We start from the raw sequence: 72,089 nt of genomic DNA, 5'->3' as shown, positions 1-72,089 counted from the left end.
AAAATAGCTGCTAACCAGATCAAAAACTTTAATGTAAAAAATGATATAAGTAACACCAATTAGGATTTCAAGCAGGAAAAACACTCTGGATGCAGTGAATAACTTTACTGAAAAGAGATGCAAATCATTGGACCAGAGGCGTAAAACTGCAGGTATCGTCTGTGATCTCACAAAAAAATTTGACTCCATGCACCATGACTTGCTTATCTACAAATATGGGATTAAAGACAATGCTCTAAATTGGCTCACACCATACTTACACAACAGAAAACAAATGGAAACTATCACTTCAGATGCAGTGAATTATTATTCTAAATGGAGTACAGCATCACAAAGCGTGCCTAAAGGCTTCATTTTGGGGACAATCCTGTTCCTATTCTATGTAAATGAATTACCCAGAAAAAAAAGTTCCCCATCAGTTCTGTTTGCAGACAATAAGTCTGTTTTAATTGAAGTACGTCTGTTTTAATTGAAGATTTTGATGCAGAAAAAATTCTGAGCTCCATCGTAATCACACTGGATACCTTAGAAAACTGGTTCCAGTTAAATGGGTTGAAAATGAACATTCCAAAAACCCATATGGTACGTTTCAAAACCAAACATTTCAAATGTGTAGAACTTAAAATACAACATAACAATCAAATTATGAAAGAAGTAGACACAGTAAATTCCTGGGACTAAATGTGGACAAGAACTTAAGCTAGTATACAAGTACTGACTTCCTATCAAATACACTGCACAGTTTTGCATTTGCAATGCAAATACTAGCAAATTCCACTGATTTGAGTACAAAAAAAATTGCTTGTCATACTTACATTGAATCTGTTATCAGATATGGTATAATTTTCTGGGGAAGTTGAAGTAATGTATCTTGAATACTGAAACTGCAAAAAAAAATTGTCACATACATGTGTACTGTCCAGCAAACAGTGTCTTGTCACCCATTATTTCAGAAACTACAAACCCTAACATTTACGAAATTGTAATGTTCCTACACAGCAGACAAAAATCATTTGAGGAGAATCATTTTACCACATATATAACATGAGAAATAAAAATAATTTTATGCTACCCACACACTAATTGAAATTACATGCATGGACTCCACAGTATACATGGATGACAATGTATTATAAGTTAATGGGCAAAAACATATTTAAAACGAAGCCATAAATCTTAAAAACATGAAGCTACAGAAGTTTCTGTGGGAGAAATGCTATTACTCAATAGAAGAATTCATGGAGAATGAAATGATAATTTGAGCAAGAGGTAAATACGTGTTAGATTTTATTGTATGTATATATAACAAAATTGTGTTATTATTATTATTATTATTATTATTAATGTTATGCTGTTTGTTAACACCAGCTGTTCAGTGTTCATGGCGAAATTTTATCACAATTTTGATGTGTCACCTGTACCTGAATCAAATGATTTAGATTATGTACATTATGGGACAAACAAACCACAATTCACAATTCAATTCACAGTGCACTGATCAAGTTATTTTTTTAAACCTTTGAAAAATATCTTTTGAAACAATTGAGGTATCTCAGATGAGCCATGAGCTCGAAATATTCCAATTAAATAAGTGACCTACTTGTGCAGATTGAAGAGATGAATGAAAATTTGTACCAACCCTGGGATTCAAACCCAGGTCTTGAGACTTGAAAAGATCTCTGGAACCATGTAGCTTCATTTGATCAAATAAGTGATTCCGCCTAAAAGAGAATATTTTAAAGTGCCTTTATCAATTAGAACTTCACTGATAATAAACTGATAATTTTCAAAATACTTTGTCTTGAAGAAATGTAATTTCATATTTGTACTCCTCTAATTAAATACAATCATTATATATACATTATGACAATAAGGTGTTCACTTTTAATTTTGACATTTTTGTAGTGAGCTTTATTTTTTTATGTCTTTACTTCTACCACTCTCATGTCATCCCCATTCTCTCAACATGTTATTAACATGATTTGCACGTGAGTAGAATGAGTTGTTTGTGAGATACTCTGAGTTTTATTTTGATGCTTTAGATAAAGGATCACTTGAATTTCAGAATGTTGTAATTATGATTTATACCTTAGCTGGTGCCATAACAAAGACATCACAAGCCACCATTACATAAGATACAGGATCAACTGAAGAAGAGGTGCGACTGGTAGTGGTTAGTCTGACAACAGGGAGGTTAATACACACACTGTGTCATAAGCAATGACACTTTATTTCCATTTTCAGTAATGGTATGGTTGCAGAACTGATAGGAGGCTCATAGGAGTGATTCAGATACATTTTTTTCGAGAATGAGATTTTCACTCTGCAGCGGAGTGTGCGCTGATATGAAACTTCCTGGCAGATTAAAACTGTGTGCTGGACCGAGACTCAAACTTGGGGCCTTTGCCTTTCGCGGGCAAGTGCTCTACCAACTGAGCTACCCAAGCACGACTCACGACCCGTCCCAGTTGGTAGAGCACTTGCTCGCGAAAGGCAAAGGTCCCGAGTTTGAGTCTCGGGCTGGCACACAGTTTTAATCTGCCAGGAAGTTTCATATCAGCTCACACTCCGCTGCAGAGTGAAAATCTCATTCTGGAAACATCCCCCAGGCTGTGGCTAAGCCATGTCTCTGCAATATCCTTTCTTTCAGGAGTGCTAGTTCTGCCAAGGTTCACAGGAGAGCTTCTGTAAAGTTTGGAAGGTAGGAGACAAGGTACCGGCAGAAGTAAAGCTTTCAGGATGGGGCGTGAGTCATGCTTGAGTAGCTCAGTTGGTAGAGCACTTGCCCGCAAAAGGCAAAGGTCCGAGTTCAAGTCTCGGTCCGGCACACAGTTTTAATCTACATTTTTTTTGTTTGTGATGGGCATTATTTGTTATTCAGACCTCCTCAATATCAACCCAAAAAAACAAGAGTGTCATGGACCTGTAATTTTGGATGACATATTATCAGCTACGTATATCTGTGGGAGTTGTGTATCTCAGTGTCTACTAATTAGAGATGGGCAAAACTGTATATATCGCAGCAACAACAGTGGCCTGTGAACACATATTTCCTAAAGCAGGACAGATGTGCATTAAGAAGAGAAAGAGTTTCACAAGATAAGTCAAATTTTATTTATAAATGACAATATTCGTAAAATGTTGATACTGACTGTAAAGGACTTCAGATACACTTCAACTACAGTTGTAACAATTTACACACACACACACACACACACACACACACACACACACACACACACACACATACACACACACACACACACACATATATATATATATATATATATATATATATATATCGACCTGCCAGCGTTTTCGTTCGGTAAGTCACATCATCTTTGTTTATATATATATATATATATATAATGTAGTTTAATTCTGTATTGCAACAAGTCTTCGCTAGAGGCCACGGCAGATTCCAGGTTATTTAAGAAAAATGTACAACAGTAACTTTACGTATGTTCCATCTCATAAACCATTTGGAATAGAGCATATTTCCATATCTAGTTTTTTGCTTCAAGTGGACTGTTCCTGTCATATCCCTGAATATTGACCATTTCTCCTGAGACGACCTTTACACATGGACTATCATGTATGTCAAAACAATTATGTGTTACACATACAATTCTATTTAGTATTCTATCCTCCCAAAGTAATTAAAATCTGCATAAAGGCTACCAACACAACATCAACAGCAACTGTAAATGGAACAGACATAGAAGAAGACATAATAGTACACCTAACAAGAACACACACAATGATAAAATGGAAGAGCAACAACACAAGAAGATGAACAAATGAAATGAGGAAACAAAGAATAAAGAACTGAACTCAGTTGGAGAGGTGCTCAGTCAAAAAGTGAGTTGCAAACTGTATCAGTGAGCCAAAAGCACAGAGAACAGAGTGACACCTCAAGTTGCTGTGCAGTCTGTTCCATGTGAACTTGTCTGTGAGAGAGGGAAGAGAAGTGAGCTACCTTGCTTATCCAATCAGTAAGAGTGGTGGGGGAGCAATGGACTAGTGAGAAACCTTGCAATCTGATCCCTGAGAATGGTGGGGAGCAGTGAGCTAGTGATGCTAATTCAAAGGATAAGAAGCAACAACTCACTCAAAAGTATGTAAACATTCATTGAGCTTCTGAAATTTGAACCATTCTTTTGAAATCAATGGCCAAAACATTACACAGGAAGTGTTTTCTGCCTGAATGCATTGTGTGGCTTGTGTGCCTTAGTAGCTGCAGGGTCAATGCAACAGTCTGTAAAATAAAGAACCCAGGTTCAATTCCTAGTTGGATTGAAAATTTCTTCCAACTCAGAGACTGGGTGTTGTGTTATGCTTACTTTCATATCATCATAATTATTATTACTATTGAGATTGCTGATTAGGTACTGCCCGACAGCCAATAAATTAAAGGGAAAAAAACGGGCTTTTTTTATTTTCTGTTTTCATGGATATAAGGTACACAAGTTATTACTTCTTATTGTGAATGAGATGCAGTTCCATAACTTCACATCAGAAATCAAAAAAACAATCACAGAAATTCTGTGGAGAAGGGAAAATACAAATTCATGAAACATCCACTCATCCAATCTATCGCCATATTTGGCTCCCTTTGACCTCCAGATTGTTCTACATTAAGAGACATTTAATGCTGGAAAATGCTTTTAGTCCAATGAAAAGGTTATGGCGGCCACAGATGAAACTCTTACTGACTTTCCAGAACAGCCTTTCAACTACAGAATTTATTCATTGCTAAAAATTTAGACAATATTATTTACTCTAATGGGGATATGGGAGAGGAGCAGAATTTTTGCGCTAAAATCAGAGTCCTCCATCAAGCTGCATACGTTTTACTTGTGATCAAATTTATTTTTCACTATGCTCAAATGAGTCTACAGAGAGCAGTAGCAATGAGAGACATTTTCAATGAACTCAAAATCACAATTTTTCCAGGCACTCTGATGAAAACATCTAAGAAGCCTTGATCTTATAAAGCCAATAAACAGAGCAAAGTCATCAATGTAGTCTCTCAGTGATCATGCTGTTGCTGTCGTGATCTTCAATCCAACCACAGGTTTTATGCAGCTCTCCATGCTACTCCATCCTGTGAAAGCCTCTTCATCTCTGAATCACTAGTGCAACATACATCCATTTGAACCTGCTTACTGTATTCATCTCTCAATCTGCCTCTAACCCTCAGACTTCCCTCCAGTAATAATCTTATGATTTATTGATGACAGAATTTGTGCTACCAACCAATTGTTTCTTTCAGTCAACTTATGTCAAATTTCTTTTCTCCAAAATTCTATTCAGTGCTTTGTCTTTGGCTACACTATCTATCCATCCCATTTTCATTTTCAGCATTCTTCTGGAGTACCACATTTCAAAAGCTTCTATTCTCTTCTCATCTGAACTGATTGCTGACCACATTTCATTTCAATAGAAGGATGTCTTCAGAAAACTTCATAAAAGCTGAATTTACATTCAGAGCTAACATATTTCTCTTCTTCAGATTACTTTTCTTGTCATTGTCAGTCTACAGTTTTTATCCTCTCTGCTTCGGACATCATCATCTAATTCCTTCAGAATTGCCAGATTTAATCCAACTACATTCCATTATGTTTGTTTTGCTTTTGTTGATGCTCATATTATATTCTTCTTTGAAGGCACTGTCCATTCTGTTCAACTGCTCTTCCAAGTCCTTTGCTGTCTCTGACAGAATTTCAATGTCATTGGCAAACCTCAAAGTTTTTGCTTCTTCTCCCCAAACATTAATTCCTTCTCCAAGTTTTTCTTTGGTTTCCTTTACTGCTTGTTCATTGTACAGATTGAATAACGTCAGGCTTCAACAGTGACTCACTGCCTTCTCCATCACTGCTTCCCTTTCATGTTCTTCAACTTTTATAACAGCCATTGTTTCTGTTTAAGTTCTATTTAACCTTCTCGCTTCTGGTGTGTCATCCTTACTACCTTCAGAATGACAAAGAGTGTACTCCAGTCAAAAATTGTGGAAAGCTTTCTCTATGTCTACAAATGCTGTGCACATAGGTTTGCCTTCCTTTAACCTATCTTCTAATATAAACTGTAGGGTCAGTATTGCCTCACATGTTCCTACATGTCTTGGGAACCCAAAGTGGTATTCTCCAAGGTTGACTTCCACCAGTTTTCCCACTCTTCTATATATAATTCATGTCAGTATTTTCCTACCATTACTTATTAAACTGTCAACTACCAACACTGAAATGGGAGGTGAACAGCAGCTGGCTGAAGTAATGGAACTGGCCTTCCAAATCTCTTTCATTGCAGACAGTTCGAATCAGTTTCCCCTTTCAATCACTTTACAAATGCTACAATGGCAGATACTGAGGTATTGATTGCACAGTAGGAAACAGTGGTGCGATTATGATTCCACATCAAACTGCAGCTCTCTTTTTTCAGATTAGGTAATTGGGAAAGGTTAGGGACATGTAAGTAGATGTAGTGGTGCCCAGTTGAAAGACCTGCAAGAAGCCTACCAGGTACACTAGACAGAATCATCTTTTGGTCGCACTTGTTAGCTTGTTATCTCTGATGAAAACCTAGCTTAAACTATACATAACTTTTTTGAATAACTTTATATCAACAGTTTAATTCTTGCACATGTAATTCTGATAAAAGTGGCTAACAGAGAAAACAGAATTATGGCAGCGTTTGATGTCACAGACAACTTCCATCAATGAGTACTTGAGATTTTTTTGAAATGAAATGTGTCTTGTAGTACTACATTTTATAAAAATTTCTGTAAGCCATCCCTTATAATAATGTTTGAATTTTGTACAGTTGATTGTCAGTGAAACAGTTTTTTGTTTATTCCCTGTAGTCATCACAAAAATGCAAAGTTTTTCTTGGACCAGGCACACCGGACAAAGAAAAAGTTGATACAGTCAGGCACTTTGCAACAACAATTAGTTTTATTTAGACAGAACTAGGACGGAGTCAGAAATGGTCCCAGACATTGTTCTGCATATTGCACTGCATACCAGGCATGTTGTTGTTGTGGTCTTCAGTCCTGAGACTGGTTTGATGCAGCTCTCCATACCAGGCATACTTGATCAAATTTGTAAAGCATAGCAAAGAAAACTGGTAATGCACAAATGACTGTAGCTTAAGAATACTGTTCCACTGATGAACCTGAAACGAGAGAGAGGTATCAGAAATTGTGTTGTCTGATAATTTTCTGAAAGATGCTTTCCACTGTCAAAAAAATTCTTCATCAAGAGGTTAATCACACAAGTAGTTCCAGGTGGAATACACATTATATCTACAGATTTTTTGACAGTGAATTAGTTTCTGCAGCTGGTAGGAATACGTTTTGAAAGAAATGTTGAAAATTATTCTTTCACGTTTTTCCATATTTTGATACGTCGATTACAAGATTTTAGCAAATAAACAGTCCATTTTTTTTAATTTTTGGTCCTAATTTGCTTGTGCATCTTGAAGACAGATATACAGCTGCAGAAACAGTAAACAACTCATACTTATCACTGACATTATCGAATATGAATGTGTTACTGCATTCATTGATTGGGCAACCGACTCCATATTTTTCTCACCCTGAAATGATAAAGTGCATTATGAACGCAGTTCTTTCACAAAACCTGACTGATCAGGATTATGAACAGCAGTTGCAGGGATAACAGCAAGTTTCATCTTTACGTCAGCTATGAATTTCTCTACAGCATTGTCTACTACTGGCAGCTGCTCTACTCATTTATGTGGTGTAAGCTTGGTAATTTTGCTACTTCCTGTTCTGTACGATTTCTTGAACCTGCATAGCCAGGTTGACGAAGCCTGGAAATTAGCAATGTTCACATCAGTTGCAATTCGGAGGGCCCTATCTCATAGATCTCCATCGTTAACAGTGCACAACCTCTCACAAGCAGTTCTAAATCTTTCAAATAGTTTTTCATTCAGATGATTTTGGATTTCCGTTTGATGCATATTTCTCACTTCATTTAATTCATTCTTCCATTATACAGTTCAGGCTCAGATTTTCTGAAACAAAAATGCCTTTGCGCACTGCATAATCTCAAGCGTTTTTTTCCGTCCTTCATCTAACCAACATTTCACTGTCAAACAATGGAAAATACAGGATGGAATGTAACAATATTATGAGAAGGAAGGTTGCTGCTCACCATATAGTAGAAATGCTGAGTCGCAGATAGGTACAACAAAAAGACTCACTTGACAGTTGCAGTACCTGTTGTTGTTGTGATGCCCCCCCCCCCCCCCCAACTCTTTTTTTTTTTTTTTTTTTTTTTTTTTTTTTTTTTTTAAAAAAAATTATTCTTTTTCAGAACTGTTCCCGCAGTTATTTCCTATTTCTCCTAACACTTATGTACGTCCTCAGGAGAAGTAGGTGATTTCAGCTGGAAACCACATTCTTCATATTTCATCATTGCTAAACTGAGAGCATTAATTGGATTACATATTATTGTGAAACTGGAAGAAAAAAGAAAGGTACTATTTCAAGAAACTCTTCATATTTATTTCATAGACTTTGATATTGTATTGAAGCATGTTACTTCCACCATCAATCCAGACTGCAGTATCTAGAAAGGAGGTAGTTAAAGAATGCTACAAGGCCACCATCAAGAACAAATAAAAAAAATGAGTCAAATAAGATACAGAAGTTACAGCTCATGAGAAATTAATCATCAGTGTAATAGAACATTGTAAAGCCTACTGAAATGAGTCAAAAGAAGATAGACATTTGGACCCAATGAGAATCCAGTATGATTTTAGACAGATTATACAAAATTACTTGCTACCTTTCTAGCAGCAGTTAATCATATGTCACTGAAGCACTAAAGGGTTCCAAGTGATTAGAAAGATGTTGAGTTTACATGAATTTTCAGGAACAGCCATTGGACAGATGGCCATATTTACAGTTCCATCTTGTTAATGTCAAATTGTTCCAAAATTACAGAACTAGTTTGATGCTCATACACTAAGTATTTTTTTGAGAATGAAGATCTCTATAGAAATAAGCAAGTATTCCAAAACTACAAAAACTGTGAAGCTTACTTCATTCTATGCATCCAGGAGATCTAGAAGACTGTAGACAATTAAGACCAAACCAGTGCCATATTCACTGAAATATGAAAGAAGTTCTACACAGTTCCCTACTGTCACATACTGAACAAAATTGGAGCTTACAGAATATCAGAGCCGCTTTGTGACTGGATTCAGGAATTCCTGGCTAAAATTTTCAGATGTGAAAGCTCTATAAGTCCAATTGTGGGCGAGACTGTTGTGTACAGGTATCTTTTATGTATACAAAGCTGTGTAGAAATGCAAGACCTGCCAAAGACTGATACGTTGTTGTAGAAGTGCAAGCTGATTTTCAACATGAACAAAAGTAGCATATTGTGCACAAATAAGTGAAAAAATGTACTGCTATTCAATCACACATCAAACTAGATGAAGATAAAGCAGAAGCCAGGCTGCGATTCAGTGGCAGAATTCTAAGGAATGTAACTCATTCATGGGAGACAACTTACAAGACACTCATATTATTGAGTATTTCTCATTAGCTGCGACCCTTACCAAGTAGGATTAATATAGGATGTAACATGCAAAGCAGAGTAAAGTTTTTGTAAGAGGTTTGTTTAGTAAGCTTGAGAGCATTATGGAGATATTCATCAATCTCTAATGCCATATGCTAAGGAGAAGCATTCTGCAATATGCAGAAGTTTTCCTTGTTTTTCTTTGAATGTATATTCCAAGAAGAGTCAGATAACATTTTACTCCAGTCAACATACATCTACTGAAATAACAACAATAGGGAAAAATCAGAGAAATGTGATGGTGATTCAAATGACAATTTAAAAGTGAAATAAAATTCATAAAACCTACCTACAGATTCGGTAGTTGGTGGCAGTTCCTTGCTTTTGACAGATGACCGCTTGGTGGCAGCTTGTTGTTGCATCATAGAGAAGGAAGCTGTGTCAGTGTAAAGATGTTCTATCCTATTGTCAACTTACACTGTGTTGGGGTAGCAACCTGTGCTAGGTCGTTTAAGTAGTGAAGCTGTTAAACATCTGGAAATGCATCCCAAAGTGAAATAAAATTCATAAATGCTGCCTACTGATTCGGTAGTTGGTGGCAGTTCCTTGCTTTTGACAGATGACCACTGGGGGGCAGCTTGTTGTTGCATCATAGCGAAGGAAGCTGTGTCAGTGTAAAGATGTTCTATCCTATTGTCAACTTACACTGTGTTGGGGTAGCAACCTGTGTAGGTCGATTAAGTAGTGAAGCTGTTAAACGTGTGGAAATGCATCTCAAAGTGAAATAAAATTCAGAAAAGGAGCCTACTGATTCGGTAGTTGGAGGCAGTTCCTTGCTATTGACAGATGACCACTGGGTGGCAGCTTGTTGTTGCATCATAGAGAAGGAAACTGTGTCAGTGTAAAGATGTTCTATCCTATTGTCAACTTACACTGTGTTGGGGTAGCAACCTGTGATAGGTCGTTTAAGTAGTGAAGGTGTTAAACATGTGGAAATGCATCCCAAAGTGAAATAAAATTCAGAAAAGCTGCCTACTGATTCGGTAGTTGGTGGCAGTTCCTTTCTTTTGACAGATGACCACTGGGTGGCAGCTTGTTGTTGCATCATAGAGAAGGAAGCTGTGTCAGTGTAAAGATGTTCTATCCTATTGTCAACTTATACTGTGTTGCTGTAGCAACCTGTGATAGGTCGTTTAAGTAGTGAAGCTGTTAAACATCTGGAAATGCATTCCACAGTGAAATAAAATTCATAAAAGCTGCCTACTGATTCGGTAGTTGGTGGCAGTTCCTTGCTTTTGACAGATGACCACTGGGTGGCAGCTTCTTGTTGCATCATAGAGAAGGAAACTGTGTCAGTGTAAAGATGTTCTATCCTATTGTCAAATTACACTGTGTTGTGGTAGCAACCTGTGGTAGGTCTTTTAAGTAGTGAAGCTGTTAAAGATGTGGAAATGCATCCCCTATTGTCAACTTACACTGTGTTGTGGTAGCAACCTGTGGTAGGTCTTTTAAGTAGTGAAGCTGTTAAAGATGTGGAAATGCATCCCAGGATGAAATCACAATACTGTCATTCATACATTTTCCTGCAGCAAGTGTACAAGTGGTGCAAAAAGTTAAAAGATCTATAACTTCTGTGGATGACACTGTGCACATAGGCTAAATACACCATGTAATTCTGAACAAAACTATTGCCACAGTGGAAGACCCGGTGAAGGAAAACAGACATGTTATTGGAAACATAGTAGCCACTGTTTTTTGGATATTATTGGTTCAGCACACAATATTTCCCATGATGTCCAGTTGACTAGTGTGTTGAAAGATTGATGCATCAATAGTTGTAAGAAACTTTTTTTTTTTTTTTCATTTTGAAGTTGACATTAGTGGATTTCTGGAAAACAGGAGATGAAACCTGCATGCACTGTCACCAACATGCAATGAAATAATTGAGCAATGACTGGTGCCACAGCTCTTTGCCAAAACCAAAAATATCCACACTCCACCACTGTCAGGAGAAGTCATGCTCACTCTCTTTTTGTAAGCAAAAGGTTTAATTCTAGAACATTACATGGAAAAGGGTTAACAGTGACCACTAATTTATATTCAGAACTGCTATCAAAACCACCTTTCTGTTGCAGTCAGCGGTAAACATCAAGAACTCCTGATTACAGGTGTATTAATGCAATACAACAATTCCAGCCTCTGTACTGCTGATTCAATCATAGCAACGATGGAGAATATAAAAACTGAATATCTCAAACACCCACCTTACTATCTACCTGTCTGGACAGCTCAAAGACTCACTTGGATACAAGTATTTCAGAAGTGATGAAGAGACAAGAAGCATGGTGCACGAGTGGTAGCATTCACAACCAAAAGAATTCTTCTCACAAGGTATGCATGTACTTTCAAAGTGGCGGAATGTGTACACTATACATAATGGGTACTAAGCCAAAAAATGTTTAATTTTTTTGGACTATCTCATTTGCATAATAATAAATAATTAAGTTTTCATTTTAATCATCCTCATAAAATCTCATATGGAGACTTTCTGTCAGTTGCTTTTCCTGTGAATTATTTGAACAACAAAGGCAGGAAATGATGGACATAATAGAAGTACTTTCACCACACTCTGTAGGGCAGCTTGTGGGGTGTTGATTTAGATGTAGATGCAGACTTTCTTGATTATTTCAGTAGAGAATTGGATAAGTCAGTCACATAATATACAATATTCATGGAGTAGAAGCATGTGCAGCTTCAGGTGTGACATGTATTTCAGGGTAAATCATAGGTCACAGCTATGTCCTTCTGGATGATAAAAGGTGATTGTGAAGTTAAGTTACCATTGTATCTCATAATTAATGCACGAACAGTCCATCGTGTGGGAAATGGTATGCCATTATGTGCAGATGTCACAGGTTTCACGGCTGTAGCGTATTGGCTGGGCAGAAAGATGAACAAGACAGCACCACTTGCTGAAGGGACGTCTGCCTACTCTCAGAATGTGCAGTCCAAATATGTGCTATGACCATGGAATGCCAGCCACGAATAATCCACGAGAAGTTATAAGAACAGTGGAAATTATTTGCTCTGTTATTGTTAATGAATTTTATAGCAGAAGATGAGATTTTGTCTTATGAAATATGATATATGGTACCAACATAATGAATAAAATATACCTACGTAAGGAGCAGAGAAAATACTTCGATAGTTAATTGAAGAAAGGCTTTTGTCATTTAGTTGGTTACAAAAGATAAAAGCCTTTTTGTGTCAGCTTCAGAGTATTGCTTAAACTGCCAGAAGATGTTTGATGTAACATGGCACTTTGGAACAGAGTAGCTGGAGAAGTATTACAAGAAAGAGGTGACTGACTTATTTAGTTCCATTACAAAACACAGGTGAGAAGACTATAAATCTAGACTTATTCCACACCAGAAGTGAGACAGGAACAGCTCAAACATACATCAGAAATAGTTAAAACATGACTGTAAAAGTAGACATGTGGTATTATACAAGCACTGGCTAAACTGTACACAATTTACACAGATATTACTAGTTGTATGTATTATAATTTTGCATACATCAAACATAATACTATATGTGACGTAATTCATATGGTTTGTTCTTTTCTTATCAGGGACACATCTATGTATTTCATCTAGACACACGACATTATAGCATCCAGACATGAGGTGTAGATTCCTTGACCTATGCTATGGGTGTAAGGTTGTAGGATGCCCCTCAATAGATCAGGGGTGCACTACACACAGCATCGACAACAAACATTGCAGAACATTTCAGAGAAACTCTTGAATACATAGGAAATAAATATCCAAATTATCCATTAGTTATAGGTGGAGACTTTTAATCTGGCATCCATTGACTGGGAAACTTACATGTTTATCACAGGGGGCAGAAGCAAAGACTCATGTGAAGATATTCTAGGAGCAATTGGTTAGAAAACCAACTCGAGATGGGAACATATTGATATCTTGTCGACAAACGGACCTGATCTTTTTGAGGAAGTTAATCTAGAACAGGGGCGGGCAGGAATCCTGCACGTGTGCGGTGCACTTGCACGTCTGCAGTTAACAGGTGTTCTGCGTGCACACAGGGGCAAGCTGGCCACCTGCTACTCTCCCCTCCCCCACCATACCGTCTCTCCACTTCTTCCTCTGTAATGCATTTTGTTTCCTGGCCTGCTTTATTGAATGAAGGAATAAGGTAAGTAGGAGTGCTTGAAAGAAATCATGGTTTGAAAGAGTACCTGTTACCTACAATAAGTTTTATTTAATTATCAAAGGTGGCGTTTACAATATGTTTAATGTCTGGAACAAAATTCCTACATACAGGCAAACGCAAACAGTTACGTAAATTTTCATTACTGATGTTTGCTCTTAACCGAGACTTATTAATTTTCATAATAGAAAAAAATCTCTCACAAACGTACTTCGAGCCAAACATTGACATTACCTTCGCGGCTTCACGATGGAGACGAGGAAACTCTTGCTGTGGAAAGTCGTGATAAAAATCTACTATGCGTCTATCCAAAAGGATCTTGTCTCTCAGACGAGAATTACGCTGTAGAGTGTAGATCTATTAATTACATTTGCAAACTGGGATGAATATCATATACAGAAACAGCAAATTGTTTCGAGAACTATTCAAAACCTTGGGATAAGTATGATATATCCCCAAATTGCTTGAGAAATTCCTGTTTATTACACTAAGTATGGGGACGTATTGAAATTTATTATAATGGCGTTCAATATTAAACTTTCGCTGACCAGCGAGAATACTGTCACATATTATACATTTCGAATTTTCACGTTTTTGCACAATGAAAAAATGATTCTCCCATTCCTTTTTAAAAGATAGCAAATCTCCACTTCTCCATTTCCTTGATTCACTCTGCATTTTCCGGTTCTTTAAATACAACGTTCACTACGTAGCGGTCGCTTCGCTTCAACGTCCGCAGGTTAGTCTGGTACTACACTGCCGCAACCTCCCGGCTGTCGCCATTGCCCCATTCGATGATTGCACGCGAGCAGCACACGTGCAGTGCTGTGTGCTCATGAGCCACGTGCAACGTTTGCCCACCCCTGATCTAGAAGAAGGTATTAGTGACCATAATGTCGTTTTGGTTTCTGCTTCAGTGGAAGTCGCAAAAAAAACCAATGAAACAGCATAGAGTTTTCTTGTTTGGGAAAGCAAATAAAAGTGTCATTAATGAATATCTTCATAGTCAGCTCCTAGCATTCACTGCAGGACAAAAGATATTCAGCCTCTTTGGTCGGAATTTAAAGGTATTGTCCACCACGTGTTAGAGAAATATGTGCCTAGCAAAAATATAGGGGAGGGAAAGGATCCACCTTAGTTCAACAAACATATTATAAAGTTGCTGAGAAAGCACAGAATTTTGTACAGTTGTTTTAAACAAACTCACTGCCCTGCTGACAAACAGAAATTGTGTGAAATGAAAGCAGCTGTTAAAAGGTCAGTGACAGATTCCTTTAACGAACTTGAAAGCAATATTTTATCTGCAGATTCTAAAAATAACACCAAAAAATTTTGGTTGTACATAAAATCTATGAATGCCACAAATAATTCAATATCTTCTCTTGCTGAAAGTATGGGTAACGTAACGGATAATGATAAACAGAAGGCCAAAATTCTAAACATAGCTTTCAAAAACTCATTTAAGGTAGAGGATTGCAGTGCCATTCCCACTTTCTATTATTGAACAAATGCGAGGATGGCTGACATAGTGTTTAGTGTATTAGGGATCGTAAAACAGTTAAGACCTTTAGATGCCAGGAAGGCATCTGGCCCAGATGCTATCCCCGTAAGATTTTATGTTGACTATGCTACAAATATAGCACCATTTTTATCCATTATCTCTCAGAGAACATTGGAACAGCGGAAAGTTCCACAGGACTGGAAGAAGGCCCAGGTCATAGCAATATATAAACATGGTAGAAAATTGGATGCACATAATTACCAGCCAATTTCTCTGACATTGATATGTTGTAGAATCGTGGAACATATTTTGTGTTCAGACATAATGACCTTTCTAGACTCTGAGAAGCTCATCTGCAGAAACCAGCATGGTTTTTGGAAACAGCAGTCATGCAAGACACAGCTGGCCCTCTTTATGCATGATATACAATGGGCTCTAGATACCATATGATGCATTATTCCTCGACTTTCAAAAGGCACTCAACTCAGTTATGCACTATCGCTTGCTCAAAAAAGTGTGTGCTTACGGTCTAACTGATGGCATATGCAGTTGGATATACAGTTTTCTAACAGACAGAGAGTAGTTGGGGAGACTTCAACAGAAACAAACGTAACATCAGGTGTGTTCCAGGGGAGCATAATAGGTGCACTGTTTTTGATTTACATAAACGATCTGGTTGATGGTATTGACAGCAGCATTAGACTGTTAGCTAATGATGCTGTAGTCTACACGAAAGTAGTGTCACATGAAAGTTGTGAACAAATCAATGAGTATTTGCAGAAAATAAATGGTGTAATGACTGACAGTTATCTCTCAACATTATTAAGTGTAACCTACTGCATATAACAAAGCAAAAATCCCCATTAACGTACAAAATAAATGCCCAGTCTTTGGAAGCAGTAACATCTGTCAAGTAATTGGGTGTGACTATTTGAAATGATCAAATGGAACGGTCAGATTACGCAAGTAACAGGTAAGGCAAACTCTAGATTGTGGTTCATTGGTAGAATCCTGAAGTGATACAGTCCTTCAACCAAGGAAATTGCTTACAATACATTAATTCGTACAGTCATTGTTCATCTTAATGGGACCCTTACCATTTGGGTCTGAGTCAAGAGATTGAGAAGGTCCAAAGAAGAGCAACAGGATTCACAACTGGTACATTTAGCCCTCACAAGAGCATTACAAATCTCATAGAAAGTTTGAAGTGGGACACACTTGTAGTTAGCAATGCGCTAAACGGAAGGGGCTGCTCACTAAATTTCAAAATCCAATCTTTGCCACACACCGCTTGGTGGCTAGCGGACTATATATGTAGATGTAAAAAATCTTTATTTGATAATTATCAACTCTTTTGTATTCTTTATGCTGGATAGAAGTCTACTTCTACTTCTCCTTCTTCTTCTTCTCCTCCTCCTCCTCCTCATCCTTCTTCTTCCTTGCCTTTTCCCATTTCACTGTAGGGTTGGCAATGGTATATGGGTTTTGGCAATGTTAATTACAGTTGGCAGCTGGATGCCCCTGACATGAAATTTATGTACCTCATCCTTCTGCACCTAGAGTAAATCGCATGTTGGATGTGCAAAACAACCTAAAAACTACATCCAGGAAGGCTGGCTAACCAGCCCTCATTGTTAATCTGCGAGGTGGATTTGAATCTGGCAAGCTCTCCTGCCTGAGTTCTGGAAGTGGTTCATTAATGTACTTGGCTGTCTGGCCAGGTCTTATGCTGGATGAAAGTGTGCTATGTAATATTTTTACTCTGTTTACAGAGTCTTTAATAGTTATTTCAAATTTTTTACTGTTAGGCCTAAAATAACCACAACTAAAGGTGATAAGATTCTTATCTTAAGGTAGAATCTGTGGGAATATATTACAAGACAAATTAGGCATTAATTTTGGTGTGCAAAGTACGTGGGTGGTTTGAAAAGTTCTCGGAATCACCATGGGAGGTCAGTGCTGGCACAACAAGTTGTTCACTTGATATTCATTTGACTGTTGCCTGTAAAAACATGCCATGTCAGTTCTCTTGGAAGAGAGATGTGATGGTGACTTGGCTCTGTTGTTGTTCCTGTGTAGTGATTTGTGGAGATGAATAAAATCAAGATTCAAGCAGTGATTAAGTACTTCAAAAGAAAGGAATGAAAGCAAAGGACATTCATGCCAATTTCCAGAATACACTGCTGCTCTTTCATTTTCAGCCGTTACCAAGTGGAAAAATGAATTTAAATTTGGTAAGGACAGCTTAGATGAAGATCTGCGCAGTGGTCGGCCAAAATGTGTCACTGCTCCAGAAATTATTGCAAAAATGCTCAAAATTATCATGGAGGATCACCAACTCTAAAGTGTGTGAAATTGCTCTTGCTTTTCAGATGTCATCTGAAAGTGTGTATCACATTTTAACTGAAGAATTAGAAATGAAAAAATTATCTGCAAGATTGGAATAATGGTGTCAGTTTCTCTTCACCAACAAATACTGGACTTGTCTGATTCTTCAAGATCATCCCCTAACAAGATGCAGGCAGGCACCAATGCACATCTCAGGTATGTAGTCTACTAATTCAGCAGGGAGGTGGTTCAGGCATGTTTCTAGTCAGTATCAGCTAAGTATGTTGGATGCTTCCCATTGTTATTGAGGATAACCTAATGTGCATTTTTTGAATAAGAACCTCCGGTCTGTTTTCCAGCACTATAGGCACCATTCTCGTGATGAGTTTCTCTTTCAAGAAGATAATATAGGCACACACTTTATCACCTCACAGTATCTTCCTAAAGGAGGAATGAATCCTGCATTATCTACTGTTGTGAACCTGATTGAGCATGCTCTGATCCACTTTAAATTAGCTCTATGTTGTCACAGGACCCTCCTCTCAGATTGGAGGATTTCAGGAGATCCATCATCAAAGGTTTGCAACGTATAGATGTAGATATATTATTCCACCATGTGCATTGTTACATGCTTGGATTCTCCTTGTCGTGCTCTTAAGAAGCTGGTCAAAATGTGCTGCTCCAGCCTCCCACAATCCATAAAGATGCATCTCCTGAGATCATTCAGTGTTTGAGGAGGCTCCTGTGATGACACAGAGTTAATTTAAACTGGTTCAAAGCATTCTCAATCAGGTCCACAAAAGTGGATAATGTACAGGTGTTAGCCAATAGCAGATTTCGACTTCACAGATGTGCTAAAATGTGCACTTTCAAATAGACAGCTTTTATTTTGGTTAATGTTTTGTTTTTATTTGACAATAAAGTTAATTTTTAGTGTCATTGAGCATATTCTTTCATTCAAAGATTCATCTTCAATTTATGCCCCCACACGTGAACACATATAGCATTTTTGAGCATATATACACTGACAGAAATGGAAAAGAGTTTCATCATGAACATCTTCACTGAATGCTACAAACTGGTACTACAGTCTTGAAAGTTTCTTCAGGTTTACTGCTGGATAATAAAATCAACTCGATTCAATATTTTGCCATCTTCAGGAGAATGCCGCTGCTGCTGGTGCTGCTGCTGCTTCCACATTCTGCTAAGAGCAAACCAATTGTCTCTTAGATCAAATTATCTGTCAACCTAATTTCAATTACCTCTTTATAAACAATGTCCCAAAAATAGGAAGTGTTGGCATCTATCATAGTTTTGACAAATTTCATGCTGTGTCCCTTGCTTAAGCAATATTCCGCTACTGCCAATTTTTCTGGCTGTTATAGACTTGTTTGATGGCAATGTTCTACACACTTGTCCTGAACTATGCAGATCGAACAGCCAATGTAAGCTTTTCCAGATTGACATGGAATTTTATATATTCTAGGCTTCCTAAGCCGCAAATCATCCTTCACAGAGCGTAGTAGAGCCCTAACCTTATAAGGTGGAGAGAACACACTCTTAGTGTTAAAACTCCTTAATATTATGATCTTCAATGTTTTTCCTCAAGCATAAGGAATGAAGGCCACAGACCTATGCTCCTTGTTGTGTACCTCCGGGGACGGCCCAAACTCCATAGCTTGACGCATCTCCTTCCACACATTAAGTGTGTGTTCCATCTAACTTCCAAGATTAGAGCACACTCGGCACACTCAGTTCTGTGAAAGATAATATGGGACTTAGAAAGCCTGGAATATATAAAATTCCATGTCAATGTGGGGAAAGCTTACATCAGCTGTTTGATTCACATAGTTCAGGACAGGTGTGTAGAACATTGCTGTCATATGAGGTTACAACAACTGGAAAAATTGGTGGTAGCAGAACACTGCTTAAATGAGGAACACGGATGAAATTTGATGAAACTGTGATAGTTGCCAACACTTCTGGTTTTTGGGACAGTGTTTATGAAGAGGTATTTGAAAATAGGTAGGCAGATAATTTGATTAATAGAGATAATGGGTTTCCTCTTAGTAGGATGTGGAACCCTGTACTATCCCTCATCAAAACAGAACATTCTTCAATGCGGCCAGTCTGAATGTTTGAAAATAGTCTGAGTATGATGTATTGTTGCCTTTAGTGTTCTACTATGGGCGGCACCACCTGCCCCCCCAGTCTTGGAGGGCAGCAACTGTGGTGGGCAGCACATGTACTGTGTACACTATGGAGGCTTATATTGGACATTGATTTGCAGACTTGGCATCAGTTCTCAGTAGCAGGGCTCAGCAGCAGCAGTGGTGTTCTGCTGTAGATGGCAAACAGATCTATAGCTGAAATATTGAATCTAGTTGATTTTATTATCTGGCAGCAAACCCGAAAAGTCTTGCGAGACTTATTACACCGGGAAGGCCTTCAAAGTCACATGGTACTATAGTGACCTCATGCAAGCTTATTTTTAGTATTTGCAATACAGAGAAAAGCCATGTCTGCATATTTAGAATTGTGTGAGCCCCTAATGGCTGTTGCATATGTCTAACATTCCCAGAACTTCTCAGGTGGAAATAGCAACACAGCATACCCATGACGCTTGCAAGTGTAGCCTGTCAGAATCTTTCTGAATTTGAGAAAGGTCAAATCACATCCAGTAAGAACATTAGACCATCATTCAGACAGATTCCACATATAGTATGCTGCTGTGCAATGACTGCAGAATGAGTGGTAACACAGGAAAATGGTGTGTCAAGAAGAGTAAGCACAAGTCCCTCCAGGTAACAACAGCTGGATCCCAAACCGAGATTGCAGACAGAGTTTCCCCATTAACCATCAGGAACAGGTTACTGCAATCTGAGCTGAGATCTGTACTTGTCATACATCATTTACAACTAACACCGTACCATAGACAACAGAAACTTGCATGGTGTAGAGCCTGAATCAATTGGGACATTGAGTGACATTGTATGATGTTCTGTGTTGAGCTAACTTTTGTCTGTTGTGGAAAGATCAATTACAACATGTCCATAGATGACCTGGTGAAAGCTCATGAGAAGTAGTTACTCCTGAGATATATAACTCTTCAGCTGCTGAAGTCTAAGATAATAATATGACAAAAGGACTGATTTAGTAACAGTTGAAAGGAGGCTGAATGACTGTCAGTATGTAGCAAGACTGGTGAACAGCTGGTGCAATACTCCATCTAAATAACTTCTTTATCTCTTTTTTTCTAATTTCACATCTTAAATCACTTCAGCATAAACTACCATCAGAATCACAGTAACAGAAAATTGATGACACATTATCTCTCATCAAATTTACATGTATGACTGTGCAATAGACTAGTGTTGTTAAGTGAGACAGCTACCTTAAATGTCATTAGTGAAATAAATTTTGTACATTGAAGATCAAACATAACATCCTGATATTTACATCAAGAAATTTATATAAAAAAATTTGAATGAAGATAGACTAAATGTGGCACTAGAACCAGTTTAGCATATGGTATAATATTATACAGCTTGGTTCACTTAAACGTTTCAGTGCAAATATCTCTGGAACAACAATAGATATTGAAAAATGACTTTCAGGTATGAATGCAGGGCAAGGGCTCATTGAAGTAAATACTATGAGGTCTACTAATACGCAAGTAAATATTATTTTCAATTTAAACTTATGTTTTCTTTTAAATGGGTACCCTGATTATTTCTTACACAATCGATAACATGAAAAAAAACAACAAAAAAAAAAACAAAAAACAATGGCATTGTTACATCACAAAATGTCAATTGCACCCCAAGAAATTATAAGACAAAGCTGATGCTTGAAATAAATGAATTGCACTGCTATTGTGCATCCCTAGATGCAATTGCAAACCTCACATTGCTCATAATCACGATGTGACTGGCGTACTATGAGGTTACAAACGCTGTACTTATTATTATTTACACTGTTATTAAGTGGCCTGGAAACAATACATATGTCCAGTCACACACCTATATACAACTTCTATTTACTAATCTGTTAGATCCGTGGTCAGCCATTAAATGTGGTTACCCTGGCTGATTCACACTTGTGCCTCAGGATGTACAATAGCGGCACGTTTTGTTTATTTCAAGCATAAACTTTGCTCTGCAATTTCTTGGGATGTAATTGACATAATGCAATGTAACCAATGCCTAAAAAATAATATGGAGTATCCATAAAAAACATAATTTTTTGTTGAAAATAATATTTGTTTACATTTTAGAATGTCTCATAGTATTTACTTTCATTAGTCCCTGCCCCACATACATAGCTGTGAAAGTCATTTTCCTTTATCTATTGTTGTTCCAGAGATATTTGCGCTGAAATGGTTAAGCGGGCCACCCTGGCTAAGACAGAGCTTCACTTTTTTTCCCTCTTCATGGTAAAAGCATGTCAGAGATATGTGGCAACATTTCTTTCTTTCGTATAAAGAAGATATGCCTTTATTATTACACTAACAAAATTAAAATGGAATGGTGGACATGGGTATTGTTGCCATCTTATGGCTGTCATGAGTAGATGGGTTATTACACTGAAGTTGTGTCCATATTAACTGTGGGTTGCAAGCAGACATACACTTTCTGGAGCACAAGTAGGCACCAACTTCAGTATGATCCACCACATTCAACATATTGCTGCACTAATAGGTCATGAAGATGTCAAAATATTATATAATCTTAAATAATTTTGTTAGTTAAGCAATAACTTAGTTAAGCAATAACTTGAAATAAAACAACCCCTTGTTTTACATTCCTTTTTTATACCCTAACGAAATACTCTCCAAAGAGGCAATTGATTGAAAGTTTCATAATTCCAATTGTATCTAATAAGTGATCTCATGTAATACATTAAATTTTATAAAATTTATTATTTCATTTATTTACTTGTATGTCATGTTCGTCCAGCATATGCTAGCATTATTTTGCATTCACTAATGAAACTATAATTAAGAAAAATTAGGTTGGCACTGTTTTTTTCACTATTTTGTATAGTGTGATGTTTATCTTATGTAAAAATCTTTTATATTGTATACACCAGATTGGGCATAAAATACAAAAGGTTTTGTGTATAGTTATTCATAATAATTTTGAATTTTTAATTGTTAATTTTATAAATTTATACTGTAGTTTTGGTAACTTCATTGTTAAGAACATATAAATAGGGGGAGCAGAAGGCTAAGAAAAGCTCTGTTGGAGACAGTTCACAGACATGACCACAGTGTCAAACATCAGTGTAATCATCTAATTTTGTACTACGAATTTGTGGCTATGTAGCCTGTTTGTGGAATGGGCTTCCCACCAAGAAGAAGTTGTACAGCTTGTCACTAATAAACTACTATAAAATGACTTTGTACCTGGATTATTTCATGGAATTCACGTAACTGAATCCAGATTGTAGATGAAATCGACTGGGATGACCACTTCAGCGGCAGGAAGCAGCTTACTCCGAGTCACACAGAACTAAGATATGTATAAGCAATGAACTAAACTTTATATGTCACTGCATAACTAATTACTAAAGTGTAATGTCTGGAAACTTTTCTAGCAGTAAATGTATGTATTTGTCTCAAAGTTATCTTTGAGTGGTGGAGGCCAGAGCGATCAATAAGAGAGACCTCCATGATCAAACGGTCTTCATGTCATTGTAACACAAGTGTAACAACAAACTTTTCAAATTCTCTGTTTAATCAAATAATTTTTTCAGCGATTACTTTTGCAACAATTCCAATCTCCCCCCCCCCCCCCCCCCCCCCCCCCCCCCTGCCAAAATTTTTGTTACAAACTGCAGCTCTGTCTTACCACAAACAAAGACTTTCATTTCTTCCAGTATTTTCAAAATGTAGCCTTTCAGTGCCTTACAGAAAAATATGCCTACTTTGTATCTATCAATGTACAGAAATTTATCTATGACTGTTCTGCTCTGTTTGTATGTGTGCTCTCTGAATCAGAAGGCAAAGTTCCAGCCTGTTAATCTAACATAAAATTTAACACAGTGATGAGAATTAATTTGTAAACATATAATGCATAAAGCTGTTACATTTCTCGCCAATTTTATGGCATAGTTTTGCACCCAAGGTATCTGTGTGAGAAAAGCCTAGATTAACTTTATTTTCTTAAAACTGTGAGTAATTCAATCAGTGAGTACAGTATAGCTTGTAAGGGCACAATTAGCAATGCCCTTACTACAGATTGATACTGGCAGCTCATTTCTGGTGTCTGTTCTAAAAGATTATAGAAGTTACAGTTACCCACCAGTGTTCAGGAAATCTCATCTAGACTGCACCCACTCCAAGACATGAGAGAGTGTCTATTGGTGGCTAGTGGTCAATGTTGACAGTTAGGCTGCAGTCCATATGTGAGGATACTAAATTATTAATGAAGTATAATGATAAGGAAGAAGTGGTCAAGGGTGACAGGTTGAAGTCCAGATGAGAGAATAAAAATTTAATATTTAAGTGTAATGAAAAGCAGGGGTATTTGAGACATGTTGATGACTGAAAATTCATGGTAAGTAATTTTGTGCAGAAAAAGTGAGTAAAATCTTGAGTTCTGTGCAGCTTGAAGAAATCAGACTCTTATATGATAGTAGTCCTTAATAGCACATGTCAAACTAATTTCTTAAGTGACTATATATAAAAGCTGAACATAAGAAAACTCTTAAATAATTTCAGCTCAAGTAACTGAAAAAGCTGAAAGATTCATACTGTGAAATAATTGAAGGACACTGACTTATGTAGCTAAGTGGTAAGAGTGATGTTGAATGAGAGAACTGATGAGGCACTATAAACTGGCTACAAGTGAAAAAAAACTGTTTTATTTGATTAAATATGCATGTAGGATACAGTACCCAGATTCGTTTAGGCACATGGCTCGAATGAATATCATCTTTTCCATTTGTCCAGTTGCTGTAAAACACTTGAGTGAACACTTCAGTCATTCAAAGAAACAGCAAAGTTAGAAGGAAAGTTAAAAGTTGAAACGATGATTCCAAAGCACCAAAACAATTAAATTTGCAGTTGAGCTCAAAAAAGAAATTTGCAGCTGAGCTCAAAAAGACAACAGCATTAATTTTTTTTACCTCACAGTGACAAAAAAAGATGGAATGTTCAACAAATTGACAAACAGGTTCAGGCACCATACAGTCTGATTTAAACTAGTTGCCACTTGATAGGTAGTGGGCTGGATTGTTCCTGCCACCAAGACACCAGTTGGAGCCTGGTACCATCAACTTGGGCCCAGGAAATGACCTGGGAGAGTCTCTGCAGACATCATGAGACTCTGACATAAATGGGGGTGATACGCGATTACAAGAACTCAGTAAGAGAGTTCTCACAGCCTCTGCTACCTCAATTCTCCAACTCCCCACTTACATGTGGTGCCCCTGTTAAGCCAAGCAACTCAGCGGAAGGTTGAGTAACCAACACCAGCGGGACTGAGTCGGTGAGCAGATAGGAGTTGGAGGACAGTGGAAGGCAACGGGAAACCACCACTGAACTATCCCAAGAAAACCCCATGGCTTCGCTCAGCTCAAAATGTTCCAGAGTTTCAAGTTCCCCGATCGGATCTCCGGGGGGAGCCAGGTTGAGAAGAGCTTCACGAAGAGTAAGATGGTGCAATGAGAAGCACTGCATAGGAACGTGGAATGTAAGATCCATGTATCAAGGAAAACTAGACATAGTGAAAAGAGAAATGGAGAAAATTAACATTGACATATTGGGAATAAGTGAAATGAGGTAGACTGGCATGGGAGAATTTGCTTCGGATGGCCATATGGTGTATTATTCTGGGCACAATAACAACAGGAGTAATGGAGTAGCCTTCATAGTTAGTGATAAAGTGAGAAAAGCTGTAATGGGATGCAAATATAAAAATAATAGAATGATGTCCATCAGACTTCAAGGTCAGCCCCTCAACATCACAGTAATTCAAGTTTATGCACCAACAACCGATGCTGAAAAGGAAATTATTGACCAGTTCTATGGAGATTTACAAGAATTACTACTGTCAACACCAAAAAAGGATATCATCTTCATAGTTGGAGATTGGAATGCAAAAGTGGGAGATCAAGCTGTAGAAGGTATAACAGGGAAATACGGTCTTGGTACAACAAATGAAGCAGGACAGAGACTCCTAGAATTCTGCCAAGAAAATTCATTAATAATTACTAATACACTGTTTCAACTACCAAAACGATGCCTGTATACCTGGACTTCGCCAGATGCCCAATACCGGAACCAAATTGATTACATACTTTGTAATCAGAGGTGGAAGAGTGCGGTTCAGTCAGCTACAACAAGACCTGGGGCTGACTGCGAATCAGATCATGAGCTCCTGATTGCAAAATTTCAGCTGAAACTTCAGAATGCAGCAAAAAGTATCCCAACTTGCAGATACAACCTTAACTCTATACCCTCCGACTACACTGTAGAGGTGCAAAACAGATTTAATGTATTAGAGCTGGAGGACAAAAGCACACAAGAGATGTGGACAGAAGTAGCTAATACTGTCAAGGAGGCCGCAGAGAAACACATTCCCAAGAAAAGGAACAGCAAGAAGGCTAGATGGCTATCAGTTGAGGCACTGCAAGTTGCAGAAGAACGAAGGAAAGCAAACATCAAGGGAGATAGATCAGCTATGTTTGAATTAAATAAAGATTTTCAGAAACTAGCTAGAAGAGATAAAAATATATTCTTTAATGAACAGTGCAACGAAGTTGAAGATAGTAATGGAATGGGGAAGACAAGAGATCTTTATAAGAAAATTAGAGAAATTAAAGGAAAATTTCAGGCAAAAATTGGAATGACAGAAGATAGAAACGGGAAAGATCTGAGTGAAGCAGAGGATGTTAAGGAAAGATGGGCAGAATATGTAGAAGACCTATACAAGAAAGAACTGCATAATGACAGGGCTCCTACTGCTGATGTTAATGTTAATTTAGAACTAGAGCCAGATATTTTGGAAAGCGAAATCCAGTGGGCCCTTGAAAATATGGCTGATAACAAAACTAGTGGACATGATGAAATACCAGCAGAATTGTTTAAAGTCACTGGAAAGGATGCAGTGAAAGTGCTGCACTCAATATGTCAAAAAGTATGGATCACGCAGCAGTGGCCAGAAGACCGGAAAAGATCAGTATTCATCCCCATTCCAAAGAAGAGAAGTTCAAAGAATGCTCAGATTACCGAACAATCGCACTTATCTCACATGGTAGCAAAGTCATGTTAAAAATCTTACAAAATAGACTTCGCCAATATCTAGATCGACAGCTACCAGAAGAACAAGCTGGATTTAGGAAAGGAAGAGGAACTAGAGATCAAATTGCTAACATTCGGTGGATTATGGAAAAAGCAAGAGAATTCCAGAGAGATGTGTACCTTTGCTTTATTGACCATGCCAAAGCCTTTGACTGTGTTGATCACAACAAATTATGGAACGTACTGAAAAACATGGGTGTACCAGATCACCTCATTTATCTAATACGGAGTTTATATCTTGACCAAGAAGCCACGGTGAGAACTATGTATGGAACAACGAAATGGATAAAGATTCAGAAAGGGGTCCGGCAAGGCTGCATACTGTCACCGTACTTATTCAATCTGTATGCAGAACATGTTATGAGGAATGCGAGACTAGATGAAGGAGAAACAGGAATTAAAATAGCTGGAATAAAAGTAAACAACCTCAGGTATGCGGATGATACGATCCTGTTGGCAGAAAGTGAAGAAGAATTGAGAACACTCTTGCTGGGGAAGATTGAAGGAACTAGAAGAAGAGGACGTCAGAGGATGAGATGGATCAATGGCATCACAGAAGCAATGTGTTACAACCTGGAAGGTCTACGGGAGAAAGTCCAAGACAGGAAAAAGTGGCATGATTTGGTTCATGGGGTCACGAAGAGTCAGAACCGACTAAACGAATAGAGGGAGAGAGACCATCAACTTCTCCTGCATTGAAACTTCCACTGGGCTGCATAACACACTGTACTATATGGTCTTCAGTAAGTTGTTGTAGTAAGAGATCTGGATAACTTCTAGCCTTACTTGCCTTGTGATGTCTGATGAAAGCTGATGAAAGAGGAGAAAGACTGAGTCTGCACGCTCATATGGCAGTTTCAAAACGTGCTAAACACAGCAGGGTTATACATAATCAGTCATGTGAATTCCTGTATTCCTTGAGGGTTGAGGGAATATTTTGAGTGTGTAGAGAGAGAGAGAGAGAGAGAGAGGGAGAGAGAGAGACAGAGAAAGAGAGAGAGAGAGAGAGAGAGAGAGAGAGAGGGAGGGAGAGAGGGGGGGGGGGGGGGGAGGGAGGGGGTGTTATGCAGGAGTGCCTCTCATTCCTTTGGATAAAGTGACTGACCAAACTACTACAGTTGCTCTACAAATCAGTGAACAATCACTAATATGAATTAGCAAGCCAAAATTCATGGAGGAAGTTTATCAAAACTAGACATGATTGTCTCAATGGGAATTCCACGATCGTTCAATAAATAAAATATGGCGTTTCAGTCTTCGATCGCTATTCTTTATTTTCAATTACCGGTTTCGGGCTAGCTGCCCATCTTCAGATCATATATTGTAGTTACAGAGTAACTTGTCCATACAGAGCACTCGGTTCACTGTTATGACAGCGAACCGAGTGTTCTGTATGGACAAGTTACTCTGTAACTACAATATATGATCTGAAGATGGGCAGCTAGCCCGAAACCGGTAATTGAAAATAAAGAATAGCGATTGGAGACTGAAATGCCATATTTTATTTAATTAGACAAGTCATCTAAACTGGCAATGCCTGGACAGAAGAAGTATCTAGGAGCAGGGTTACAAATCTTGACTATTTTGAGCAGTATGTGATTTGTTATGAAATATATGCATATCATTCAAGGAAAGAGCATCTGACACTTAAAAGCTACATCTGACACTTAAAAGTTATGTGCCACCCTTGTAGAAGTGGATGTGTTTCAAGACATCAAATTGCCTTTACTAGGAATTTTGAAAAAGTTAGGGTGTCACTACAAATCAATTTGTGAACACAAGTTATTAATAGAATAATTTTAATAGAAAGATTTTGACAGTACTGTTTAGCTTGATGAAACATGCATGAATACAGGACAGAGCTTCAAAAAAGACTGGACAGATGATACCATCAGCAGTAGTATTAGAGCTCTAATTGACAGAAGGAACTGAATAATTTTAGTGCATGCTGGAACTTCATAAAGTTTTGTTCCTAAGTGTCTGCTACAATTCAGCTCCAAGGCAACCTCCAACTACCAAGAAGAGATGAACCACAGCATGTTTTTTAAGACCCTGCATTTCAAAATTTAACAAAAAACTCAATGTATGTTATGGATAACGCTCTATAACATTTGTCGGCACAAAACTAGGAAACAAAGGAAAAAAAAGACATTGTTGACTGGACACAGAAATGCAATGTACTGATTGATGGTAATTTGAAAAGGGCAGGATGATTAGAACTTGCATCGTAAAACAAGCTCAAATATGCAGTTTTTTATCTCGAGGATGAAATAGAAAAGAAAATACTGACAAAGTCCTAAGACTGGCTTCCTACAGTTGCTATTTCAGTGCAATAGAACTGATCTGGCATCAGGTCAAACAACATACTTCTACAAAGTATAAAATAGTTGTGTTGACTGAAATGGAACAAGTTTTGAAGGAGTCAACTGAAACAGTGACACCAAAAGGCTAGCAAAAGTAGTGAAACAAATGATACAGGATGCATGGAATAATGACAGTATATTGCAACAGGGTACTAAAGACTCGATTATACAATGGGTGGATAAAAAGGAATGAGAACTATTATTTTTCTCTGAAATTCCTTTATTGACAAAGGTACTTATAGTTACACACCATCAATACAATAACCCCCCTTATTTATGACCTTTTGCCAAATTTCCAGAAGATAAGTTTATGGACATAAATGCTTATCCTGTTGAGAATGGTCTTTCAGATCATGGAGCACAGCTAGTTACAGTGCATAACATAGCTCCATGCAGTATATCAAATCAGACTTTGAAAGCAGTGCGTTCAATTAACAATATAAATATTGCAAACCTTAGGGAAAGCCTACAGCAGCTAGACTGGGATGAAATGTATAGGGAACCCGATGCAAACTTGAAATATAACTTATTTCACGATACATTTTTAAGGGTATTTGAATACTGTTTTCCCAAGAAAATAGTTAAACACAATTCAAAGAAAACATATAAAAAACCTTGGCTTACTAAAGGAATAAGAATATCTTGCAACCCTAAAAGAGAACTGTATCTAACAGCAAGAGGGAGCACTGACCCCGAAATTGTTCAATATTATAAAAACTATTGTGCGTTACTAAGAAAAGTTGGTAAAAAGTCCACAAGCATGTGTATCATGTCTGAGGTCAGTAACTCTGATAATAAAATTAAAGCAATTTGGAATATTATTGAAAGGGAAACAGGGCAACCAAGAGCACAGGAAGACTTTAGTGGCATAAAACTGAATGACAAGTGTACTAACAAACAATCAGAAATTGAAAATATTTTCAATAATCATTTTTTAAATGTTGTGGAGAAAATAGGATCTAGATCTTCACTAGAAGAGGCAAGGCTACTAATAGACCTGTGCAGTTTGAAACAATTGTAATTCCACTAACCTCTCCCTCAGAAATCAGTAAAATAATAAACTCACTGAAAAGTAAAAGCTCTTACGGAATTGATGGCATTTCCAGCAAGGTACTTAAAGCTTGTTCCCCACAGATAAGTAGGAGTCTCAGCCATGTATGTAATAGCTCTTTGGAGCAGAGTGTTTTCCCCGATAGACTGAAATATTCCATTGTAAAACCATTGCATAAAAAGGGGGATACGTCGGATGTCAACAACTACCGCCCAATCTCTCTTCTGACAGCTCTATCAAAAATTTTTGAGAAAGTAATGTATTCAAAAGTAGTCTCCCGTATTTGTAAAAATAAAGTACTAACAAAATGTCAGTTTGGTTTTCAGAAAGGCTTTTCAACAGAAAATGCTATATATGCTTTCACTGATCAAATATTAAATGCTCTGAATAACCAGACATCACCCATTGGTATTTTTTGTGATCTCTCAAAGGCCTTTGATTGTGTAAATCATGGAATTCTTTTAGATAAGCTAAATCATTATGGTTTGAGAGGGGCAGTGCACAAATGGTTTAATTCATACTTAACTGGAAGAATGCAGAAAGTTGAAATAAGTGGTTCATGTAATGTTAAAACAACAGCTGATTCCTCAAACTGGGGGGCTATCAAGTATGGGGTCCCACAGGGTTCGGTCTTAGGTCCTTTACTGTTCTTGATATATATTAAAGACTTACCATTCCACATTGATGAAGATGCAAAGTTAGTTCTTTTTGCTGATGACACAAGTATAGTAATAACTTCCAAAAACCAAGAACTAAGTGATGTAATTGTAAATGATGTTTTTCACAAAATTATTAAGTGGTTCTCAGCAAATGGACTCTCTTTAAACACAGTATATACAGTTCCGTACAGTAAATGGCACAACTCCAGTAATAAATATAGACTTTGAACAGAAGTCTGTAACTAAGGTAGAATTTTCAAAATTTTTAGGTGTGTCCATTGATGAGAGGTTAAACTGGAAGCAACACATTGATGGTCTGCTGAAACGTCTGAGTTCAGCTACGTATGCTATTAGGGTTACTGCAAATTTTGGTGATAAGAATCTCAGTAAATTAGCTTACTATGCCTACTTTCATTCACTGCTTTCGTATGGCATCATATTCTGGGGTAATTCATCGTTGAGCAGAAAAGTATTCATTGCTCAAAAACGTGTAATCAGAATAATTGCTGGAGCCCACCCACGGTCATCCTGCAGACATCTATTTAAGGATCTAGGGATCCTCACAGTATGTATATTCACTTATGAAATATGCTGTTAATAATCCAATGCAGTTCAATAGTAATAGCACTGTGCCTAGCTATAACACCAGGAGAAAGGATGATCTTCACTATGCAGGGTGAAATCTGACTTTGGCACAGAAAGGGGTAAATTATGCTGCCACAAAAGTCTTTGGTCACCTACCAAACAGCATCAAAAGTCTGACAGATAGCTAGCTGACATTAAAAAATAAATTAAAAGAATTTCTAGACGACAACTCCTTCTACTCATTGGCTGAATTTTTAGATATAAATTAATGGGAAAAAACCTTAAACATTAGTGTCATGCAATATTTTGTGTAATGTAATATCTTGTACAGACATCTTTTACTAACCTGACACGTTCCACGTCATTACGAAGTGTCGTATTCATGATCTATGGAACAAGTATCAATCTAATCTAATCATCTTATACCATCTATGCATCTATTTCTGTTGATGCCACTTATTGACAGCCTTATGGCATAGATAATGTCATCTCTTGTGTTGTGCTGGATCCCTCACAGTGATTCTTTCACTGTGGCAAAACGATCATAATCCCAGGAACTTATGTTGGGTGAATATGGTGGATGTTCCAGACTCTCCCACTGCCACCAGGGATCCTGGACAGTAGCAGTGGTGTGGCCTGTGCACAGTCATGTAGAATGATGGCATGCTGTATGATGAAATGTTACTGCTTTTGCCTGAGCACTAGATGAACGTTGTGTTGCAGGAACATACTGCCACCCTTGGTGGTACAGTGTGATGCAATATTACCCCATCATTGTCATATGCCAAAATGAACATCACTTTCACAGCACTTGGTTTGGTGTGCACTTTCTGCATGAGGAGAACTGGGATGCCTACATTCTCTAGATTGGTGTTTCAAGTTTGGTGCATACAAGTAATCCCAGGTTTTGTTGATAGTGACAATGCATTGAAGAATGTTGCTGGCTACCTTTTGGTATCAGCGCAATAAGTCCTGTATGCCATTGTTGCACCTTGATCATTTCATGTTGTATCCAGCGTGAAGCAATTTTGTGATACCTCAGAATGTCATGCAGAATGTGGAACATAGTTTTGTGGCATATTCTGACTTCGCTGCAGTCCAGTGGTGATCAACAAACAACAAGGAAGCAAGGAGTTGAACAGTATTGTCCTCCAAATGGGGTCGTTCTGTATGGAGATGATCGTTCACAGCATCCCTGTTTAATCTGAATGCTTAAATCAATGTGCAACTGTGCTGTATGGCAATGCTGTGTTACTACATGCCTCATGCAGTCCCTGTGAACATTCTTGCATTCTCTGACCTTGTGGTACTTCAATTTTGAGCCAACATTGTTGCTCTATCTTTGTAAACATGATGTTAGGACAGTTGTATTATTGTTATTGTTCCAGTGTAACATCAAGTGACCGCACATCAGCATGGAACATAACTGCAGAGCATGCTGTATGATGATGTCAGCCAACAGTATGCAGAGTAGGACTGCACCATGACAGGAGCAGCCTCTATCTGAAGAGAATATAAGCACTGCTCCTGCCAACCTTGGCTGCACTAAAAGAGCCACACTAGAAGAGCCGCACTAGATGACGAGCAGTGATATTAATGAAAGCAGTGACTTGTGAACTTGTGTGACTAGCTTGCATGGAAGTTGTATATATCGAAGGACATTGATTATTTGCATGTTGCCAATTGCTTGTGACCCATCATGAAGAAACAAAAGTTAAGTATTGTCAATTCAACTACTGTAATAAACTTCATTAATATGATTTGCTTGTATGTTGTCTATATATCTGAGGATTGGATTGGATTGTTTGGGGGAGGAAACCAGACAGCGAGGTCATCGGTTTAGGGAAGGACGGGGAAGGAAGCCAGCTGTGCCCTTTCAAAGGAACCATCCCGGCATTTGCCTGGAACGATTTAGGGAAATCATGGAAAACGTCCTCCCAAATGCGAGTCCAGTGTGCTAGCCACTGCGCCACCTCGCTCGGTATATATATCTGAGAAAACAGCTTCCTAAGCACCCTATATTATACGAGTTGGCAGGGTATCACAGTTATGACATACAATGGTCTACACACTGCAGTAGATAGAAGGAGTATGGCCCCGTTCATTGTAGACTTATCTCACAGGCCTATGTAGTGTCAACAAAGATGGGTGTCAACACAGATAGCAGCTTGCCAACTCACCGGTTTTACTTTACAGCAGTGTTACCTTTACTTTGTAACCAGCCCTTGTATCTATCACTATGAAAGCAAAACTCGTAGTTCCACTGACTCTGAATTAATCGATATTTTCCCACCATCTGACTAATGTGTTGTGTATTATAACAAAGTGATTATTTCCTTTAAATTCTGAAATCTCATGTCTGTCAATTTATTTTGATCCATTTCTCTTTACTATTGTGAGACTAAGGAATACTCTTAAGTCAGCTGGCATCACCTCCTTGTAGTAAGTCAGACTTCACTTGAAATATATTTAATTTTGTGAAGAAGTCAAGATGTTATAGCTGTGTATGTAATAACTCATGAGACATACTGTGATAAGAAGAATACTTTTCCAGAAGTGAAAATTTCTCCTGCTTCAAAAACTAACATAGCATTTGCCCTAATTAAAATTCAGAATTTATTTCTGACTTGCTTAGAGATTATTGAGAGTGATGCCACATGTGAATTTCAGAATTTTTAAGTGGTAGGTATAGATACTTTCATTTTGTACTTGTTATAAGTTATGTATTGAAATAATTGCATGCAAACACCATTTTCGAAAGACTGTGTACAGGAAGTGCAGTGAAATACACAGCTTCAGGAAGATTTTCTGCCAAGTAAGGAATTTTGGTAATGAACTGAAACAAAAAAATGTGTTGCCACAATTTCAATAGTTTTTGAGATATGGCATGATAAGTTTGAAGCTGTTTATAGAAGGGGAACTCTACTCTGTTTAAAAATAATAATGTGACTGAACCACTAAATACAATTAAGAATAGATTTTTAATATTCTGAGAGACACTATAGAGATCTATATCACAGATGAATTAGCAACTTTGTACTTGAATTTTGAGGGAGAGAGAGAGAGAGAGAGAGAGAGAGAGAGAGAGAGAGAGAGAGAGAGAGAGAGAGAGGCTTCAGAGTGATATTCTATCACTGTAGGCATCAATGCTCTATGGTGACTGCCTGTTGGCTGCACTTGACATGACAATATCATAGCTTTGGAAATTAAGTGTCAGGTACCAACTAGTTTAAATCAGACTACAGTATGTGCACATTTTATCAGTTTTATAGATTTATTTATAAGAAATAAATGAACTTCAATGTGGAAAGCCTATTGCACTAACATCATCTAATGGCCACAGTTTGTTTTATTAAGACAGGTTGCCTAACCATTTCCAGCACAATTTTTAGAAGATTATGCACACGAAATGAAATACAATATGCAGCTTTGAGAAGATTTGTTAATGACTGAGGTATTTTAGTAATCAACCAATAAAGAAAAAAGTACTCCCACGATTTCAATAGTTTTTGAGGTATGATATGAGATGTTTGAAACTGTTGTAAACACAGGAAATTTGCTCTGTCTAGACAAAAAATACCTGTGTCACTAATCTAAATTAAGAATACATTTTTGGCACGCTAAGAGACACTATATGACTCTAACCATATGTGAATTTGAGACTTTTTACTTGAATTTTGTCAAAGATAGAGGCTTTAGAGAGATATTCTGTCATTGTAGAGATTGATACACTGTGGTAGCTGAATGCAGACTGTACTTGGCATGACTACATGAAAAAATTATTACTTTTATATATTTATTTATAAGAAATAATTATATAGCTAAATATTAAAATATTTACATGTTGTGTTTGAACTTCAAGTGGAAAGCATACTGCACCAGCACCACCTAATGTCTACAGTTTGTTTTATTTAAAGCAGGTTACCACACTACAGAACACTGGTCTATGGTAGGGCTGTGGAAATGAATTTTACGAAACAGAATATATTGACAGTCTTTTACAGTGATTTTGATCATGGCTCATGCCAAAATGCATTGAGGTGTTTAATTTTATAGTAGTAAATAACTGATCTTTGGTATATTATCTTAACTATTGACAATGATGGCAGATATTATAATGGTTTGTCATTTTTAGACAAGAATGGTAATCCCTTTGAGCTTAGGGTACAAAATAGCATATTCCCGTTGGGGAATGTAAGATATCATACTGCAGTTCACATCACCAACAGACTTAAGATTGTTCGGATCTCGAATGGCTGCTTGGTTCCCTGATTTGTCACTCACAGAGGATGTCTGGGATGCAAAGGGAAGAAGTGTACTTTCATATGAGCCTCCAATAAGTAACCTTCATCAGGTGAAATAGCATTTCTATCAAGCACATTGGCATACAAAATTAATGCAGCAAACAGCTATTTCCCTGTCTTGTGCCTAATTAAAGACCTTCTCTCCTTCTCCCAATCCCTACAGTGGAAACAGTTTTTCACTATGAACCCGACCAATCAGACTCAACCAAAGACCAATATTGAACTTTTCCTAACTCAGTTCACTCCCACATCCAACCATGATCCACCCCCACTGCCTCCAAACCAACCACTGTTAACTTTACAGAATTTCTTAACCTCAAACCTTGCCTCAACGTCATTCCACAAATCCCTCAACATGCAAACTAACCTTACATCTGCAGAAAGAACAGCAGTCCACCATCTAAAAACTGATCCTGACCTAATAATCATACCTGCTGACAAAGGCTCCACCACCGTTGTTTTGAACCGCAAGGATTATGTGGCAGAAGGACTCCGTCAGCTGTCAGATACTTCCACCTACAAACCATGTCACAGTGATCCCATTCCAGTAATCCAGCACAAGATCTCCAGTCACTACTCAAATCCTTAGGCCCATCTCATAACCTCTCCCCAGAGTCCATCTCAATCCCCACACTCCCACCTTCTACGTGCTTCCTAAAGTCCATAAACCCAGACCATGCAGGACGTCCCATTATGGCCAGTTACTGTGCCCCCACTGAGAGACTCTCTGCTCTTGTAGACCAACACCTTCAACCTATTACCCAGAACCTATCCTCCTATATAAAAGATACCAACCATTTCCTCGACCAACTCTCCATAGTTCCTGTCACTTTACCACACTGTGCCCTGCTCATCACTATTGATGCGAGCTCCCTGTACACTAACATTCCTAATGCCCATGGCCTTACTGCTATCAAACACTACCTTTCCAGAGACCCTATGGATTCCAAACCAACAAGTTCCTACCTAGTCTCCACGACCAACTATATCCTCAGCCACCATTACTTCTCTTTTGAAGGCATTACCTACAAACAAATCTGCAGTACGGCTGAGGGCACCTGCATGGCACCATCCTATGCTAACCTATTCATGGGCCATCTAGAGGAATCCTTCCTAAAAACCCAGAATCCTAAACCCCTCACCTGGTTCAGATTCATTGATGACGTACAGCCTAGCCACCCGTGTTCATCGCATCTGCAGTGACGAGCAGTCCCTCTCAAAATATACCAAGGGACTCACTGAAGCCTTCACTGGCTGTAATTATCCTCCCATCCTTGTACAAAAACAAATCTCCCGTGCCTTATCTTTCCAGTCTCCCACTACCTCCCAAAGTCCCACAGTCCGGCCACAGAGGAGCTTTCCCCTCGTAACTCAGTACCAACTGGGACTGGAGCAACTGAATTACATTCTCCGCCAGGGTTTCGATTACCTCTCTTCAAGCCCTGAAATGAGAAATGTCCTTCCCACCCCTCCTACCATGGTATTCCACCGTCCGCTGAACCTACACAACATACTTGTCCATCCTTACATAACCCCCAATCCTTTACCTCATGTCTCATACCCCTGTAATAGACCTAGATGCAAGACCTGTCCCATAGATCCTCCTACCACCACCTTCACCAGTCTAGTCACTAACATCACCTATCCCATCAAAGGCTGGGCTACTTGTGAAACCAGTCATACGATTTACAAGCTAAGCTGCAACCTCTGTGCTCCATTCTATGTAGGTGTGACAACCAACAAGCTGTCCATCCGCATGAACGGCCACCGACAAACTGTGGCCAAGAAACAAATGGACCATCCTGTTGCTGAACACACTGCCAAACATGATATCCCTCATCTTAATGACTGCTTCACAGACTGTGCCATATGGATCCTTCCCACCAACACCAGCTTTTCTGAATTGCGCAGGTGGGAACTTTCCCTGCAATACATCCTACGTTCCTGTAACCCTCATGGCCTCAACCTTCATTAGTCACTGTCCTCGCCCATCCAGCCCCCTCCCTGTTCCCATTCCAGCACTACACAGCCATCATTTCACCGCCACATGCAGTCTTTTAATTTCTTTTATTTCTCTCCTTTCCACTACTTACCCCGTCCCCCCTCCGCACCTTCTCTCCTGCCCTCCGTCTAAATTGCAACACTTGACTGTCTGCCACTCCCACTATACTATCCCTCCCTCTCTCTGCCCCAGCCTCCTCCTTACCCCCACTCAGTCGCCACTCCCATCATGCACTGGTGCTAGTGTGGTCTCAGCTCTCTGAGACTGCAGGTGTGTGTGCAAGTTAAATTTTTGTGAGTGTGTGTGTGTGTGTGTGTGTGTGTGTGTGTGTGTGTGTGTGTGTGTGTGAAAGCTTTAATTGTGTGAATCTTTTTATTGTGCCTATCACGACTCAGCATCTCCGCTATATGGTGAATAGCAACTTTCCTTCTCCGGTATTGATAATTCATGATATAATCATTCAGATTGTCAACAGATATCATTACATGGAAGATGGCATTCTGATCAATGGACAACCATGCCAGTAACGACCAATCAGGCAGGATAGTGTTTGCAGGGTAGTTACACAGTCACAGATGGTGCAGTATGGCATAGAGAAGATGCCTACAGAATCTCTGCCATGTAGGACCATAGGACGAGTGGAAGCAGGAGATTCACAAACTGATGTGGGCTGATAGCTTAATTTGAATCGCTCTGTTGCTTCCCGGATGAGGTAACAGTTTATAGAGACCGAAACTGTATCCTGGAGACCAGGACACAGCTGACCACGTGTGACATCAGAAAGAATACACAGTTATTTGGCTCTAAGGGTACTACTGTAGCACCTCATTATTGCACTGTAAATGGCATCTGAACTCACAGCATCCCCTGGACGTGATGTATCAAGGCAAACGGTCTACAGAAGGTTTCAGCAGTGTGACCTTTACTGTTGGATACCTGCTGCCTGTTTACATATGGGGCGTATTCACAGATGGGAACATCAAGAGTAGAACTGTCAATATGCCATCTGGATGGTCGAATGGTGGACCAATGTTCTTTTTACAGATGAGTCCCGATTTGGTCTGGAGAGTGGTTCATGATGGATTCGCATGTGGAGGCCATGTGGAACATGGTTTCAGGGCTCAAACATTGTGGGAAGAGACCAATATCAAGGAGGATCCCTAATGGCATGGGCAGCGATTATGTTGACCACTCAAACACCTCTTCTTGAAACTGTATCAGTGAATCAGCAAGATTTAACACTTGTCAGGTACTGTGAGGAGATCTTGGGATCTCATGTGCAGTTGTCACAAGGTACTGTGAGCCCAGACTCCGTATTCATGGAAGGTAATGCTCAACCTCACAGAGCACAGAAGGCTGACATTTTCTTTGAAATGGCAGATATTACACACTAAGTGTGGCCTGCTCACTCTCCTGATTTGAATCCCATGGAGTATGCCTGGGATGCACTAGGGAGATGGTTTGTGCATCAAGTCAACTTCCACCACCCACTCCTCGGCACTTTTGAGCAGCTCTGCAGGAAGAATGAGCATTATTGCCTCAACATGAGATTGATGGTATCATTCACAGCATGTCCCATCATTGTCAGGCCTCTATTGGTGCCAGAGGTGGTCACACTCCATACTGAGCACATTAACCAGTTGTCAGAATGTGTGTGCAAATCTGTTAAGTTGGAAAAAAAACAAAGAACATTTTTGTCTACCATTATACATGTTGCAGTTGATTACGTTCTGTATTCTTCACATTGTTTTACTTTACTATTGGTTGTTTATACCGTTCTGTGGCAAAATAAATGCAACCTTGCAAAATTTCCATTTGTTGCTTTAGTTTTGGATACCAGTGTATGTAGTTACTTAGTTTCCCATGCATCAACTGGCATGAGAAATTGTAATGGTGTGGAACAAGTCATTTTACATTCACATCTACATTGCACCTCCTCCCCCCCCCCCCCCCTGCCCCCATCAACCCCATCCTCCTCACCCACCCACACTCCCACCTACCAGTCCATCCAACCACACACACACACACACACACACACACACACACAAACACGCACACGCGCTCACGTGCACACACACACACACACACACACACACACACACACACACACACACACACACACACACACACACACTTCTGTATATTTTATTTAGTAAATGAACATTCAAAAATGGAGTGGAGCAGCTCTATATTTGCTTTGATACCCTTAATTCAGTTTCCATGTCATCCATGAGTGGACAGACAGCAGCTATTTCATGGAGCTGAGGGTGGTACGAAATTTCTTTTTTCAAAGTAGTGGCATCCGTTCATTGAATTTAGCTGGCATAAACATGAATACTATTGATCAGTTTAACAACAGTTGATTGAATGAATGAATGAATGAAATGTAAACTGTAAAACTGTGATGCCAGATATAATATTCATTACTTTTTTTTAATAATGACTGGTTTTCTTTGGTCAAAATTCAAAATTTGATTTGTATGTGTTGAAAGAATGATTGTCACACATGGAGCAGAATAATGAAAATCCACAGAAATTCTGATATAAAATTACACTTCAGATTGTATTTGAAAGTTCTGCTAATTATGATTATATCATTCTTGAGGTTAGCTCTAATTCATTAATCAAAATTATTATTAATGATGTGCTTACTGACATTAGCTCCATTTTATCCATTCCAATGGCTTGTGTTATGCATTTTGGAGATTAAAACGAAATCAAAAGTATTTTCAACATAGTTCAGAATCGAGGAAATTTGGTGAAGAGGCGAAGACCCACAAGAGGCTTTGAAAAACTTTATCAATACAATTCAAACAATACTAGGAAAGTAGCCCGGATCATTTGTCGTAGTAAATTCTTGATTCTGTATGTGATTATTTTGGATTTATATTCAGCTGTTGTTGTAGGTCTATTCAATACATTCTAGTTTTTATACAATATATTACAGTTGTATTTCATACAATTATTACCAATGTGCAACAATTGAGGACACCTATTATACAGCTACATCAGTATTCTATTATTAACTGATAAGCAACAAATACAAACATGTTTTCCTCTGAAGTGTAAAATATTACTTTCAAAGATTGAAAAACTAATTAATTTTTACCAATCGTTCAGATCCAGATTTGGCACACATTTTCCAGGGTCTCGTGTAATGTTAATGAAGTAGTTATCTTCAAACTGTACTTTTCCATTATTGTATAATTTTATTCCAGCATTCACTGACTGATGCACAAAAAAGAACTGCATTTTCCAGTGATAACAGTATGTCACATCTGCAAACAGGTAAGATGTGTCTATTATTCAAGAATGCAAAAATATTTAAAACTTTTGATGACACATTCTGATGGACAGTTTAAAATTCCTTTAACAATGGCCATTAATACTGTTTTGTAGGTAACACTGTAACTACATAGAAGAACAGTACATTCATCAACAAGTGCATAATGCAATCAATCCCTAGGAACTTCAACTAAGACCAAACATCTTTTCAAAATTGTAAAACACCTGAAAGATAAGTTCTCACACCTTCGTAGCATATTGCAACAGTCAAATGATACACTGTCCAACAAAAAAGTGAGGCACCTGGAAGACAAGGCTAGATGTCAATATAATGTCATCATACGTGTACATACCACTTGAAATTACATAAATGATTTATAATTGCAATTCTGTGAGAGGTAGAATAGCCAGCAGAGCGCATTAGTGTTGTTTGTGTTTGGCATGTTACCAGGGCATGTAAGGTGCACAACCAGCATCAGATGCTGTCTGATCACTGTGAATAGCACATACATGCCATCTACTCATATGAGACATTTTTATCAGCACCTAACAAAGTCTGAAAGGGGCCTAATTGAAGATCTCTACTTGACCGGCTGAATGATTCATGCAATATCCAGATTTATGGGGCATTCAGATGTGATAGTGGCCCAGTGTTGGACTGTATGGGAGTATGAGGGCAACTGTACTCATCATCATTGTTCCGGGCAAGCACATCTGACTACCACAAAAGATGATAAGTGTATACTGCATCAAGTACATCATAACCCTTTCACATATGTGCCTAAATCTGAGATCAGTAATGGACTTTCTACACTTTCCACAACATTTTGTGTCATTCTGCACCATTGATCTGAGACTAGCAGCAGCCACATTAAGGAATTACCACCCCATGCATAGGCTACCATTAACACCACAGCACAAATGGCTTTGTTCCCAGTAGTGCCATGACGAGAAAGCATGGACTACTGATGAATGATACCACATTGCTTTCAATGATGAATCATGCACGGCTCAGCACTGCCCTGGATGATTATCATCAGCCAGTAGCACAGTGACCTGGGGAGAAGCCCCATTCTTCTAGTGTTTTCGAGAGGCACAGCAGGGTTACTACTGGCATCTTGGCATGGGGAGCCACTGGGTATGACTTAAGGTCATGGCTGGTAGTGGTAGCTGAGAGAATTCTAATGGCAAAACGGTACATCATCGACATCCTGCATCATTGTGTGTTACCTCTCAGGCAACAGGATTGTGGTGTCACTCTTTCAACAGGGCAATGCTTGTGCCCACATGGCATGTGTCTCTATAAACTGCATGCATGATATTGACTTACTCTTATGGCCAGATATGTCCACAGATCTTTCCTATAGAACATGTGTGGGACCAGCTCAGGTGTCAACTTCGTTGCAGTATCAATATCCAGGACACCAACAACCAGCTACAGCTGCTGTTGCTAGGTTGCCCAGGAGAGGATACAATGACTTTATTACTAGCTTTCCAAGTGAATCAGTGCATGCATCCAGGCCAGACAGGATGCAACATCATATCGATAAGTGGTTCATACTTCCAAGTTCTTTGAAAATCTGATTTGATGCTGTTACCACACACCTACTCAACCTGTAGAGTTTTTTAGGTTCCTCCTCCCCTTCTAGGTTGCTTCACTTTTTTCATTAGGCAATGTATATAAGGCTTCTACTTCTGCTGTTGGAATGCAAATAACATCAAAAAGATGAGATAGGAAAAGAAAGAGTTCATTATGAAGTATTGTCTCCATCACTGACATATATGTATGACCTTCAGATACTTAAAAATATTGGAAGGCAGTGAATACTTCATCAGAAGATAGATGGAAAGTAACATGAAGCTGAGTAAATAGTTTTGCACTAAACAATTATTGAGCTCGTAGCTTTCTAAAAAATATCAGAAGATCATAATCACTATTTCATCCATCATCTCTAAGGCTCATTTGGTGCACTGCAAACACTTTTGGCAGTGGCTGCTGCTGAAAAAATGAAGCTCGGCCAATTTTTTATAAAACAGGTATTCTAACTAGCGTACCTGAAGAAGCTTTATACACTGAATATCCTGAAGATCTTGAAGAAGATATTGGCCATATATTTACTGAAGAAATGGGTACTACACTGTTGGAACAAATGTTTGCCAGATTTTGTGAAGGAAGCTGGATTCAAAATTAGTAATTCTGATCTGTGTCTCTTCTACAGTCAAACCAATAACAACATATCGAGCGTGAAAAGAAACATGGACAAAGCTGAAAGTACTGACAGCTACAAAGGTGTATTAACCCACACAGACACAAACTCTGTTCACAGCAACAGTGAAGAAGAAATCATGAGTGAAATCTTGAAATTTAATTACAGTGGTGAAATCTTTGTATGTAACCTCCAAGCTGGTAATTCGTGGTACTATTCACAGAAAAATGGTAAGTGATATTTTTTTAATGATAAATGTATGGAAAAAGGTGACCTACACCTCAACAGATTAGGCTCTAAGAACCTAAGCAAAATGTTTAGAGATGTGTGTAAAATTCTACATAGCAAGGAAAACGGATACATTTAAATGAGGGTGACGAACAAAGATAGAAAATGAAAATAAAAAGTATAAATATCAAATGAAGGATTCTTATCAAACAACAGCCAACAACAAAAATGCTCTACCGATGCAATGGACTATCAGTGGCATAACAGCAGAACTACCAAACTTCAAGTATTCTAAAACTAATGGACTTAAAATTCTACTTACACAATGTATAAATACCAAATAATCTGGCAAGTTTTAAACAGTACTAATAATTTTAAGGTAGCTAGCAGCTTTTCTAGGAGAAATAAATCTTGTGGAGGAATTGATTCTTCAATAAGTTATAAGGTAACAGAAAATTTTAGTAGTAGTAGTAGTAGCAGTAGTAATAGTAGCAGCTGTATTCATCTGTAGATCTCTTTTTACAAGGATATAAGACATGTCAAAGCATTTACAAATTTAGATCAATTTAAAATAAGCTAATTCATATACACATATATTTACAGACTTCTAGTAAGAGACAATAATTAGATTTACTGCTGGTTCAAAATACTTTTCTTACAAATAACTTATTAAATAATGTAATGCCACACTGTTCACTCATATCTCACTCTCAGTCACTGCAAACACTATATACACACATTGTTTCACAACACTTCATACGCACACACACACACACACACACACACACACACACACACACACACACACACAAACTGGTGATCTCTGGGCCATTTTCTGTACCGCAACTTCCCATTTGCAACTGCTCCAGTTGCAACATCAAGTGAGACATTAACTCGACAACCACAAAAGAATATAGGTCCATTGAGAATAACAGATTGTGCAGTGCCATTTGTAACAAGTTTATTTTCGAGGCTAATAATGTGTTTGTAGACTGGCATGCGATGGCGGCGATGACAATACAGACATTGACGAGGCATAATGCTTCAATGCTGTTGCAGACAGAGCTCACAGCGGAATGATTCCACTGGCGTGCACTGCCCGCTTATATAGAGAACAGGTGACCTTAGGTACGTAAAGTGCTGATAACAGACTTAGCCTATGCGGGCACCAGCGAGAAAGTGCAATCCCGTACGCATGATGTAGTCCTACTGGCAGCACGCGTCTGCTGGTGCCCCAGCCTAGCATCGAGCCAGGTGGGTTGCATCAGCGGCTGGCTAGGCGCCCAGCGGGCAGTGCGGCACTATCCTTTGTAAATTTTTTGAAATTGTTGCATCCTTGAGCCCCCGATTACCAGATGTACATCTAGCGGTTCTCGAATGACGCCCCCGGTTACAGGAGTCAAGGATAATACTTTATTAATAATTGTAATACAAAGTAATATCTCCAGTTACAGTTACATTCTCAGCAAGTACACCAAGTCCTTTAATCCATACATGTACTTTCTCATCATTACTAACTTTTCTACAAGAGTGGGTATACAGAGTAAAAGGCATATTACTATACACAAAACTAGGTCTACTTTGCGTATTCAGGTCGATTCCACAATGCCATGTCTTGTAAGCGATGACATCTCAGTCGGCAAATGATTCTAGTCAAGGCAAAGCGTTCTCACAGCGAATGAGTGAGATATTGAGCTCAGAAAGGGGGATAGGTGTTAGTATTGTGCTATGCATCGCTTGGGGGTAAGTATGTCTAGAAAGGAAAAAAGAAGGAAAAAAAACATAAAATGAAGGTGTTATGCGGAATGTTGGATATTTTATAATCATTATTATTATTATTATTATTATTATTATTATTATTATTATTATTATTATTTATTTGTATAACATTATTTATCAAACCCCTACTCTGTTTTTGCTAAGTAATCTTTCAATGTATAAAATGTATTGCATAACAGGTACTTTTTAGCTGCCTTTTTAAATAAGTGTATTTTTAGTTATTTAAATGAAGAAAGTGTGTTTGAGAGCTGCTCTGAAGAGTTAAGCTAAATACAGTGATTATAGTGAGAGTTCCTGGATGTATGCTTTTTTTTTCTTTTAAATTGGATGATTTATTCAAGAGAAAGTCAGTAATGCATTGTTCCACATCTGGCCCTTATGCAAGGAGTAATTTGATTTGCCATCCCTTGACAGTGTTGCTGGATGTCCTCCTTAGGGATATCGGGCCAAATTCCATCTAACTGGCAGAACAGACTGTAAAAACCCGAAGCTGGTTAGAGGACTCTGTCCATAATGCTCCAAATGTTCTCAATCGTGGAGACATCCAGTGACTTTGCTGGCCAAAGTACAGTACGGCAAGCATGACAACAAGCAGTAAAAACTATTGCCATGCGTGGGTGGGCATTATCTTGCTGAAAGGTAAGCCCACGATGGCTTGCCATGAATGGCAACAAAAAGGGATGCAAAACATTGTTGATGTACCACTGTTGCCAGATAGGTTGGTATACCACCACCATCTGGGGCATCTCCAGACACAACTTTGGCCTGGAATTTGATTGACTGGAGTAGCATTGCCTTCAGTGATGAATCCCACTTCAAATTCAGCCCCAGTAATCAGTGAAGATGTGCCTGGAGACACCCCAAACAGCGGTGGGATACCAACCTAAGTGTCACCCACCATACAACATGACAAACAGAAGTGATGGTATGGGGTGTCATTTCTTTTCATGGTAGTATCCTTCTGAATTCATCTACAGCACTTTTAGTTCATACCAATATGTCAATGATATTCTACACCCCGTTTTGTTGCCCTTCATGGTAAGCCATCCTTGGCTTACATTTCAGCAAGATAATGCCTGCCTGCATATGGTGAGAGTTTCTATTGCTTGTTTTAGTCTTTGCCAGACCATACCCTGGCCAGTAAGATCACTGGATCTCTCCCCAAATGAGAACATTTGGAGCATTATTGGAAGAGCCCTCCAAACAGCTAAGAATTTTCACAATCTGTTTCAACAATTGGACAGAATTTCGCCCAATATCCCTCCGGAGGACACCCAACAACTCTATCAATCAATGGCTAGCCAAAAAACTGCTTGCATGAGGCCCAAAGGTGGACCAACATTATGTGGACTTGCTCAGTTTGTGCAGCTCTTTCTCTTCAATAAATCATCCAAGTTTTCTTAAATTGTAATCTTTTGTTTGTCTGTACATCACATCTACTGATTTCCATACATTGGGGTAATTTCTTCGCCATGCACTTTTTTTTGTCTTAGTATGTATATAGTAATGATGATCAATGATCCTTCCTTTCAGCATAGTTGCACACTATGCTCGATCTGTTACAGGAATCATTGGCACATGTCATTACATCAGTAGTGAGAAAAAGGCTAGGAATTTAGGTGGGAAGGGAGGTATGCCTGCATGTCCCATGCAGTTAATGGTACCATTCATATAAAGCAGGAAATCTGAGTTTGCGTTCCAGTCCAGCACAAATTTTCATCTGTCACCATTGATACATTTCAGTGCCCAAACGCAGCTAATGTCACTGAAAACAACTTTGAATGATTAGTTATAAGGCCACTGGATCAATAAGGTGACAACGACCAATGGTACCTTCTTTCAGGGTGGATGCTCATCGTGTCCAGTCTCATTCGAGAGTCAGTTATTGTGAATAAGGGGTTCATGGGTAAGTGGTGCTATGTCAGTAGTGTGTAAACAGGCTGGAAATCCAGGTCAGAAGGGAGGCATGCTTGGATGGCTGACACAGATAAGACGATTGCTCATGTAAAGAGGGAAATCATATTTGAGTCCTGTTCCTGCACCTGTTGCCATGGACACATTACAAAGTCCAAATGTGGCTAACATCTCTAAAAATCTATTCTTAGCTAATCAAACAATGGAAAATCCAGGATGGAATATGACAATATTATGAGAAGGAAAGTCGCTACTCACCATATAGCAGAGATGCTGAGTCACAGATAGGCAGAACAAAAAGACTCTCACAATTAAAGCTTTCAGCCAGTAAGGCCTTCGTCAACAATACCCCCCCCCCCCCCCCCCCGCCCCCCGCCACACACACACACACACACACACACACACACACACACACACACACACACACACACACACACACACATGCAAATGCAACTCACACACATGACTGCAGTCTCAGGCAACTGAAACCACACTACGAGCAGCAGCACTAGTGCATGATGGGAGTTAAATTTCATTGTCCCTTAGAAAAACTTCTGAAAGAAAGCAAGAAAAAAGTTATGATCACAGCAGCCTTCAGTTTCAATGTATTAGCATCAAACAGTGAAGCCACTAAGATTTGTGACTTAATTCAGGAACTGTAAAACTTTTCTAAAGCTACTAGAGAAAGCAGAGATGAGTGACATGCATTGACAATATCATAATAAACTATCTGCTTGAAAACACATGTAAGCACTGCTTAAACCCTAGTATTTCAAATCACTCAGCTCTGTTTATTGAGCTCCGAAAAGCAGGTGACCAAAGCCTCCAGAAATGTGTATAAAAAGGAATTTCATAATATGGACTTTTCCTGCAGTAAAGTAAGTGTTGTAAACTGGCCTGTAGACCACTACAGTTCAAGCACCAGTGACAAGCCCATAAACTGTTTCCTCGACACATTCAATTAATTGTTTCCTCCCAGAAATCACCAGGAGAAAGTAAGCAGTAAATTTGAGTAGGTTACAAAAGAAATAAAAATCTCTAGTGGCAAAAAGGGAGAGCTCATAATAAGCTGTAATCTATTAGAAAACCTGATTTTGTTATGCATGTTAAAGGCTTTTTGTTGTACTGCCTGCTAAAAAAACTGGCTAATGATACATTCATCTTCCAATGAAGAAACAAGACAAAAGCCGTGTGGTCAGCTGTTTAGTCCGAATTAGGAGCAAAAGGAAAAGGACAAGAGATTCTGAAAAAAAGATTTTAAAATATTATGTCTATTCATATTCAGATGGCAAATTGTTTTAATGAATTCTTCTTAAATACAGCAAGATCAGACAGATATTGGAGCCTTTCAGCACAAGGCAAATTCCATAAGCTTGGTAAACAAAAAGAATATATACATTAAACAAATTGAAAAAATCACCCACAGAGTTGTGGAAAACAGTCTCTTAAAAACGAAACTTCACCTAGGTGGGATGAAATACCACATCTTAAATAAAGATTGTGTATGATGTCATTTCACTACCACTGTCAATTATTATAAATCAGTGAAACTTCCTGGCAGATTAAAACTGTGTGCCCGACCGAGACTCGAACTCGGGACCTTTGCCTTTCGCGGGCAAGTGCTCTACCATCTGAGCTACCGAAGCACGACTCACGCCCGGTACTAACAGCTTCACTTCTGCCAGTATCTCGTCTCCTACATTCCAAACTTTACAGAAGCTCTCCTGCGAACCATGCAGTCAGTCAGGGATGGCGCGCTGCGAAGATTGCGTAACGCCGCCTCATGGGCGGGGTCAAAGGTCAAGTGCTCAGAGAGCTGACGTAACATGCTGTTGCATACTCTATGTCGACAGATTCTAGATGTACCCTTGTCCATTTTTAAGCTACGCTACAGATCACTTTATTTGTGAAAATACAATGTACAATCTCCAACAAATTTAACATATTCACAGGTACCTTTACCTTTAATCCATATAAAAACAGTTTCATTCACTGATATCTTACGTCTACTACGTGTATACAAGGAAAATGGTGAGGGTGACATATATGTTGATTTCCCAAAGTCTTTATTTGCATTTTCGGTGACATGATATGTTCGATAGGCTATGATGTCACAATCAACGAAGCTTTCCAGTCCGGATACATTGGGTATGCCTGTACCACCACGTACAACAGCGACTGTTAACCATCCGTTACCGTGGGTAAACGAATCATTGATGTCGATGCTGAAGTTCAGTCTGCAACCACAAAACACTGCAGGTCCGTCCAGTAGAGAGTGTGCAGCGACAGATTTGATGGTATTCTTTTTCTTGTCGGCGGCAGATGTGGTCATTTCCACGTCTTCAATTGTTTTATATATAGTCTGTCTGCCAAGATGCCTTACAGAAGATACAGTCGCCGTCACCGTGCAAGACAGACTATACATAAAACAATTGAAGACGTGGAAATGACCACATCTGCCGCCGACAAGAAAAAGAATACCATCAAATCTGTCGCTGCACACTCTCTACTGGACGGACCTGCAGTGTTTTGTGGTTGCAGACTGAACTTCAGCATCGACATCAATGATTCGTTTACCCACGGCAACGGATGGTTAACAGTCGCTGTTGTACGTTGTGGTACAGGCATACCCAATGTATCCGGACTGGAAAGCTTCGTTGATCGTGACATCATAGCCTATCGAACATATCATGTCACCGAAAATGCAAATAAAGACTTTGGGAAATCAACATATATGTCACCCTCACCCTTTTCCTTGTATACACGTAGTAGACGTAAGATATCAGTGAATGAAACTGTTTTTATATGGATTAAAGGTAAAGGTACCTGTGAATATGTTAAATTTGTTGGAGATTGTACATTGTATTTTCACAAATAAAGTGATCTGTAGCGTAGCTTAAAAACAGACAAGGGTACATCTAGAATCTGTTGACATAGAGTATGCAACAGCATGTTACGTCAGCTCTCTGAGCGCTTGACCTTTGACCCCGCCGATGAGGTGGCCTTACGCAATCAGTTCATGGATTTTTAGATTTTGATTTTTTGGCATCTTCGATTTAGAATATTCGCGTTTCAATTACACGACGAAAGTTAAAGTCCGTATACATTGGATTCCCTATGGGACTTAGTCTGTGAAATGGTTGTTTGTTAATAAGATTGGTATTAGTGCATCAAATTGTAAACAATTTGGGATGTATGATATTTATTAGTAAATGAAGGATCTCTGATGGTTATTTTTGGAATTATTGGATGTTCATATTTTTGTGTTATCCCGGACGCGAGCACTAGTGAAGTGAAGCTGTGTTCGTCAGTCAGTCAGGGCTGGCGCGCTGCCAAGATTGCGTAACGCCGCCTCATCGGCGGGGTCAAAGGTCAAGCGCTCAGAGAGCTGACGTAACATGCTGTTGCATACTCTATGTTGACAGATTCTAGATGTACCCTTGTCCGTTTTTAAGCTACGCTACAGATCACTTTATTTGTGAAAATACAATGTGACATCATAGCCTATCGGACATATCATGTCACCGAAAATGCAAATAAAGACTTTGGGAAATCAACATACATGTCACCCTCACCCTTTTCCTTGTATACACGTAGTAGACGTAAAATATCAGTGAATGAAACTGTTTTTATATGGATTAAAGGTAAAGGTACCTGTGAATATGTTAAATTTGTTGGAGATTGTACATTGTATTTTCACAAATAAAGTGATCTGTAGCGTAGCTTAAAAACGGACAAGGGTACATCTAGAATCTGTCGACATAGAGTATGCAACAGCATGTTACGTCAGCTCACTGAGCGCTTGACCTTTGACCCCGCCGATGAGGCGGCGTTACGCAATCTTGGCAGCGCGCCAGCCCTGACTGACTGACTGACGAAGCTGTGAGTACCGGGCGTGAGTCGTGCTTCGGTAGCTCAGATGGTAGAGCACTTGCCCGCGAAAGGCAAAGGTCCCGAATTCGAGTCTCGGTCGGGCACACAGTTTTAATCTGCCAGGAAGTTTCATATCAGCGCACACTCCGCTGCAGAGTGAAAATCTCATTCTGGAAACATCCCCCAGGCTGTGGCTAAGCCATGTCTCCGCAATATCCTTTCTTTCAGGAGTGCTAGTTCTGCATGGTTCGCAGGAGAGCTTCTGTAAAGTTTGGAATGTAGGAGACGAGATACTGGCGGAAGTGAAGCTGTGAGTACCGGGCGTGAGTCGTGCTTCGGTAGCTCAGATGGTAGAGCACTTGCCCGCGAAAGGCAAAGGTCCCGAGTTCGAGTCTCGGTTGGGCACATAGTTTTAATCTGTATAGCGTCCCCAGTGCCATATTACGAAAAGACAATATTTGTAAAGAAGACATTCATAATTTGTAAGAGATTTTTTTTTTTCATGTAGCCGTAAAATAATAATTTCTCTGTGTAGGTTTAGATTGCAAAGAAATAATTTATGACAGAATGATCTAAAGAGAAGCCCAGTTACACTCTTTTGTTAATTTTTTAGTCGTCTTCTCTTCTTCGCTTGTCTTGAATGTGTCTAGAGGGACATCTTGTGTGTGCTGACGAATGTAAGCATATTTGTATGAGTTAAGCATATAATATACTGATTTAATATTATTGTTCACTTTTAATTTGTAAGAGGTGATCCCGATATCATGTCCGCCTTCCTTGAATTAACCTGCATTCAAGTAATTTACAGCTCAACAATCGCAGCGGCCGATGCAGCCAACGACGCCATTACGTGGCGATATTAACTTATGAAAATTTAACGGAAGCTGAAAACTCGCCCGCTATTAGCATAATATCAATTTTTCTCCACAGCCGCACGAAGTTGCAGAAATACTTAGGTTTAAGATTCTTATTTTCAGTAGCATAGCCGAGACCCAGAGCCAGGACTCTGACTACAATACAATGGTTAACGGAGGTAAGAAAAATACTCTCGCGCGTGTGTGGGCCGCAATTGTAATTAATAACTAAAGATCTTTTGCTTTAACGTCAACTGACTAGCCGAGGAAATTTATATGAAAAGTTTATTACATTGTTCAACTTAAATATCATTTTTATGAAGGCCCGCCACGTAAGTCGGCAACAATCAAAATAATAATAATAACAATAATAATATATTAAATTACGACGACCGACGGACGCGAGATCTGCCAGGAAGTTTCATATCAGCGCACACTCCGCTGCAGAGTGAAAATCTCATTCTGGATTATAAATCAGTCTTTTGAGCAAGGATGTTTTCCAAATAAATTGACATGTGCCAAGATAAAACCATTACCCAAAAAGGAATTGACAGAAAGAATGGGGAATTAACACCCTATCTCTCTTTTATTGGTCTAGTCTAAAGTATTTGTAAAGATAGCAGCAAAACAAATTCAAAAATTTCTTTTTGTGAATGACATAATTTTTAAAAATAAGTATGGATACCAACAAAGATAAACCCATGTAAGTGCCATCAATCAGTTTCCTCTGAAAAATGCTTCTCATTAGATAGGGGAAGAAAAGTCACAGAGTATTCTATACCTGACAAAAGCATGCAATTCAGTTAACCACTCCTTACTTTAAATAAATTATATATAGATTCAGAGATTCTGCTTTACAATGGTTCAACTCTGTCTTAACACATGGAAAAGAAAGAATAAATATAACTTTATATCTAAGCAATTACTCCTCAAACTGGAAAACTATTTATCAAGGAGTTTCAGAAGGTTCAATAGAGGTCCCTATCTCTTAATGACCTACCACTTACTATTGGCTTTCATTCAGTTTATTTGTTGACAATATATCAGTTCTAATAGAAAGAATCCCAAAAAGTTTCAAAAATATTCTAGAACAGCTTGAATCCAGGTTCCATTAAAGTGGACTAAAGCTACAGCTAAAACCAAAATGATGCAATTCAAAGCTCAGTCATTTGAATGGAGTGAAATAAAAATTACTTGCAATTATCAGGATATCACAGAATTAAATGATGTTAAGTTATGAGGCCTAACTCTTGATAAAGATACAAATCTGAGAGTACACATTGACTACTTAACAAACTGTATAGCTTAGCATTTGCAGTGTGTATGTTGTCAGATGCCACAAACATAGAGAACAGGAAGATAAGTCTACAACTGTTGCTCTGTGTTGGTTATTCATGAAGGTACAATCTTCTGGGAGAATTCAGCCAATTTCAAGGCTCTTAGTATTACAAGAGAAAACAATTAGGAATATGTGTGTTGCCAAATAATGGAAATCCTGTAGCCCAGGCTAAAAAACTTTTAAATGCTTTTCATTACTTCCCTTTATATGCTAGAAGTATTGATTCTCTATGGAGTTAAAAATTTATGATAAAGGAAAAGGAAGTAATTTAATATGGACCTTGGTTCATGGTAAAGATTGTTCTTTACTCTTCTGGTGGAAAAGCGCTGTTACTTTACTGAAAATTCAATTAGAACAGTTTCACAGTTCGGACAAGATAATCATATATTTTTTTGTACTGAAAACTATAATATGTGTTTGTGTACCTGTATCTTAGAAATGTATATAAATTGTGTAAACTTTATTGTGAGAAGGAAAGTTACTACCCACCATATAGAGGAGATGCTGAGTCACAGATAGGCATAACAAAAAGTGTGAGAGTCTTTTTGTTGTGCCTATCTGTGATTCAACATCTCCGCTATATAGTGAGTGGCAACTTTCCTTCTCATTCCATCCTGGATTTTCCATTGTTTGATAGTGCAAACTTTTGTATTTCTCACATTAATGGTAGTGAGTCAATAGGGATACAAAAAGAAAATTCTGAAATGGTCAATTTGAAGTTTCCTCTGCATTTGGGTGTCAAGAGGGTAATGTCCTGGACAAGATAACAGCCAAAGTTCTTTACTATGAAGTGGTAGGTTTTGTAATGTACTTGACTACAGAGGCACATCCTTACAATACTTTTGTAGTAAATAAAGCAGCCAGAGACTAGAATTAAGTTAAATGAATTTTCAGGTACTTGAAGAATACAGCAGATTATTAAATAATCTACAGTGACAAAGAAGTTATAAAGGCCTACAGAGATGCAGATCATGCTGGTGATAAGAAAGCAAGATGTTCAGTGACAGGTGTTCTCACAATTGTCACTCAAGGAGCCGTACCATGGACCAGTCAGGTACAGAAATCAATTGCAACATCCACTATGGCAGAAGATATTATATCTGCAAGTGAAAGCAAAGAAGCTGAACTGGAAGAAACTTTTGTGAATTGTGTTTTATTCTTCTCATGACATACATTTGCAAGCCATTTGGTTTGTGTACAGGAGACTGTCAAACATTTATAATACAGCTACAATGATTTTTACATTAAGAAAAAGTTGAGTATCTTGAAAGTTATTAGTCAGGATAATTTCTCTCTTTGTAGGCAGCAGCCCACTGAGTGAGAAAAAATGGACTGAATGTATGCAGATGGTTTGTGCTCAGTATCTCTTCTCATATTTCTTTGAGTCAGGCTGTGGCAATAGTTCAGAGGCACACATTTTCTTGAAGTAGAATGCAATTCCACAGATCTGTCCTGAACGACCTATTTCTTTCACCTGAAAACCTGCAGTTAGAGAGTTATTATGGCAACAAAATCAGTATTTCATACAAACAGGATCATAATACCGTTATTTGTGATCTGTAAACCTGCCACTTCACTCTAATAATGTGGCTGATTTCAAATTGACTGTTAATGCTCAATCATGAATTTACATTCTCTTTTCCATACCTGGTACCTGGAAGAATGTCTCACAAAATTAGTGTGTGGCAGTTATTTTACACATATGATGCTTATTTACAGTCTCCTTAGACAATGTTTCTCAGAAATTTCTTTTGACTAACATGACTTTCAACTTGTTTTGCTCTAATTGTTTGTCACCTGGCATACTTAACAGCTCTGCTATTTCTTAAAGAAGTATAGAAAAACTAATACAGCTAATTTCCATGTGTGCATGTTACCTACACAACAAATGAGTTGTAGGAGCATTCTCCCTGAATCTTGCCAAATTTATAAATTATGTTCATGCTATTATAAAAAGGCAGAGCTGTATTAGTGATTGAATAAACAAAAATGCTTTCAAGACTATAAAATTTCAAATCTCCTTAACGCTTTTTTTTTCTTCAGAAAGTTAAACTATCACAATGGTTGTCTATATTATGTACCCTTTAAATCATCTCTGCAAGAAAGATAATTTCACTGATTCAAAACAATGCAAAAATTTTTTGTAAAACACAAGAGCCTTCCAAAAGCATATTTGTATTTGGCTACTTTCTCAATGCTTAGTGCTCACTAATGGCACATTACATTAGAATATTGGTACAATACTTACACACAGAAATGCAGATGACTAGACTGCATTCAAATCAGAAACAACGTCATTAGCACACAGGATTACTAACAGATCAAGAAAGAGGGCCTTGCAATTGTGTATTCAGTAGAGAAATGCCATGTTGCCCATCTGGTTCAGAATTAATGACATTACAGATCATAAATCATTAAATATTTGGTTTGCTTTCAGTATCATTTCTCTGATACAAGCAGCAAAATAGTTAGCATTTTGGGCTCTATTCCTTAAGCTGTGCAATAATTAAGTCCATTCCACACCACTTTCCTGATTACAATATTAATTCCTAAATGCCACAGAATTACTGAGACTTGCCTTGATGGTGAATTCCTCTTACAGAAGCCTGCAATGGGACATTCAATTTGCTAGCTGAGAAACCTAGTGTTGCCTACCTGTGCCCAAGATTTTTTATGTGTCAAATTTCTTCGTGACTTCCTTGTATAGAATGTTTGAAGTAGTATCAAAGAAACTGATAATAAGGTCCATTCCTACAACAGGCAGATCTGGTTTCATGTTTTTTTTTATAGTCATGGCATAACGTAAGCTCACTGGCAATTGTGTATGTCTAAAACAAAATGGTAAATTATTAGGAATAAGTGGGATTCAGGTTGTAAAAATTCACTCTCCTACATCAGTTCCCATCAAAATTTCCACTTCTATGATGTTACTTTGGGGAGAAGTAACTTTAAGCCTCATTCCATTACACAGGTTTGGTGGCCATAAAGTGGAATGCCCACCAAAACTGTATAATGGAATGAGGCTTAAAGTTACTTCTCCCCAAAGTAACATCATAGAAGTGGAAATTTTGATGGGAAGTGATGTAGGAGAGTGAATTTTTACACCCTGAATCCCACTTATTCCTAATAACTCAGGCTTCAAGAAGAATATAATAATTCCAATCCCAAAGAAAGCAGGTGTTGACAGATGTGAAAATTACCGAACTATCAGTTTAATAAGCCATGGCTGCAAAATACTAACACGAATTCTTTACAGACGAATGTAAAAACTGGTAGAGCAACCTCGGGGTTGATCAGTTCGGATTCCATAGAAATGTTGGAACACGTGAGGCAGTACTGACCCTACGACTTATCTTACAAAATAGATTAAGGAAAGGCAAACCTATGTTTCTAGCATTTGTAGACTTAGAGAAAGCTTTTGACAATGTTGATTAGAATACTCTCTATCAAATTCTGAAGGTGGTAGGGGTAAGATACAGGGAGCGAAAGGCTATTTACAATTTGTACAGAAACCAGATGGCAGTTATAAGAGTCGAGGGACATCAAAGGGAAGCAGTGGTTCGGAAGGGAGTGAGACAGGGTTGTAGTCTCTCCCCGATGCTATTCAATCTGTATATTGATCAACCAGTAAAGGAAACAAAAGAAAAATTTGGAGTTGGAATTAAAATCCATGGAGAAGAAATAAAAACTTTGAGGTTCGCCGATGACATTGTAATTCTGTCAGAGACAGCAAAGGACCTGGAAGAGCAGCTGAATGGAATGGACAGTGTCTTGAAAGGAGGATATAAGATGAAAATCAACAAAAGCAAAACGAGAACAATGGAATGTAGTAGAATTAAATTAGATGATGCTGCAGGAATTAGATTAGGAAATGAGACACTTAAAGTAGTAAAGGTGTTTTGCTATTTGGGGAGCAAAATAACTGATGATGGTCGAAGTAGAGAGGAAATAAAATGTAGACTGGCAATGGCAAGGAAAGCGTTTCTGAAGAAGAGAAATTTGTTAACATTGAGTATAGATTTAAGTGTCAGGAAGTCGTTTCTGAAAGTATTTGTATGGAGTGTAGCCATATATGGAAGTGAAACGTGGGCGATAAATAGTTTAGACAAGAAGAGAATAGAAGCTTTCGAAATGTGGTGCTACAGAAGAATCCTGAAGATTAGATAAGTAGATCACATAACTAATGAAGAGGTACTGAACAGAATTGGGGAGAAGAGAAATTTGTGGCACAACTTGACCAGAAGAAGGGATCACTTGGTAGGACATATTTTGAGGCATCAAGGAATGACCGATTTAGTATTGGAGGGCAGCGTGGAAGGTAAAAATTGTAAAGGGAGACCAATAGAGGAACACACTAAACAGATTCAGAAGGATGTAGGTTGCAGTAGGTACTGGGAGCGTTTAAAAATTCGACTGGAAAATTGGTAGAGTCATCCTGCTCCATGACCCAGTTAACAGAGATATACATGAGTGTGTCCAAATTCATTTTTGCAGCTTGATTGTTTCAAGATGTCAATATAGCTCTTTCATGAAACCAAGAGTTCACATATGTTGCTAGCATTTGATCAACATAAACAGAACAAATGAAGTCCTTAAGTGAAAGTATCAGTGCTATATGGCACAAATTATCAGGCAAAACAATTTCACCACTTTCTTATTGATATGAGTGCATGCCAACTATTTTTAACAGTAAAGAAAGAAAAAAAAGCAATTTTGTTATGTATTTTAATGCACAAAGCAAAATCAGTAAATTCATATATCCTAGCAAAGAAAATTCATTGTTAGTTTGTATTCATAAAAATATGACTGCAGCACTTAATTCTGTCACTGACATAAACTTCTGAGAAACATCTGTTACTAAAGGAAAAAAAAGACTAACAGCACTATCTATTGGTTCTCTGATGTACTACAAAACTTAATGTGACATCTATTGGTTCGAAAGTGTAATATGCTGTAATGATCATGTCACTGGGGTAAATATCTGAAATCCTCAGCTGAGCAGGCAATTTTAGATAAACCTTAAATTATATATAAAACAAAGACGCTTACCAAATGAGAAAGCGCTGGTAGATAGACATAATAAAAAACACATAAACACACACACAAATTTTAAGCTTTCGCAACCCAAGGCTGCTTCATCAGGAAAGAGGGAAGGAGAGGGAAAGACGAAACGATGTGGGTTTTAAGGGAGAGGGTAAGGAGTCATTCCAATCCCGGGAGCGGAAAGACTTACCTTAGGGGGAAAAAAGGACAGGTATACACTCACGCGCACACGCACACACATATCCATCTGCACATATACAGACACAGGCAGACAAATGTAAATTCAAATAGGTTGGGCAAAGATGTCAGTCGAAGCGGAAGTACACAGACAAAGATGTTGTTGAATGACAGGTGATATACAAAGGGCGGCAACTTGAAATTAGCAGAGGTTGAGGCCTGGTGGGTAACGTGAAGAGAGAATATATTGAAGGGCAAGTTTCTATCTCCAGAGTTCTGATAGGTGTAAGTGGGAAGTATCCAGATAACCCGGACGGTGTAACACTGTGCCAAGATGTGCTGACCATGCACCAAGGCATGTTTGGCCACAGGGTGATCCTCATTACCAACAAACACTGTCTGCCTGTGTCCATTCATGCGAATGGACAGTTTGTTGCTGGTCATTCCCACATAGGTGGAATGTTTCCCTCTATTATATTCATATATATATGACTCCTCCAAGATCTGCTTTTGATGAATTAAAGCCTATGTTTGCCCCAACCTACAGAAGTTACCTGTGGAAATTCCATGTAAATTAGTCCAGCAGTTTTGGGCATTAGCAAGTCCAAATAGAGAGACACAACAGTTTTGGGAAAAACTTTGACTCACAATACTGCCTTTTTCTGTTATTCATCTCTGGTGCAATAAAGCCTACACATCGCCTCAAGCTATTCTACAGTTACCTGTGAAAACCCCCATAAAGATTTGACTAGCAGTTTTGAAGCATTGCAAACTCAGACAGACAGACATGATTGTTTTATAGTTTTATTATTAGAATCGATGTTTATCAGTATATAGATTAATAGTATATTACATAATGGATAGCTATTTATGAAACCAGACTCAGGCACATGGAGACTTCCATTTCACTGGGTACAAGATATTTACAAGGGATAGGAATGACATTATGGAGGGACAGTTTTACTCTTTCCTTCCTGCTCGGTGCCATTTATCCACCCAGAGATGCAGCATGTTCCAAAAGGTAGCACTAACATCTTCTCCCAACTGTATCCTGATAATATTCCCCTCTCACCTCCAAGTCTCAAGTCTCTTCCTTATTCCACCACCCATCCCTGCAAGTTTGCTGCTCCATCAGACGCAGTCTCAGTTGGGCTCTTCCGCCCTGAGCTTGTGGCCATGTGTATGAGAGCTGTGCTTGTGCGAATCTGTGAGAGTTGTACTTTGAAGGTGTGTGTGTTTTTTACTGCAGAAGCTTTAACATTTCAGTTGTTTTTTCACTGTGCCCATCTTCAATGCCTCTTCTAATCAAACAAAATTCCTTTTTAAGTGGATTTTTCTATGAATGAATCATCTATGGCCTCCAAGTTCTCCTGATTTCACATCTCAAGAAGTCTTCTTGTGGGGTTATCTTAAAGTAAGACTCCATAAAAATGCTGCATGCCCTAGCAGAATCAAAAATTAGCCTAATAATGGAAATTAACATCTATGTCAATGTTTTCTGCAATGTGGCTGATATGAAGTAAAATGAACTTGTGTACACTTTTCTGAAAAGAGTAACAAAGCACCTCAACAGTGTCAATCCAGGATGGTATGTAACATATTAGTCACTACTCACCAAATAGCAGAGATGCTGTGTCGCACACAGGCATAACAAAAAGACTGTCAGAAAGTGAGGTTTTGGCCAACAAGGCTTTTGTCGAAAATAGACACCACACACACACACACACACACACACACACACACACACACACACACACACACACAACTCACACACATATGACCACAGTCTCTGGCAGCTGGAGGCACACTATGAACAGCAGTGCATGATGGGAGAGGCTGCTGGGTGGGGGTATGGAGGAGGCTGGGGTGGGGAGGTGGAGGGATGGCAAGGTAGGGGGGGGAGACAGTAAAGTGCTGCTGGGAGTGTGTGGGGATGGGGTGGAGAGTTGGGCAGCTAGGTGCACTAGGAATGTCAGACGGAGTGTGGGGGTGAGAGATTTGGTGGGGGGGGGGGGGGGGGAGGGGGAGTAGCAGAAAACGAATGAAGCAAAAAGACTGGGTGTGTTGGCCGATTACAGGGATCTGTAGGGCTGGAATGGGAACAGAGAAGATGTTAAATGGGTAAGGATAATGACTAACAAAGGTTGAGTCCAGGAGGGTTACAGGAATGTAGGATATATTGCAGGGAGAGTACCCACCTGTGCAATTCAGAAAAGCTGGTGTTGGTGGAAAGGATCCAGGCGGCACAGTCTATGAAGCAGTCACTGAAATTAAGAACACCATGTTGGGTGGCTTGCTCAGCAACAGGGTTGTTCAGTTGTTTCTTGGCCACAATGTCGGTGGTCATTCATGAGGACAGACAGTTTGTTGGTTGTCATGCCCATGTAGAATGTGGCACAGTGATTGCAGCTTAGCTTGTAGATCACATGACTGGTTTCAAAGGTAGCGTTACCTGTTTTTGTACATGGTCGGGAGGATAATTACGATCTGTAAAGGCCTCAGTGAGACCCTCAGTATATTTCGAGAGGGACCACTCATCATTACAGATGCAACAGCTACTGGAGGCTACGCTGTATAGAAGGGACTTCTTGGTATGGAATGTCGAAGTAGAGATATTGCTGGTGGACAGTAGGTTTCATATGTACAGAGGTACTTTGAGCTGGAGGTCAACATCGAGGAAGGTGGCTTGTTGGGTTTGGGATTCTGAGTGACAACCTATTCCTGGGCCATCTAGAGGAATCTTTCCTAAGCACCCAGAATCCCAACACCTCACCTGGTCCATATTCATTGATGACATCTTCGTGATCCGGGTCAAGGGTGAGGACACCCTGTCCACATTCCTCCAGAACCTGAACACCTTCTCCCTCACTTGCTGCACCTGGTCCCTCCTGAACCCAACAAGCATCTGTCCTCAGTGCTGACATCCACCTCAACAATGGCTACATCAGTACCACTGTCCATATCAAACCTACCATCCACCAGCAATACCTTCATTTCAACAGCTCCACCCATTCAATACCAAGAAGTCCCTTCCATACAGCCTAGCCATCCATGGCCATCTCATCTGTAGTGACAAGTGGTCCCTGTCAAAATATACCGAGGGTCTTACTGAGGCCTTTACAGATCATAATTACCCTCCCAACCTTGTGTAAAAACAGATCTCCTACACCTTATGTTTCCTGTCACCCACCAGTTCCCAAAGTCCAACCGTCCTGCTGCAGAGGAACGTTCCACTCATGACTCAGTACCACGATGGACTGGAGCAACTGAATGACATTCTCTGCCAGAGTTTCAACTACTTCTCTTTGTGCCCTGAAATGAGAAATTTCGCACTCACGTTCTTTGCCACGCCTCCCACAGTGGTATACTGCCACCCACCAAACCTACACAATATCCTCACCCACCCCTACACAACCCCTGCTCCGAAACCCTTGACTCATGGTCCATATCCCTCTAATGCAAGATATGTCTCATACATCTTCTCACCACCCCCTACACCAGTCGGGTCATGAACACCACCTATGAAACCAGTCATGTGATCTACAGCCTAAGCTGCAACCACTGTGCTGCATTCTACATGAGCATAACAACCAACAAGCTGCCTGTCCTCATGAATGGCTGGGCAATAAACTGTGGCCAAGAAACAACTGGACCATCCTGTTGCTGAACAAGCCACCCAATATGACATTCTCCATTTCAATGACTACTTTACACCCTGTGCCATCTGGATCCTTTCCACCAACACCAGCTTTTCTGAATTGTGCAGATGGAATCTCCCTGCAATATATCCTACATTCCCATAACTGGCCTGGCCTCAAACTTCAATAGTCATTGTCTTTACCCATCTAGACCCTTCCCATCCCTGAATGCTTCCACTACCTGGCTGCCTCTCCATCATGCATTGCTGTTCGCAGTTTGGCTCCAGCTGCCAGAGACTGTGGTCATGTGTGTTTGAGCTGCATTTGTGTGTTTGTGTGTGTGTGTGTGTGTGTGTGTGTGTGTGTGTGTGTGTGTGTGCATGTAAGCTCACTTTCCAACAGTTTTTTGTTGTGCCTATCTGCGACTCAGCTTATGGTGAGTAGCAACTGCCCTTTTCATAACTGAGCACACGTTATAAGCAATGTTGGTTATGACACAAAATATGTGATTCCATTTGATTTGCATGACTTGTCAGTCAACCTATATAATGACATCACATCGAAAATAACAACACTACAATGTCCCTACAGTGAGTTGGAATGGATGACCAAATAGCAATTGGAGTGTTGATTTGATTATAATGATTTTATTGCCAGTTACTAGCAATTAAGTAAGATGTTCTAAAATAAATGTCTTTCCACAGTCCCCTCCAATCTTCTTCTTCTTCTTCTTCTTCTTCTTCCCTGGGCATGCTTTCCCTCTAGCCTTCCTGCTAACACTGCTTTTGAAATAGCGTCATCTTTCACTCTCATATCATGTCCAGCCCTTTGAAGGCACTTAGCCTTTAATATGTTTGAATAAAAATCTCTACCTTGTAATAGTGTTTTTGAACTTAAGAAGAGTGTTCAATTATCTTCCACTATCTGTGCTAGCCCAAAAATAAAGGCATGAACACTTTTGTAGAATATTTATTATCCATACTCTTTCATTGATTCCATCTTGTAATACTCAAAGGTCATTTAACAACACTAAGAACTATGCAGGTGCCAGAAATACTGGTATTGGCAAGTGTATTCAAATACACATATATGTAAACAGGCAGAATATGGCCCTGTGGTCGACAACACCTATATAACACAACAACCACCTGGCACAGTTTTTAGATCAGTTACTGCTGCCACAATGGCAGGTTATCAAGATTTAAGTCAGTTTGAATGTGGTGTTATAGTTGGCCCATGAGCGACGGGACATGTCATCTCCGAGGTTGTGATGAAGTGGAGATTTTCCCGTACGACCATTTCACGAGTGTACTGTGAATATCAGGAATCCAGTAACACATCAAATCTCCAACATCGCTGTGGCCAGCAAGAACGGCACCAATGATGACTGAAGAGAATCGTTCAACATGACAGAAGTGCAAAACCCTTCCGCAAATTGTTCCAGATTTTGATGCATTCAACAAGCATCAGTGTGTGAACTATTCAACAAAATATCATTGACATGGCCTTTTGGTGCCAAAGGACCACTTGTGTACCCTTGATGACTGCACAACACAAAGCTTTATATCTCGTCTGGGCCCATCAACACTGACATTGGACTGTTGATGACTAGAAACATGTTGCCTGGTCAGATGTGTCTCAATTCAAATTGTATCAAGCAGGTGGATGTGTATGGATATGGAGACAATGTCACGAATCCATGGACCCTGCATGTCAGCAGGGGACTGTTCGAGTTGGTGGAGGCTCTGTAATGGTGTGGGGCATGTGCAGTTGGAGTGATATGGAAGCCCTGATATGTCTAGATATGATACTGACAGGTGATGTGTGAAAGTATCCTGTCTGACCACCTGCATCCATTCATGTCCATTGTGCATTCTGACAGACTTGGGCAATTCCAGCAGGACAATGCAACTCCCTATACATCCAGAATTGCTACAGAGTGGCTCCAGGAACACACTTCTGAGTTTAAACACTTTTGCTGGCCACCAAACTCCCCAGACATGAAAATTATGAGCATATCTGGGATGTCTTGCAACGTGCTGTTCAGAAGAGATCTCCACCCCCTTATACTCATGGTGTCAATTCGTTCCAGGACTACTTCAGACATTAGTAGAGTTCATGCCATGTCATGTTGTGGCACTTCTGCATACTCGCAGGGGCCCTACATGATACCAGGCGGGTGTACTAGTTTCTTTGGCTCTTCGATGTACATAGTATATGCCTTACAGAAGTAAAAAAATTCTGTAATACAGAAACAATGTACATATCTGTGAGGAGAACATGTTTCTAGATGGCTTCATGGTACAATTCACAGCCACGGTGTTCCCATTCAAACAATCTGTTATAGGAAATTGGACAGAAATATAAACACCACCCATCAACATTATTAGGGTGATGACTGAATTTTGGTGATGGGTGAAGATCAAACAAAGAGTCTCTATTTGTAGAAGTGGTTTATATCTTTCCCAAACTGCTGCCTTGAGAAAATTCACAAATTTGAGTTGAAATCACTGGAAGTGTAATCCAACCCAACAACTGCAACTGGGAGTTGCTGCATCTGAGCTTCCACTTACTTGTTTTGGCTGTACATCTGTGCCAATTTCATTCAGAAAAGATCTCAAACCAAATCAGTCAGTCTAAAAATGACTCCAAATTTGACCATAAAACACTTAACTGGATGCTTCTGGGTAACAAGAACTCTGTCTTGATTAGTGCAAGTGCATTTAAATGCTACAGGGATTTTTAGAAATGCTATAAGGCCACCTCAGCTAATCAGTTACAATGTGCATATGTATATATGTGAAGATAACAACTGTCTTTCCATTCATACACAAAGCCCACTTATGTATTTAAGTGTTATAATCATACAAAGGTTTTAATGACACTAGCCACATTTGGGCAGTGAAATGCATCAATGATTACAGGTGAAAACTTGCACTGGATGGAGACCCAAACCCAGATTTCCCACTTTACATGAGTGGTTACCTCAACCACCTTGACCATCAGTGCACAGTTCCCTTCCAATCCAAATTCCAAGCCTGTTATTCAGCACTTATGTAGTGACACCTACCCACGAACCCCTTACTCGCAGTGCATGAATTTTCATAAGAGATAGTTGGTCATGATCATATTATTTTTTTATAGAAAATAAATTTCCTGTTTGAGTTCACAACTGTTATGAATATTTTGTGAATAAAATCATTTAAACTGATATATAAATGTATTTATTTTGTATGCTCTTTTGTCTATTGCCAACATCAGATACCAGCAATTAAGATCAAATGAGCACAAAGAATGACAGGCTCTTGTTATACAATGCAAAGCAACAAAACATTTAAAAGTTAAAAAATATTTCTAATAAGTCCACTCACAAAAAAAGTTTGAACTTCTAAAACAATGTTCTGAATCAATATTAAAATCCGTGTCTAATCACAGCAAGGAATAGCTTGTTCAAAAATTATACAAAGATGTAAGTTCTAGTTGACAGATGGCACTAGTGTGGGGGACACTGACTCCAAATTTAACTTTTATTTTATTATTATCCTTTTTTCCTGTTCACTTAATTCTTATAAAAAGACAGACATTCTTTAAATTACATCACCAAAAGTCAAGTTATAAATATGATTTAAGAGAGAAGAGTTCCATATCAATGACATTAACTTTTCAGATGACAGCAATTGTTGTCATGTTCAGGTGAACTCCATGTGGACTATTTCTTGCCATCTGAAAAGTTAATGCCATGAGCACATAAATACATTCATTTATATTGTGTTTTATAGATTGACTTTGTATGTTTGTAATTTAAAAACTGTCGGCTTTTTATAAGTATGAAATTGAAGGGAAAAAGTAGTAGTAGTAATAATAATAATAATAAAACTAATAATAACAATAGAATAAATCTGAGGGGAAAGTCGCCCTAGACTAAAACCACCTGTCAGCTAGAACTTATAAATTTGTATGATTTGTGAACCAGTTGTCTGCTGATGCCCTGATTACATACAGGTTTCAGTATGACAATGAACCTTGTTTTCCAAGTTCAAAGTTTTGTCGTGAGAGAACTTTTTAAATTTATTTTTTATTGTAAATTTTTTGTAGGCTGATTGTTGTATAACACCACTAGGCACTCTTTTAAGTTCCTTTAATCTTAACTGTAGATATCTGATGACAGCAATAGCTATAACAGCATAATACATATAATTATTTAACAGTCTGTTGATGGATATTCTACATGCAAAGTTTGCACAAGTCAGGTTTATTTGAATAACCGTTGGTGGCAAACATCATGATTTTGAAGCTTGTGATCTCACTACAAACACTACATTTCCAATTGCAGATAACAGTAGTTTCATGCACTATACTCACGTCAGTGATTAACTATCTGCTCTAAGAATTGTGGAGAACTTAGCTGCAGTGAGAGTGAAAATCCTGTTGTATACAGTATCACTGACATGCTTATACTGATGAGAGAAAAGGCTCCATTAAATTTTGGATATGCAATCATGAAAATTCCATCTCTGTTGCCAATATTTTAGCTGGGTATCTTCAGAACATGCTTGGAGTGTGCCAAGAGACTTGGTTCAGTCTGATTATGGCTGCAAAATATGTGGTCAGGATATTGGTAGAAGAGACTGTATTTGCAAAGCTGCATTAAATGGTAAAGAGCTGAAAATATACATCTGTTACCCTTGCTTGTGTGAAATCGCTATGGGACCTGCTGGTAATTAACTCGCTGACCACTTAGTGAAAAACACTGCCTTGGGATGAGATGTAATTTCGAATGATATCTCAAGTGTGGACCACAGATGTTTTACTATTTAGAGACATTGTGGGTACTAGCAAAAAGAATGGAAGTAGACAAAGACAATAACCAGGCATTAATTCACTACATCATTCTTCAGTACATAAAATCCCATCCACTAAAGTGTGCACACCTGGCTTCTCTAATAGCTACACTTAGACTTAACCAAGGGCATTTCTACAAGTATCCACAAAGGCCATATACTGTGGAGACTACTTCCTCTTATTGTGGAGAGGAAAATACACACTTTCTATTTGACATTAAATGACAGCAGTCTGCTTAAATCATTTTGTGAATTTTGGTTATCAGATTCACACCAAGTCTTGGTTCTGTTAAAAACAAAGGATCACAGAATGTACAAAATTTAGTCTTCAAACAGACTACCATTGCAGAAATCTGTGTTGAGCATCTACACATTTTAGCCTTTGCATGCAAAAGACATGTCATTATAGTAGTAACCTGTAATATTTTTATAACTGGGGAGAAGAGGAATTTGTGGCACAACTTGACTAGAAGAAGGGATCGTTGGTAGGACACGTTCTGATGCATCAAGGGATCACCAATTTAGTATTGGAGGTCAGCATGGAGAGTAAAAATTGGAGAGGGAGACCAAGAGATGAATACACTAAGCAGATTCAGAAGGATGTGGGGTGCAGTAGGTACTTGGAGATGAAGAAGCTAGCACAGGATAAAGTAGCATGGAGAGCCGCATCAAACCAGTCTCTGGACTGAAGACCACAACACAACACAACAAGGAATAAAGCACCTGTACAACCAAAGCTAAAAGCAGTAACCCAAATTAAACATTTACAGAATTGTTGCTGTGGAATGAGGCACTTCCGTCTTTTGACATTTATTTGTTTTCAAATAGCTCTTTCACAAAAACTTTGCATACAAAGGTCATGTATACCTCCATTATATGTCCCGAAAATGATGTGACTGTGTCAGCTGTGTATCTAAACTGTGGTTAACTAACATCTTTTTAATACAGCTGCACAAAACTGTAAATGACCTACAGGTACCTGAAATACATCCTTATTGGTCACACAATAAAGGAACCTCTTATGGTGGGTAATAATCTAAAATGGAATCACAATATTAATCAGGAAGTTCTATAGAGCATGTTATACACATCTGCACATACTTCCTACAGTAGTGTTTCTACATCCATTAACTATTAATAATGTATAAATTAAGAATAAGAAATTGTTTGAGGAGGTAAACAAATCCATTATAGAGGTCCCTTCTCAAACCTTATTCTTACTTAAGTTCCTTTTTCTTCTGCTTTTTCTTTTTTCTTTTTTTCCCCCCTTAAACTGTAGTACCATGACATGTCTAACATCCTCAAAAAATGGGGTGAATGGATGAGTAAAACTACTGCTACAACTACTGCTAGTACTAGTACTTTACACCTTTAGAATATTTGTGATTAGCAGTAAAAATATTTTTTGGTTTATCTACTATCGATACAATTTGTTTGGATAGGACCGAGCACTTGGATTCTATACTGGTGCCAAAGAAACTCAACAATCAGCAAACAAAATGGAATGGATAGGAAATCTCTGCAAAATTAAGTAAAGAAGGTTATTAACATAGGTTATGTTATTTTACTTGACAGTCTTTCCAGATGTTATCAGAGTATCTTAATGGAAGAATCAAAACCCCTTGTTGGTAAGAGTGCTAAGTAATAATACCCAATGGAAACATGAGTTTATCCTCACAGTGTGCAGACAACAATTGTCTTACGAGGGTCATTAACATACATATGTAAATATTATCCAAGCATTAGTAGAAAAATATAAAATAGTTATAACACATGACAAAGCAGTAACTTTTTATAAAACATTGACTTTTCTACATCTACTTTAACTCTCTATACTCTGCAAACCAATGTGAGGTGCATAGCGAAGAGTTCGTCCCATTCTACCAGGGTTTCCTGCCAGTCAAGTCAGGAAATTGGAAATTTGTGGTAAGAACTTATGGGACCAAACTGCAGAGTTCATTGGTCCATAAGCTTACACACTAATTAATCTAACTTATGCTAAAGACAACACACACACCCATGCCCAAGGGAGGACTCGAACCTCCGATGGGAGGAGCTGCATGAACCGTGACAAGACGCCCTAGACCGCACGGCTACCCCGCGCGGCTTCCAATCAGGTATGGAGTGCAGGAAGACTGATTGTTTGAATGCCTCTGTGTGTGCACCAATTATTCTAATCTTATCATCATATGAGCAATACATAAGGGTTTGTAGTATATTCCTAGATTCGTTATTGAAAGCTGGTTCCTGAAACTTTGTTAATAGACATTCTCGGGATAGTTTAAGTCTATCTTCAAGAGTCTTCCAGTTCAGTTCCTTCAGAATCTCTGTGTCACTCTCCCACAGATTAAAGAAACCTTGACCATTTGTGCTGCCCTTCTCTGTATGTTTTCAGTATCCCCTGCTAGTACTTTTGCTACAGGTCTCACACACTTGAGCAATATTATAGAACAAGTTGCACGAGTGATTTGTAAGCAGTCTCCTTTGCAGAGTGATCGCACTTCCCCAGTATTCTACCAACAAAATAAAATATATTACCCACTTCACCCATGACTGAGCCTAGGTGCTGATTCCTTTTCATATTCCTACAAAGTGTTACACCTAGGTATTTGAATGAATTGGCTGATTCCAACAGTGAGTCATAGGATACTACATTTTTTTCATTTTGTGAAGTGCAAAATTTTACATTCCTCTACATTTAAAGCAAGTTGTCAATCTTTATACTACTTTGAAATCTTATCATGAGATCTAACAGAATTTTTATGTACCTTCTTTCAGGTAGCACTTCATTCTAGATAACTGCATCATCTGCAAAAAGGCTGATTTTACTATTATTATTGTCTGTAAGATCATTAATATACAACTTGAACAGCAAGGGTCCCAACACAGTTTCCTGGGGTATACCCACAGTTACTCCTATCTCTAACAATGACTCTCTATCCAAGATAATGTGCTGTGTCCTCCCTACCAAAAAGAGCTCAACAAATTTCACTTGATACCCCCACATGATGATACTTTTGACAATAAGCATAGGTGCAGGACGGAGTCAAATGCTTTCTGGAAATCAAGAAATACTGTATCTACCAGACTGCCTTGATCCAAAGCTTTCAGTACATAATATGAAAAGTGTGCGAGTTGGTTTTCACATGTTCGATATTTTTGAAAGCCATACTGTTTGGCATTGAAGAGGTCACTCTGGTCTAGTTACCTCATTATCTTTGAGCTCATATGTTCTACGATTCTACAACAAATCGATTTTAAGGATATTGGATGATAGTTTTGTAAATCACTTCTACTAACCTTCTTGTATATGGGTGTGACATGTGCCTTTTTCCAAAAACTGTGCAGTTTTTTGTACTAGGGATCTATGATAGATTACAGTTAGAAGAGGGGCTAACTCAACCACAAATTCAGTATACCAACTGACAGGGATTCCATCAGGCCCTGGAGTTTTGTACAGTTTTAACGGTTTCAGCTGTTCTCAACACCACTGACACTAATACTTATTTCATTCTTTTCAATTCTCATGCAAACATAAAACATTTGAATACTATACTCAATACCCTGATCATTTGTTGGAGATTGTCAAAATATGTTAACACATTACAGTAGTCTAGAAATGCTAATATTAGTCTAGAACTGCTAATATTTACAGAATTAATACAAAGTCAGAATGAAACACACTTATACACCTATAATAAATTTATCATACACAAAATACCTAATATTATTGATGTGACCAAATGCTGTCAGAACAGAAGTCTAACTGATATTTTTAATCAAGCTGATCCATCATTCTCTGCTAAGATATTCGTCTATAGAGTAGGAGTTGCCTATTAAAAAGTCTTCAAAACTCTGTTTAAACTGTGCTTTATCTGTTTTTACTGGTTGTTGGCAATTTCTTGAAAATGTGGGTTCCTGAATATTGGACCCCTTTTTGGATAATTGTAAGTGATTTTAGGTCTTCATGTAGATTGCTCTTATTCCTACTGTTGGTACTACGTATTGTGCTGGAAACTGTGACACAGTACTTGCAACAAATTTCAGTACAGAATAAATGTACTGAGAATGAGTAGTTAGAATGCGAAGTTCCTTAAACAGATTTCTGCATGATGTTCTTGAATTTACACCACAAATGAGTCTTATTACACACTTTTGCATGCTAAAAACTTTTGTTCAGTTTGACGAGTTACCCCAGAATATGTTCCCATATGACGTAAGAGAATGAAAGTAAGCAAGGTATGCAAGTTTCTTTATATCTCCTATATCTGATTGCAAATATAGAGTTGTTCAGTCACTTCAGCAATACTGTGGTATGCCCTTCCCAACTGAATTTACTACTGAAACACTGTCAACCTCTTTGATCTGCATGTCTTCATATGTCATACACATGCTGGAAGGAAGTCTTTTATAGGTTCTGAAATGCATGCAGAGTGTTTTTTTCTAAGTTTAATGACAGTGGATTAACTTTAAACCACTTATGAACGTCTGCGGAAATTTGATTAACAACCTTTTCTAAATCTGTACTTGACCTGAAATTTATTGCAATGCTTATATCATATGTAAAGAAAAAAACTTGGCATCTGGCAATGTAACAGACAAGAAGTCATTACTGTACACAAGAAAACACAACAATCCCAAAATGGAACCCTGAGGAACAACACACATAGTTAATTCCCAGTCAGATGAAGACTGATTGCTTATTCCACAGGTATTTTGTAATGGCACCCTTTGTTTAATGTTAGTTATGTAAGACTCGAACCCTTTCACAGCAATGCTGGTGACACCATAATATTCTAATTTACCTAAGAGAATGCTGTGATTCACACAGTCAAAGCTTTTTACAGGTCACAAAAAATGTCAGTAGCCTCTAATTTGTTAATTCAAAGTACATTCTTATGGAGTGTGTAAATTGCCCTCTCTACATCAGAATCCTTAAGAAACACAACTGTGACTTGGACAATATATTATTTGCAGTCAGATGCTTAAGATAACACTTGAGCACAACCTTTTCAAATGTTTTG

The 72,089-nt window shown here is 38.6% G+C and overlaps 1 protein-coding gene across 1 annotated transcript; it reads left to right on the top strand.

The window, feature by feature from the left end:
• Nucleotides 1-25,181: 25,181 nt before the first annotated feature.
• Nucleotides 25,182-54,534, top strand: LOC124776585. Its single transcript, XM_047251641.1, is given in 4 exon segments — nucleotides 25,182-26,597; nucleotides 41,106-41,175; nucleotides 43,210-43,363; nucleotides 54,300-54,534. Coding segments are annotated over 4 exon segments (1,875 nt in total).
• Nucleotides 54,535-72,089: the final 17,555 nt, after the last annotated feature.

This window comes from Schistocerca piceifrons, chromosome 1, assembly GCF_021461385.2.
Source record: "Schistocerca piceifrons isolate TAMUIC-IGC-003096 chromosome 1, iqSchPice1.1, whole genome shotgun sequence".
NCBI classification, from domain to species: domain Eukaryota; kingdom Metazoa; phylum Arthropoda; class Insecta; order Orthoptera; family Acrididae; genus Schistocerca; species Schistocerca piceifrons.
Note: the sequence above shows the minus strand (reverse complement) of the source record. Positions and strands in the feature narration are given on the sequence as shown.